Source organism: Cornus florida, unplaced genomic scaffold, assembly GCF_030987335.1.
Source record: "Cornus florida cultivar Cherokee Brave unplaced genomic scaffold, ASM3098733v1 CherokeeBrave_3.0.0_Hap2_Chr05, whole genome shotgun sequence".
NCBI classification, from domain to species: domain Eukaryota; kingdom Viridiplantae; phylum Streptophyta; class Magnoliopsida; order Cornales; family Cornaceae; genus Cornus; species Cornus florida.
The window spans coordinates 82,243,585-82,315,673 of NW_026775575.1; the positions used below are offsets into that span (position 1 = coordinate 82,243,585).

Consider the following 72,089-nt stretch of genomic DNA (forward strand, 5'->3'; position numbering starts at 1 on the left):
CAAAATACTTTAAATCAGTTGGAAATTAATCCTGGACCATATCAAATTGTACACTTCTCACAAGTAAACAACTATAAACTCTGCAAAACTCTATTAAATTTTAAAATTTAATTGTGGATTTGCTACGGAAGTTTGGGTTGGTAGATTTGATTTGCTGAAGACAGAGTGGCCCAGTTGTAAAACTTTGTTGCAGGTGGTGGACGGGTTTCTAAAGCACACTTCTCACAATAAACAACTATAAACTCTGCAAAACTCTATTAAATTTTAAAATTTTTCAAAACAAATAACAATTTTACAATACTGAAGCAGTAAAAAGACACACCCAATTCATACAAATCCGATCACACATATCAGACAAACTTCATCAGTTAAAATACTGAATTATCACAATCACCATATATTATACACACGACAACTCACAATCTAATTATACCAAGACAACCCCAAAACCCAAAACTGGTTCTGAGGCAGAGCCTCAAGCACAGATAGAGTCGCTTTCAGTATCAATCATCAGTTAAACTACTAAATTATCACAATCACCATATATTATACACACAACAACTAATAGCTTTAAAATGACAGAAACAGAGTAAGAAATCAGAGGAAACAATTGAGTTCTATTTCAATGCAGGTATAGATCTGTACTGAAATGGTTATATATATATATATACACACACAGATAACAGAGATAGAAACCTGCATATCGAAGAATCTCCAAGAATGTCATCGCAGAGAGAGAAAAGTTAGTGACAGAAACAATGCCGATATGCATGCCTTGTGTGTGTGGGGGATTATATTTGTATACACTAATCAATAACAAACTTAGTGAAATTTTGATGGAGTTTTCTGATAATGGGTTGTATAGAGAAAATGGGTCACCGACAAGTTTTCTGGTAATCAAAGATGGGTATGTGTAATTTCATGATTTTGTTGCTTATATATATATATATGCCCAATACTATTAAATGGGTCAGTGCCATCTGTGATGTATTAATCCAATGTGTGGTGTTCGGGTGTACAAGCTCTGCATTGCGTAAAAGATTGTCTCGTCTACATGGTCACTTACACATCTTTTTGCATTGCGAGGGAGGTCAGCATGGAGAGAGAGAGAGAGAGAGGGAGGGAGCAGTGATCATGTAGAGAGAGAGACGAATTGGTATGAGGGGCCGGGGGCCTTTTATGCACGTGTGGCTGAGGGTCTTTTCTGCACAAATTGTGAGGGGCAAAATGGGAAATAAAAGGGTAAAATGGGGTTTTAAGTTTTACTTTTTATAAAAGTTGTCAAAGGGACAGGTTAGACACCTTTTTTGAATTTTGTGGACTTGCATGTACTTTTTCCAAAAGTAGGGACTTGTTCTGCACAAAGTCTATATATTAGGGATTTTTTTTGCACTTAACCCTAATAAAAATAATAAGTAAAATATTATTAAGCAACTTTATACTATTGAATCGGCGTAGGTGCTTTCTGGGCTTGAACCTACATTTAGTGTGATAGTCTCCATTTGATGAACCTGAATGAACTAAGTCTTGAATTTGGTTCCTTGAGCCAAACTTCAACATACCACACACATAGTATTAATGATAGACTTGGTTTGGCGGGTTAGTGCGATTAATGGCCATGCGCTGGTAGCTTGATTCTTATGAAAGTTCTAGGGAACAGCCCAACTCCCACAGTCGTGGCCTCAGGACAACTTTCACTTAGGTAAATCCTCCAAGGGTATATGTGACCTATACCCTGCAAGAGTATGCTCGCCTCGAATTCATTCAGGGCAAAGCACTTCCTTGACGTCACATCACAACACGGATGCCATAGGGATGAGTAAGAAAGAATCTCCTCGAGAAACCTCCTAAAAAGAGTATTGTCAATGAGTCACGCAGTGCAGATTGTTTCTACCCATTGAACCTTTCGCCATGTGATTAAATAGCCAAGCAGAAGGTTGGGTTACTTCCGTAGGTTACTCCCTTAGGGCTTAGGCCCATCCCCTCGACGTATGTAGGACTATGTCCTAAGAAGACTCTTGGTCTTTTTATATCTTTTCTTCGTGACTCAATTCTTTTTTTATTTTTATTTTATTATTATTATTTATATATATATATATATATATATATATTTCCTTTTTTCACCTCACCACTTCCTTCTTATCAACCTCTTCTTCTTTCTTTCTTTTTTTTTTTTTTTTTTTTTTCAAAATAATACATCACTAAATAATATCTCGTTTGAGATTGATAGTTAGCTTTGTTTATTCTATCCGGATAGAATGTTAGTATATGCTTTCAAATTGTTGCAATATTGATAGTGGCTTGAGAGAAGTGCAAGGCAGAAAACATCACAAACACGTGTGCACGCGCGCACACACACACATCAAAGAAGAGAACCCGGGCAATCCCGTGCGATATCTTTCCACAAAACAAAAAATGAAATTTTGTTAAGGACTAACCTACCATGCAAGCTCACCTACTATGGTAAGGTCATGGTTACGCATTAACAATATATATATATATATATATATATTTTTTTTCCTTCAAGATTCTCTGGTGTCACCTTCTTCAACCTTGGTCTCCATCAACTAGTTTCCAAACAGAGCAAAGAAATGATCTCTCTGATTTAATTGTATTGCTTCACAAAGGCTTCGCAAAGAGCATCTTACACCTTTACAGCTTCTTCAACTTTGATCTATATGTCATTCCATAACTTTGAGAAGGCAGAGGCTGGATTTATCACTGGCACTTTCTTCCTTTGTTGTTACCCCTTCATGCATATGCTCATGTAACTCTCTTTGCACGAGTCAATGAAATCGACCTCTCTGTTTTCACCAATATTCTCTGCTTAATTCTTTCTAGCTGAATGTGTCATATCTTTTTTGTTTGCAACACATGTTTTACTAATGTGATCTTCATTATAACCCGAACAAAAGGAACATGGCTCTGATCAATAGCTTTTGCTCTCTCTCTCCCTCTCTCTCTCTGGACTTCTGTTCAACCACGGCTAATTGCCTTCACTTTTCCATAATACGCTTGTTTTCCTTCGAAGATTGTCAAAGATGTAAAATGGGTTAGAAAAACCTCACCATTCAAAAGAAGTTGATTGCTCAAAATATTATAAATATTTTCCATAATACTCTTGTTTTTTTCCTCTTAGTTTTGTTTATCACGTAGACAATAATTATATATTTGAAAAGATATAACGGTTGCCTAATAAATTATCAGTTTCTATGATTTAAAAGGCCAATAAAATTACCTTTTAAATACCAAAATATATTCTTACAATAATAATAATATCACTACTGCCCATTAAAAATAAATTTGTTTTAAAAATTTGATTAACAAATTATGACCAGCTAATTGATCATAATGGTAAAAAATATACAGGATGCTCCTTCCAATTATAAACAAAGAATCAATTCCGATTTCCAAACAACATATATTTAAATAAATATGTAGTTTTCAGAAACCGTAACTGTTACGATTTGATCTATGCATATAGATAAAAAATCAAGAGCATTTAATGTATTCACAAAAGAGTAAGGCTCTAAACATATAACATCCAATGTAATCAAGGGTGATTTATACTATCTTGCCACTTGCATGCATAAGTCAAAATATAACAGACCAACATTAAGTAAAAATAAAATTAGTTTCAGAAATTGTAAATAACTCAATTACTATAATTAATGGCCGTTACCAATTTTACTCATAACAGATTAATAAGTAACTCATTATTTACAATGATGAAATAGTAGTAACATATAAATAGAAAACATAATATAATAGCATTCTCGTATTATATTAAAGGAAAGACTAGTGACATATACGACAATAATTCATATATCGTTACATAAAACGAGTGTAATCATTTTAAACAAATTATATATATCAAATATAGTAATATGCAACTTACCTAACCCATATCAACTTTTATTAGAGTAAAGGGATGCAACATAAACCAATTACCATCTAATCATATACCCAATATCATACTACCATAAATAAGATTAATAATACTTTAAAAATAATCTACAGCTTTAGACTGTTGTGGAAATTCCACATATTTATAGATAAAATATACATACAACAATTATTCAAGATAATGAACACCACCACCAATCAGAATAATCTAAGAACGATTCTTTTATTAAATTGAATAATACATCATTTACACAATATAGATATAACAGCGCACATGAAATTAACAAAATAAATAATTCAGCAATATAATATTAATTTTAGCTTAAAAAAATAAATTAAGAAAAAAAATGATAATAATAAAATAGGCAAGAAAATGCTAGCCTGATTGTTGAGGCATGTGTAAACACATTGACATAAAGCTGATAGTCCTCCCCTTCGTGCGGATATTGGTGAAACTAGTTAATTCCAAGATACAACCCAATCAGCTCGTAGTGGTGTCTCCTTTATGTGCACGACCACAGGAAGACTAGGTCCAAGTCTGTATAAGTCTAATTGTTCATAAACTCAATATTCAAATAACTCTCAAAGGAAAAAAATAGAATACGCTCACAACCCTTACAAAAGTGTCACTCTATGATCTTGCCATTTACTCAAAAGTCCTTCTATAGATGTTTTATACATAGAGTATATATAGGGAGTAAATATGTAACCGTTAAGATATAATAATGATAGAAATAATATACACCATAAAGTATAATTTAATTAGTGGAATAAAATTCCATTAAAGCATAATATAATATAATTATATTTTTATTAAAATATTCCCAACAGGATTGTGATGTATTGTCATTGATCAAGATTAGACACACTTTCAACTTTTGATCATGGTCTTATCATTTCTATTTTTTAAATTTATTATTATTATTATTATTATTTTGGTAAGAAAGAAGCCTTGCTATTATAGAGAAGAGATCCATTTGGCTTATTTTAATGTTGTTTTTGTATTCTTTCGTAATTGAAAAGAATTGAAAGAACAATGTAAGAAATGGAATTTTGTCAAACTTCAAGGAACATTTTTAAAATAGTCGATCAAATAAAATTTGCATTAAATTATATTTTGAGTAAGACTTTAGGTAGACCACATAATATTTGCCACGAGCCATTCTTTTAAATTAGTCTACTTTGAGAAAGAAAATACTAGTTCACCTTATTCATATTTAAATGGACTCAACAAAAAAAAAAAAAATAAAAAAAAAATCAAAACACTTTAAAACAAAGTTATATGAGTTCCTCAAAAATGGTAGTTCAATTTTGTTAAATTAAGTAAGAAGAGAGAACTTGTATATATTATATTCATACAAATATTCATCGCAAAAACACAAGAATTTATTGATAAAAAACATATGAGAACCAGCATAAATGTTGATATAAAATTTAATTTTATAATCTTAATACAATTCTAATTTTATAATCTTAATATAATTCTTTTTAAAATAATTAGACGCATTTTTAAATTAGGATTTTTTTTTAATTATAAAAAAGGTGCTTATATTGCAACAAGGTGTACACATCATAAATTATTTTTGATCCTTAACATTAAACTCTCTTTTGATAGAAGAGCTATCCATCAATATATTCTTTTAGTACAAGAATTTCATTATTGTAATTGTAATATTTTATTGCCAAAAAAAGAAAAATTTTATAATATTTTACAAATTTTAATAATATTCAAATATGATAAAATTAAATAGCACCTTGATATTCAAGCCCACCACCAAGTCCCAACGATTTACTTGACCAAAGGCTTTAAATACGTGACGTGGTGACGTGCAACTTTTGGTTTCGTTTATTCGCCACTACAAGGTATATACCACGGGGAAGGGCGCACGGGGTAGGTCTTAACCACCCGTCATCGCATCATCGTATGGTCTAAATTTCATTTCATCACCAAAAATTTGACACGTGTCAAGCTATGAGTGCCTAAACGTATACACAAACAGTCTACTTCACACATATTACTGTACTCCAAAGACTTTTATAACTTTTATTTCTTAGTATTTATTTATTTAGTAGTATATAACTGTCTTATCTTCTACTTCATAAATTCATATCACCAGAAGACAACTATCCTCTTTTTTAGTGTTTTTTTTTTTTTCCCCGATCACCGGTAACTAATCCGGTCGCCGGCGAAATGATTACTCGGCGAGCTCTCTTCACCGTTGTCTTCTTCCTCTACCTCTTGGCCCACTCTCACTCTCTCGACTTCCCCTTTCCCAAACCCAAACACAAAATCAAAGGCCCCATCAAAACCCTAGTCGTCGTGGTCATGGAGAACCGCTCATTCGATCATGTTCTAGGCTGGTTGAAGAGGACTCGCCCAGAAATCGACGGATTGTCCGGCAGAGAATCCAATCGGGTGAACGCCTCCGACCCATCATCCCCCAAAATCTTCGTCTCCGACGATGCGCTTTTCGTCGATTCCGACCCGGGTCATTCAATCCAGGCGATACGGGAACAGATATTCGGGTCGAACGATACCTTGTCCGACCCGGCGCCTATGAACGGGTTTGCCCAGCAGGCGGAGAGCATGGGAGTGGAGGGATTATCGAGGAGCGTGATGAGCGGGTTCAAACCGGAGGTCTTGCCGGTTTACACCGAGTTGGCGAACGAGTTCGCCGTGATGGACCGGTGGTTCGCCTCGGTCCCCGCATCGACTCAGCCGAACCGGTTTTACGTCCACTCGGCGACGTCCCACGGCGCTTCCAGCAACGTTCGAAAAGACCTCATCCACGGGTTCCCTCAAAAGACCATTTTCGACTCCCTTGACGAAAATGGCCTCAGTTTTGGGATTTATTACCAGAACATCCCTGCCACTCTCTTCTTCAAGAGCTTGAGGAAGCTAAAGCATGTATTTAAGTTTCACAATTACAAATTGAAGTTCAAATCGCATGCTAAGAAGGGTAAGCTTCCCAATTATGTGGTGGTGGAGCAGCGTTACTTCGATGTGGAGCTGTTTCCGGCCAATGATGATCACCCGTCGCACGACGTGGCGATCGGACAGAGGTTTGTGAAGGAGGTGTACGAGACTCTGAGGGCTAGCCCGCAGTGGAAAGAAATGGCTTTGCTGATTACTTATGATGAGCATGGTGGGTTCTATGATCATGTGCCCACCCCTGTTTCTGGTGTCCCTAATCCGGATGGTATCATCGGGCCTGACCCGTTTTACTTCCGGTTCGATAGGCTTGGCGTCCGGGTGCCGACCATATTGGTTTCTCCGTGGATTGACAAGGGCACCGGTGAGTCTTTGTTTATGTCCAGGAGATCATTATTACTGGCTTATTATTGTTATTACTATTTATTTCTGCATCTAGTTACTGATTAACTAGTTCCAAAATTTTGTGAATATTACTTATTCAAGTCCTGAATTAATGGTCGTATTGAGTTATTTCTGCTGTTATCTTGTTTGAGTTTTTGGTGGTTAAGGTTCATGTTTTGCTTGCTATGGTAGGAAAATTTGGCAAACTTGTATTGTTCTTCACGCATATATAGTTGATTAGGGGAGAAAAAGAAAACGTTGTTAGGAATTTATTGAAATTTTAGCCTTCTATGAAGGCTCAATGTAACCAAAGTAATTACATTGAGTTGGAGGAGTGACAATGAAAAATAAATGAAGTTAGAAGTGAATGCATTCATGAGAACATTGAGAAGTTAGGTGATGTTCAAATTGAGGACTGGTTCTTAAGCGGCAAATCTTTCGTTGGGATCACATTATTTTTCTATACTCAATTCTTGATACTTTCAATTGCTCAATTTTTTCTTTTGTGTCGAGGAGAAACCTGATTCCTACTCATGCCTTCCTTTTGACATTCGTAGAGACTTGACTTCATTTGGATTTTAAGTTTGCTACTTAGTTGGTGAGACAATTAACTAGTTCAAAGTTGTGATATAGCATTGTTTGAAGTAAAGAGATTTTTCTTATCAATTTATAATTTGGAAATTGTCTGCTGTCAATTGTAAGCTTCCTAAGTTTCATTGTAGTTGGAAAATTTAAATTTTGTTCCAAAATCATGATGGTGATTACTAAGACCTTGAGTCGCCGTCTCTCTGCTTTGGCTGCTACCAGAACTAGAATTTGCTAAGGCCAGAGATCTAATTGTAAATTTTTTATGTAGAATTTTGGTTGGGGAAGCCGATCACCGTCTTGGTCTCTAATACAGTACTTAGCCATAAAACTTATTAATTCTTAAATATGTGAAAGAAGTGAGGGTTAGTTAAGAATGGGACTGGTCTGGTATAATGTAGGTTGATATGTGGTAGCACCCCAAAAACTTGAAGTCGATCTAATTTGATTCTTTATAATTTAAGATTTCAACATGTTACATCCTTGGAATCTAATATTTGTTTCACATGTCAGTTGCATGAAGTTGGAGAATGATGACTTGTGCTTGAACTTAGAATGCGTAGTTTTTAATTGAGACTATGACTTTTTTGTGGGAGCCCAAAGTTATCCTCCTTTCTTTTCCTTTTCTAAATAGGTAGGACCAGGGATGGAGCCACCCTATGCCGAGTGGGGATGTCCGCCCCTGCTGATATATTTATTTACATTTTATACCTATGATTTTGTTAAAACCTTAAAAATGCCCCCACAAAATAATTACTAAAACCCCCCATTTATAACCCTGCCCCCGCCGAAGTCTTACTCTTCACACTCGTGTCCTCTCTCTCATTTTCACTCTCTGCTCCTCTGCTTCCCAGCGATTGTAACCCATTGACTCCTTCTCTCTCTCTCTGTGTTGTGAATATCGTAGTTGTTGGCTAATTGTTCTTCAACTATCATACAATGTTTTCAAAATATGAAAAATCGTTGACAACAATTGTAAGTGTATCCAGTGAAAATGTTAATTAATGTTAAAGTTCTTTGTTTACCATGATAGTTGAAATTTTTTTATCTTATCATTGTTCAAGGCCACCCCCTCTTAAATAATTTTTTGTCTCGGTCATTGAGTAGGAGTTACATATTGACATAGAAAGCACAATTGGTATTTTAGTGAGGAAAGGGGTACTCTTAGTAATTTAGTAATAGATGGCGATATAGTAGAAAAGTTGTTTATTGATAAAATTTGAACTTTTGAACTTATTTTAAAATATATCTCAAAAGTAGGACTGACTTGTCTAATGAAAATCTTTTAGGACTTATTCATCTTGAGTGCAAAAGTAGGACTAGCTGGTAAATTTCAAATTCACTCTTACATTCAATTTGAGTTCTGATTCAAGATCTTGTCCAGACATTGCATCTATGTTGATTGGGATAGTTGCTCGCTTGCTTCTAGGTATGCTTTAAATATTTTTTCCATTTGTGTGTCAATCAAATAGCTGAGAAGAAATTTGGTGAGTTGATGTTAGAAAAAGCTCGTAATTGGAAGAATGATCTTGAAGAATTAACCAATATGTATACTGTGAAAATTGCACAACCACAGAAAGACTGATGGTCAAGCACTAAAACTTAGGGTTGCCACACGAATGCATCTTTATCAGTGATAAAGTGAAGTGACTCAAAGAGGTCTTGACCAGGAAATCACCATATATACTTGCCCCTAATTTCAGAGTTAACTGTACTGTTCTCAAGTCCTGGACACCAAAACAATACTTTCCCTAGACACTAGCCACAGGAGTGTATTGCATTATAGCTCCAGCCACTAGAAGACTCAAAATGAATGTTTGGAGAGTTATTGTTGAAAAATATATTGTTTTAGTTATTGTAGCATGGTGGTAAAAAATGACGACATGTCGTCTAAAAGGAAGGTGTAGGTCAAGGTTTGTCTGTTATTGCTATCAATTGAAGTTGAACTGAAGTTCACATTTCAGCTGGTTGTTAAAGTAGTGAGGACACTCCCTTTCTAGCGACACTGTCAATCACTCATTCATCAGAATCACTTCCTATAATAGAAATACCTCTTTTTTTATTGGTTGGGTACGTCTGTTGGGATGGATAAGTTACAACGTGGGAGACAGATTCAATTTTAGACGGGGCTTTCTAATCTTTTTGACTGACCTTATCAATTGCTCAAAGTTGGTGTTTGGGGTCAACTTTTGACATGATAAACACTAAACAGGCATTGGATACCTAATTATCCTGTTTTTGAATCTGCCTTTACATGATGTCTATCTAAAAATATTCTTTTTTTTTTTTTTTTTTTCCCCGGTAATCTAAAAATATTCTTCTTCTACTATTATTGACAATTTTCAGTGTCTAGACGTTTAAACGAGTATATGGTGAGTTTTCTTAGGTTGAGCAATTGTTTCCAAAAAATTATGGTCTTTAGCCTTTCCGATCTTTTATTTCATTGTTCTAATGTATATATTTTAATATTGTTGAGTTCTTTAGCTTTGTGATTGATTCTCAACTATTCTTATGCAGTGATCCACGAGCCAATTGGGCCAACCCCATATTCCCAATTTGAACATTCTTCTATCCCTGCAACTGTCAAGAAACTTTTTAATCTAAAATCAAACTTCCTGACCAAAAGGGATGCATGGGCTGGAACCTTTGAGAATTACTTTTACCTTCGTGACACACCACGCGATGACTGTCCAGGTTTGCTTCAGTCCCTTGTTGATATTTAAATGAGCTATGCATCATAACAAGTGACATATGACTAGCAAAGGTTTCATAATTATGTGATAAAACATGGTGCACTCTTCTCTTTATGCATGTTTCCTTCAAAATTTTATGGTTGCTTTCCATTTCTCAAACAAACATAGACTATTAGAGGTCAAGCCTTCATGGGCATCTCATTGCTCTAAACATTTTGATTCTAACGTAGAAGTTTGAGACCAGGTTACATCTTTGAGATAAAATATGTGGTCCATCATCACAGTCCTAACTGGATCCCATGATCCATATTAGGATATTGTTGTGGAATGATGTAAATCTGCCATTATTTATGTGACTCATTAAGAACCTAAGATTTGGACATGAGTTTCATGAGAGAATAAATTTCTTATTATGATGATGTTAAATTATATTTCATATATATATATATATATATATCTAATTATTCTTACATACATACATATGATGATGATTGAGGTAATGACTATATAATGCGGAAGGGTGAAACAGTATTCATGTAGCCGATCACAAATTGTTGGGAAAAGACTATTTGAGTCTATACGTGTCATGTATTTTCATTTATGAATCATAGCCAACCATTAAATTTGGATTCTTGTACAGAAACACTCCCAGAAGTTACGACATCGCTAAGGCCATGGGGACCAAAGGAAGATGTGGAACTGTCTGAATTCCAAGTTGAACTGACACAGCTTGCATCGCAACTCAATGGTGATTATGTCCTCAATACTTATCCAGATATTGGCAAAAGCATGAATGTGGGTGAAGCCAACCGTTATTCTGAGAATGCAGTTGAGAGATTTTTGGAAGCTGGTAGAGCGGCTTTGAGAGCTGGAGCAAATGAGTCTGCTATTGTTACAATGAGGCCCTCCCTTACCAGCAGAACTCCAAGGACACGCAGTATATCGGCTACTTGAAAACCTATTGATTCCACAGATTACTGGTTGTATCTATACCTATTTGAATTTTCATACTGCTGTTTGTCTGTATGTATGTATGTATATATTTCTTGTTAAACTGCATGATGAACTCATGATCAGTTGATGTCTTCAATACTAATGGACTTTCTAATATTTGAGCACTGCCCCTTTTCTATCTACTATTAGGGTGCTTTCTGGTTGTGCATAATTGAAATCCAATACGGTTTTTTTTTTTTTTTTTCGTGGATAAATCATTTATTGTGTATTGGAATACACATACATTAATACATGAACACATATATATTGGCGCTGTACTTGTCTTTTTCAAACTACTACCTTCACAGGCTTCACGGTGATCACCGTGAAGAAAAGGAGAGTCCATGTATGGTGATGCCGAAATAACAACCTAAGGCGTAAGCTTGCACACGTATTACAAAGAACTGAAAAAAGCAATCAAAAATAGATCTTTCTCGTGCTTTTTAGGAGTGTTCATTTCAATTAACAAGCAGTGAGCGTGTTCAATAAGGAATGGGTAGGTGTTTGTTGTCCTCCAACTTTTATTTTTGCAGGTGAATTCTAGTGGAGCAGAAACAAGTCCCAAAAAAAACCAAAAACAAAATGTAAGTAGAATAATTTAAAGAAAATATTTTTGCTAAAACTTGTTGGTATATTCACATATTTAAAAAAAAATATATATATATTTATATATAATTCACATGTTTCGATTAAAGATATGCTGTTGGAATATTAAAGATACAAAAAATATTAATAAAGACCATTTAAGTAATTATATTGGTAAAAATAATTTGAATGCTTTTGGAATGACCGCGGGTATTGAAGAGAATTGGGGGTGGTGGGGGGTTACCCTTCCTTGTTGAAATTAGGGGTTCTAAACAATATTGCCTGTTTTTATTTTATTTTATTTAAAAAAAGTTTGACGTTAGCAGTGACATTAGCGACCTCAATTCACAACATCCTTTCAAATCTATCCAACCATGGAATTCAAAATCATTTTATCTTTATAAATCAGGCCTTAAATAAGGAAAAATGATAATTTTTACGACATTTTCATATCACGAATGGCTATTCCAAATCTCTCTCATCACATATTAAATGTACCACATTTTTCGGACAAAAATACCCTTTTAATTTCTCTAGTTTTCTTCACCATATATATATATATATATATATATCATTACCTTTTCCTCTACATATTTGTCATTCCTCCATAATTTTATTTTTATTTTTATTTTTATTTTTTGTCAATAAAAAAGTTTTAGTCAACCATATTTGTTTCTCTCTATTCTCTTCAACTACAATTTTATATGTTTTTCATCTCAAAAAAAAAAATAAAAAAAAATAAAAGAAAAGAGAACATTTTGAAGATGGGTTTTATATATGGTAGTTTTTAACAAAATTTATGGTAGTAGGTTTCAATTGAATTTAAGGGAGGAAATAAGGATGAAAGTACCTATTATAAAAATATGTTTCGGCAACCAATCGTTTCGAGAAAACATTGATGGCATTGGGTTTATACTGGGTTTTTCGGCCACGATTTGAAAATATTATGAAATTTGTTAAAGAAGATGAAGGTTGATTGAGTTGGAGAAGGTGAGGATTGCTCTAAGATGAGTTTGGATAGAAAGAGAAAAGATGGTAATTGATTAGAGAAAGAAAAGGGAGAGACCTGAAATAAGAGGATATTTTAGTCTTAAAAGTTTAATGTATTTAATGTATTCTATAGAAAGAATGACATATCGTTATGAATCGGAGTAAATAAATCGGGTGAAATAGCAATATTCCTTAAATAACACCATTCACATAATAAATTTGGCATTTGGCGGTGTCTCATAGAACTTGAATTCAATTCTAGAATGCCAAGCTGGCTTTACTAGATGCTCTTGGGATGCCTGCGGTATTGAAGAAAATAATAGTGTGGAGTCACCCTTCATTTTCAAATAAGGAAGAAAATTAATGGTTTCTATTTTTTATTTTAAAAAAACGGTGATAAGAAGTTAGACAAATCCAAAAGGAAAGGAAAAAAAAGTGATTTATAGGCAATTTTGTTTCTAAAATTTTATTTTATTTTATTTTTAAATGCTGGTAGAATGTAGAAAAAATTTAGATGTATCATTGTGAGAAAGGACATGAGTCTCATTACTGTTGTTATTGATGAGGACAGTTAACAGAGTTCATGCACCTTGGTTTTTTTTAGAATTTATTTGATATAGAGAATTCTATCTCATTATCCTTTTTAAGATATGCTTTAAATAAGATCATTCATGTAATTAAATTGGTGCAAAGCATTTGCCCATGCTTCATAGATCTGGAATTCAAATTATAGAGCGCCAAGTTGGCTTATTAGACACTTTTGGAATGAGTGTGCGTCATTGAAGAGAATAGGGTGGAGTCGCATTTCGTTGCCAAAAAAAAAAACGAAAAATAGTGGTTTCGTTGCCAAGGTAAAGTTGTTTCTATTACACGTGTCGAAAGAATAGCCAGAGTCAGTTAAGTGACCGTAAGAACAGGGCAAATTACTGCTGTAAAAATTGGTATAAATGGTGCGAATTACTGCTGTAAAAATTGGTATAAATAGTTATAACGAACCTAACGATCACGATCCCCGTTTCAGCAAGGACAGTTCTGTCCTTTTACGTCTTCAAAATTCGCGGGGCCACGTCCATCGTTTCCTTCACATTTCATTTCGTGAGCCAAAAATCGCTGAGGTTCGAAGAGTCCGTTTTGAAGCCATGACTGGCTCCCCCATTCGTCTCTTGAACTCCCTATATATATGCACATAGACATATACTTCTAGAGAGAGAGAATCTAATTCGTTTTAGAGAGAGAGGCATTTTGTTTTAGAGAGAGAGAGTGAAGCGATCACTAGGCTTCCCCAATCGTCTTCAACTCAGAATATGCAGATAGTCATGTGCTTCTAGAGAGAGAGAGTAATTTGTTTCGGAGAGAGAAGCATTTTGTTTTAGAGAGATAGAAAGTGATTTTGATCACGAAATTGTGTGCGTGTGAAAGAGAGAAAGAGAGTATAGATCATGGCGGCTTCGAACGGAAGCGAATACTTCGAGTTTGAGATCGAAACTGGAAGCGAGGGGTTTGCGCGACCGTCGAACGCCGAGTCAGTGGCGGAGGACGAAGATGAGCTGCTTTGGGCCGCGCTCGGGAGGTTACCGTCGCAGAAACGGACGAACTTTGCGTTGTTGAGACGTTCGGCGTCGGAATCCGATAGCGGAGAAGAGAAGACAGAGACGATAGACGTCAGGAAACTAGATCGATTCAATCGTGAACTCGTCGTCAGGAATGCATTGGCAACGTCCGAGCAAGATAACTTCAAGCTCCTCTCCGCCATCAAAGAACGACTCGACAGGTATACGCATTTGTGTATATATGTGTGTGTGAGAGAGACTTTGGGATCTAGTTTTAGTGAATTTCTATTCATAAATCCATTTCTTGATTTTCTTCAATTCCTAAAGTCGCATTAATGAACAGGAGTTCCTTTTCCTATTTTTATGCATTTAATTTTTAGTTCTTCATTTATTTTTCTCGGAAATTTGTTCTTCATTTATTATTAGTAAAAAGAAGTAACGATTGTACTGAAGATCGATGTATAAATTCTTGCTTGTGAAACTGGATTTAGGAAGACCTTTGTGAAGTACTTGATGCATTTAATTCTCTGGCTTTTGAATAATTTAAAGAATTTCTAATCTCGATCCATTGATCATTTGTGGACATTTAGTTTGAATTTAGATTTCTAATTTCATTTATATATGTGCTGATTGATCTTCATCTTATTCATCATAAAAAAGAGTGGGAATAGAGGTCCCGAAAGTTGAAGTGAGGTTCGAGCATCTGACTATCACGGCCAACGTGCAAGTCGGTTCCAGAGCTTTGCCGACTTTGGTTAATTTTACTCGAGACAAGTTCGAGGTAGAGTAATTTTTAAATAATTATTTCTCTCTCTCTTTTTGTAAGTGTTCTAATTGAGGCTGGTTATTACTCAATTTTATTAATTTCTCGTAATTGGATGCAGCGTGTCTTAACTGGACTGAAGATTTTTCGTCCAAGGAGGCATGCCTTAACCATTTTGGACAACCTCAGTGGTTCTGTGAAACCAGGAAGGTAAAACACCTCTTCTCTCTTGTTTCTTATAGATTCAGCATATGCATGGTGCGAAAGAAAGATTATTGGCTTTGAATGGCTGTGTGTCAATCACAACAACCATTTTATTTTTTGTTCTGCAATCACCACTATTTGGCAGTCTTTTATATTATTTTTGGATAAGTATTCTGTTACTCGTTGCTGAAGTTTATAAACATTTTATCTCCTGGTCAGTGAAATATTTTTGGTAAGTTTCATTGGCGAAGGTCATCTACACAAAATACATTCTTCTTGGAAAAGGATAGTGTCCATAATTTTTTTTTTTTTTAAATTTTAAAAATGATATTCACACTTCACAAGAGTGCTCTCATACTCCATTTGCTCTTTTTAGTAAAGAATATGAAAAATATAGCTTCGAGCGAATATGACAAATGTTTTTTTTTTTTTTTTTTTGGGTAATGCAAATATGACAAATGTTCCTCAAAAGCATTCTCACACTTTATATTGTTTAAGAATATTTTTATGTCATTTACACTCCACTTTTGAGGAGTCATTATGTCATTTTTATTGAAATATAAAAATAAAAAATCAAGTGAAGTTTGAGTTTTACCTTTTAATACTACAAATATCACTGCCCAGCCTTTTATATGGATAAATGAATGAAACTGAAATTGGCTGTCCAAATTAGTTCTTTCTTTTTTTAATGTTAAACTTTAATCTTCTTAATATGCATTTTAGCGTACTAGTTTATCTCTCATGGCCTCTTTCCCAAAGTTAGTGTGACCATCAGTTAACTAGTGCTGAGAAGGATAGCTTAAGAGTAATTTTAGAAGTAATCTTCAATTGAGCACAAACTAAAAGTTATAAAATACCAATAAATCAGGAAACAAGAGTTCATTGGCAACTTGACAGATAATTGACAAGGATTGGTTTCTATTTTAAACTGTAATCTTCTTAGCATGCATTCTAGCTTACTAATCTGTCTCTTCTGGGGTCCTTCCCAAAGTTAGAATGACCATCAGGTACCTAGTGCCGAGAAGGATAGCTCAGAGTAGTTTTAAAAGAAATGCACTTCTCTTTAATTGAGCACAAAACTAAAAGTTATAAAATACCAATAAATCAGGAAATGAGAGTTGTTAACTTGACAGATACTCTGATAAGGATTAGTCTAATTTTAAAATTTAATCTTCTAACTAGGCATTCTAGCTGACTATTCTGTCTCTTCTGGACTCCTTCCCAAAGTTAGTATGACCATCAGTTAACTAGTGCAGACGGATAGCGGATAGCCCAGAGTAATTTTAAAAGAAATGCAGTTCTCTTTAATTGAGAACAAAACTAAAAACTATAAAATACCAATAAATCAGGACATGAGAGTGGGCAACTTGACAGATACTCTAATAAGGATTAGCTTATAATTTTAAACTTTAATATTCTTTTTAGGCATTCTAGCTTACTAGTCTGTCTCTTCTGGGCTCCTTCCCAAAGTTAGTATGACCATTAGTTAACTAGTGCTGAGAAGGATAGCTCTGAGTAATTTTAAAAGAAATGCAGTTCTCTTTAATTGAGCACAAAACTAAAAGTTATAAAATACCAATAAATCAGGAAATTAGAGTTAATTGGCAACTTGACATATACTCTGATAAGGATGAAACTTAGATAAGGCTAGTCACATCAGATGCTCTAATTAATAAGCACAAAACTTAGTTAATAATCTCTTACCTAAGTTCCTTTTTCGCCCAAAACACACCAACTAAATGAAACGTAACGGCTTGCAAATATATATCAAAACATGGACATAATTAAATTGGAGGACCCAATTACAGTATACTATATGGTAAAGGGCATTGCCGTTTTCATCCGGTGAACTACCTTGATGTGAACGGAAACTCTTTTTTTGGAAATGAATATAGGGCTGCAATATATAAAACTAGTCTTTACATTCAATTTTACTCATGTTCATGACATCTCACATGTTTATGATTAATTTATTCTTTATTGAGATTATCACTTTCACCATTGCACTTGCACTGTGCACAGTGGTTTTGTCCTTTCATGGTCATATAAAATTAGTTTGGAATGCTAAAATCCTTTTTTACATGCATGTGTTATCTTTGGCTGGTTTATTTTTCATTAAGTGACATTATGTAGTGAATAGCACGTGGAATCTTGAAATCACATTTTTTTTTTTATATATGACAAGTTTCTTTAGAGTTGATGAGTTAATTTATTTATTACCAAATATAATTGATTCAGAGAGATGGAATAAGAAATGGAGAGGTGATCTATCTCATGTTTGGACTATCCAAATTTGGAGAGTACTATATTCATTTGTTCTTTGTTGCGCTTCATTGATGATTTGTTGCATGCACGGCAAATTTCCTTCATGTCCCTTCATGTGTGGTGTTAATGTCGTCTTGCAAACAGCAAAACAGTACAGTTACTTTATGAAGAAAGCAGAACCGTAACAATCCATCACATAATCATGACATTTGGTCTTTAATAGGGATCTTAACTACAGTCTCTGAAAATAAAAGCTAGGGTGTGATAACTGATTTAGAGATGTGATCACGTGACTCATGCTACAGGTGTGAAACTGTAAAAATCTGTAATGTATTGTCAAAGATGAGTTGCCAAAAGAAGCAAGTAAATTTGCAATTAATCTAATAATTATATTTCTATTTTGTCCAATTGTTGGATTAGGAATTGAGATTACACCAACAAAAATAATACCTTTTAGCTTCTATTATTATGTTTAATATGTTATTGGAATGCAAGCAATTTAAAGTTATTATATTTGTGTTGCCAGGATGACACTGCTTTTGGGGCCTCCAGGTTCTGGGAAATCCACATTGCTTCTTGCTCTAGCAGGGAAGCTTGATTCTGGCTTAAAGGTTCGTCCTCCTACTCAGTACAATATGTCCATGAAAACATTATCTTGTTGCCCTTGCTTAATTAATTGATACATCCTTGACCCTGAACTGGTAAGTAAAGCTCTCAATGGAAATAAAGGACTAGGGGAAATCAACACCCTTCCCCAAGTTGTTAGAATATGATGTTTTTGTTGAGTGATTTTTGTGCAGTCATTTGGTCTTTCGATGCATTATTGGACATGTGTTTGAGTAAAATTATGCCACTCAACATTTGAGTTTTAAAGTTGGCAGTAGTCCCAAAATAATTTTCCCAGTTCTTGCACAAACTAATCCTCTCTAAGGAAGTGCCCACATAGTGAATAGGATTCATATAATAGAGCTCTTGTTGTTCTTCAGTGGATTGAAACTAGAATAGAGTTCTCTCTATTTTTTCCCCTTTCTAGTGTATCATATATATATATATAAACTAGAATAGAGTTCTCTCTATTTTTTCCCCTTTCTAGTGTATCATATATATATATAGTTTTCCCCCCTAAAGTTATCTCACACACACAATGACATACATTTATATTGTGTAGTTGAAGAATAGAGGTGACTTATATATTATAGCCAGGCACAAACCCATTAAGGGTTCAGGGCAAGATGTCTCCACTGATTTTTTTTCTTTTTTTCTTTTTTTTTTTTTTTTTCTTTTTTTTTTATTTTATTTTTTAAATCTTAAAAATACTCTCACCCAATTTCTAAAGTTTCTTTGCCGCATTAAAAAGAAAATCAAATAACAAAAGTAAATGATGTTTCTCCTTCATTCAAATTTCCATTCAATGTGAGAAGGTGCTTCTCTTACACAAACGTACTGTTTTGGTTTCAGAAAAGTGGTAGTATTACCTACAATGGCCACAAGCTTGATGATTTTTGCGTTCAAAGGACTTCTGCTTACATAAGTCAAACAGATAATCACATTGCAGAGTTAACTGTACGTGAAACTTTGGATTTTGCTGCCAGATGTCAAGGTGCAAATGAAGGCTATGGTGGTATGTTTTGCTCTAAATCATCAGATTTTTATTTATTTTTTATTTTGTTATTTTTTTTGCAATGTGCTCTGTTTTCATTGTTAAATTTTTGCTCATATCTTATTACTGTTTTAGTTTAAATTTTGTGATTAGGATTCACCAACTCAAAAGAAAAGAAAAATTGGAAGGAGGAAACATTGAGCCCTAGAAAGTGTTGATGCCCTGGTCGTCTAACCCAAACTCAATAGAAGTTAGTGGAGCTGGTACTGATCTTTTATTTGGGTTTAAACTGTGACTGATCGATCTTCTTGAGTTTCGCACTGCATGGAATGGGCTATTGGGCTTGGATTAAATTTGCACCAATGTCACCCAAAGCAGCCCATAATTAGAGCCTCTCATTCAACTATTTAAGTCACGTTTTTAGTTTTCTGAGTTGCTTTAACATGATCTAACCACCCACCAAACGGACACGCAATACAATGCACCCCCTTGGGAAATTTTTCTGACCTAATTCACAAATGACGATCAAGGGTACCTGTTATACGATCAAAGGTCCCTGTTACCAGTACTTCTAGTCTTCCCTGATGTTTTTCTTTGAAAGTGCTGATGGATGACTCTTTGATTTATCATATCAATGAGAAAAGAATGACGCCGCAGACCTTCCAAATCTAGAATTTTTAAATGCTTCTTTGGATTCTGAAAAGGAATAAAATGTTTTTGAAGAATCAACTCAGTGTGCTCGATTCTTTCTAGAAGAAACCAGGAAATACAGAAGGTTAGGCGAGTACCTAGGTTAATAATAAGGTATCCTAAAGGAAATACCTCTTGAGGAAAATCTGAAACTCCCTTAGAAGATGGCAATTTGAAATTCAATGACCCAGAATTCCAGGACTTCTTCACGAGGATCTTGGTACACTGTGCCTGTATGATAATAACACCAGATCATCAAAAAGATCGAAAGTCTCAGGTGCAGGCTGAAGAAGAGCCGTAGGACTGTTCCTTGCATTTGGTGAACAAAAGTATCTATGCATTTTACAATTTAATATGTTGTAGAGCTATCAAGTCCAGTAGCTATTTCATCCATGAAAAACCACCATGAATTTTTGTCTCAAGTGCTTATCACAATGAATTTTTTGTGGGTTACTGAAATTCTATACTCAATCTGCTGATTGTGTTTTGCATTTTTTTTTTTTCGTTGGTAATATTATTATTATTATTATTATTATTATATTTGAATGCATTTCAAAAGGATTTAAGGTTTTGTTGTTTTTCTATTTACTTCCTTCTCCTATATTCCTGGAGTTATCCTTAAATGTTTTTCCCTTTTCTTTTCTTGCATTTATCTAAGGCCAGTAGTTAGTGTTGATCCTGCCAATTGAGATTTTTGTGAAGTCTTGACATTCTAACCTTTATTTGTATTACTACTTGAAGGCCATGATGTTAGTTCAACCCCCTTTTTTTTTTCTTTTTTTTTTTTTTTCAATTCTTTTTCAGTTCTTTGTTATTTGTTTGACTCGGTCAACATGCATTTTATATGACTTATGAAAGATTGTGGATATGCAATTACATTATGTGCCCCATAATTTCATGACTGTGGAACACTTATTTTCCATTTCTCTTTTGTTGCAGGATATATGGAGGATCTTACTCGTTTGGAGAAGGAAAGGAATATACGTCCCAGTCCTGAAATAGATGCTTTTATGAAGGTTTTCATTACAAAGTTTTTGTAGCTTGTCAATCTTTTATGGCTATATATTTTGCTATACTTGTCGTCAACTTTTTACTACGTAATATTTGATGGCTTTTATCTAAAGAGTTTTCGAAATCTAATTGCTTAGGCATCATCTGTTGGCAGCAGAAAGCACAGTGTCTCAACAGATTATATATTGAAATTGCTTGGTCTTGATATATGTTCAGAGACACTAGTTGGTAATGATATGCTCAGGGGTGTTTCAGGTGGTCAGAGAAAGAGAGTTACTACAGGTTTCTCTCTCTCTCTCTCTCTCTGGTATGACATTATGATGTTATAATTGTTTGTGTTAATGAAAATGCTGAAATGTGGAGAAATGGGAGTGCCAGATGATTTACATCTCAAGACTTGCTGACACGGCATGATCCTTTGAGATAACTGTCATGCAAATATAATGTTTATGTCGCAAGTCTACACTGAAAGAGCATAAATATATATATTTATATATTTGATACATAGACATATGGTGAATATTTTTTGAAATATCCAAACACTGTTCAGAAGAGCACGAAGTTTGTTTGAAATAGCCTAACCTACCAATAAAGAAAATGTTTGATATAGCCAAAATCAAGTTGTGTTTGGTTTTCTCACTATGTCATCTTTATTGTATTTGTATTTCAATTTTGTTTGGTTTTCTCACTTTCAATTTTGTGGGGTGTGGAAGATTTCTACTCAAACACACACACAAACATACACACTTAATAAAATTTGGACCCTTTCGAGTTGTGATCCCGAACTTTGAAAGGTTCCCTATGTGAAATACATGTTCTCTAAGCAAGATGTTGTGCTAATCGTTTATATGGTTTTTACTTCTGCATATGTTTCTTTTAAATGTGTCCAAATATACCTTTCTAGTAAGTTTGTTGAATAGTATTCACTCATGCTGATTTATAGATGCTATAATCTTTGTGTGGCCCATTTCCTACTTCCTAGTACTTCTAACAGTTTGTACCTTTTCTTTCGTTTATCTTGTTATTATACATATGTATTTGGTGTGTGAGACTTTCTAGGTTACTATTTGGCATTTGCGTGCTTGTTTGACCAATGAGATCATCAGTTTGTGTGGTGGTGTTCTCCATTATGATGTTGTGAGGTTAAACTCGCAATGTGGAAAACTCACCTGGTGAAGGTGAAATTTCTCATGCATTTGGAATAACTGTCAATGAGTAATCTATCGTGGGCTTACGCTGACAGTGGGAACACCCAAAAGATAGCTATTTGCAATGTGAATTGTGAAATACTGAAAAAGTTTGCTTTCTATGAAAATGAAAAAATGGAAATGAAAAGCAACAAAAAACTATGCTTTTGATTAGACTCGGAAGAAATTCTCAATGAATTTGGTTTTATGACATTCTTCAATCAAATAATCATGGTGTCATAAGTCTATCGTGGGTGCATGCTCATGATTTGAACACCCACAAGATAGCTATTTGCAATTTGAAATACTGAAATAGTTTGCTTTCTCTGAAATGAAAAAAATATGCCTTTATTAGACTGAGAAGAAAGTTCTCAACGAGTTTGGTTTAATGACATTCTTCGATCAAATAATCATGGTATCATTCTGATGTAGGTGAAATGGTGGTTGGGCCAAGAAAAACCCTTTTCATGGATGAAATATCTACCGGACTTGATAGCTCAACAACATATCAAATTGTAAAATGCATCGGAAATATTGTTCACCAGATGCAAGGAACAGTTCTAATGGCTCTTCTTCAACCTGCACCAGAGACGTTTGATCTGTTTGATGACCTGGTGTTATTATCAGAAGGGCACATAGTGTACCAAGGTCCTCGTGAAGAAGTCTTGGAATTCTTTGAGTCATTGGGTTTCAGATTGCCGCCTCGTAAGGGAGTTGCAGATTTTCTTCAAGAGGTATTTTCCTTTATGATACCTTATTATTAACCAGGGAACTTTTCTAACTTACTGCATTTACAGGTAACTTCTAGAAAGGATCAAGAACAATACTGGGCCGATTCTTCAAAACCATATGTTTTCCTTTCTGTTCCACAAATTTCAGAAGCATTTAGAAATTCCAGATTTGGAAGGTCCGTGGAGTCCTCTCTTTCTCTTCCATATGATAAATCCAAGAATCATCCTTCAGCTCTTTCCAAGGCAAAGTTTGCTGTATCAAAATCGGAGCTTTTCTGGACATGCTTTGCACGAGAATTGCTTCTCATTAGCAGGCATCGTTTTCTTTATATTTTTAGAACATGTCAGGTATAGTTTACCTTACTGCTTCTATATTCTCATGCCTATCTTTTACATCTTCTCGATTAAAAACTGTTTATGATTATGTCACTAAGGAAATAAGTAACATGTTCTAGTTTCTGTTCACTACTGTGACGTGTTTGAATTTTGAAAACTAACAATAAATGGGTGGATTACCTTGCAATTTGTGAAACTGATCTACTTTTTCTTGTTTAAATCATAGAGTGCCTGGGATAAATTTAGGGATAGGGCATAATTTGGCTTTATTTTGGAAACAAGGTCCAAATCAGTATGTTGGTCCAGTCATCTCAAGGTTTCTGGGTGCAAACACGTATTTGTGTTCTTCTGTGCTCAAGTATTGCATCTTAGATCAAAGCATTCCTTATATGCAGATTCATTTCAATTTTGGCCACAGTAGTTCATGATTAGTTTATTTATTCCTTGTTATCTGGATCTTTCCAAAGCTGTGGAATCCTGTGCTTGACAAGACATAGGTGCTAGCAGGGGATCCATACTATATTGTTCAACAATTCTGTTTTTGTTATGCATTCTAGATTTTTTTACTATCAAAAGTAGTTTTTTTTTTTTAATTTTAATTTTAATTTTTTATGTTGCAATTATTTTTTTCTTTTCCTTGAAAACAAATATAATTAAAGGAAATGTAGGACAATACACTTACACAGAACATATATTGGTTAATAAGAATCTAGACAAACAACATCTAATGAGTTTGCTTAATATGGTCCCCCACTAATGTTGATATATTTAAGAAAATATTTAATTGAAAAAACACACAAACCTCTTCCTTGTAGATACTTTTATTCCATTCTTCCAATACATGTACACAGAACATTAGAGAGATAGAGAGTCCTATATCTAGATGACTTTTTTACATCTATAACTATAATTGATTTAGCATCCTCTAGAAAGGTAAAAAATATTTCTTGGAGAAAACCAAACAGATACTAGATTGGGCATAAAACAAACATCCTCATCCTTTTTAAAAAATAAACAATGGAGGACAATACGATCCATGATCTCAATATTTATTCACATGAAACATCTATTTGGAATAACCCAATTCAGCTTATTATCCTGCAAACTTTGGTTCAAGTAAAGGAAGGAAACCTTGGACCAAGTAGTATGATGCAAAATATTAACCTGCCTGACCATGTAATCCACCAAATTTGTTTGTTTATAAGTATGTAAGCTCTTCTTGAACAGCTTTGTGAAACATTGGAATTGATGGGATCAGTTCCATTCGAATACGTTGTAGCTAGTATCAATGCTATTTTTGACTGCCCACAAATGATAGTCATTTAATCCAAGGAGATTTTTTTTTTCTTTCATTTTTTTTTTTTCCAAAAAAAAAAAAAAACCTATATAATCCGGGTGATTTGCGAGATTCCTTCTTTAAGAATAGTATAACTGTACCACAAATTCTTATGAAATCTCGTTTAATGCCGAAACGGGTCGAAACTTTGTTTGTGTCAGACTTGTGTCCGACACATCCATGAATTATCCGAGAAGTGTTTTTGTAAGTTATAGTATGATGTGAAATATTAACCTGCCCGACCATGTAATCCACTGATTGAAACCTCCTCATCGACTGCCTTCTAACAAATCAGGAGATTCCTCTTTAAGAGTAGTATAACTGTACCACAGATTCTTATGAAATCTCATTTAATGCCGAAACGGGTCCAAACTTAGTTTGCATCAGACTTGTGTCTGACACATCCATGATTTATCTGAGCAAGTGTTGTGTAACTTAACTAGTGCCAATGCCCAGTTTATGGCTTAGGATCCAATGTTGAGAATCATTTTGGTGTTAACTAGTGCCAATGCCCTGTTTATGGCTCAGGATCCAATGTTGAGAATCATTTTGGTGTCTGTAACAGCTTGGATCACATTGGATTTGTTTCTTGGCAGTGGCATTTCCCTTATTAAGTTTCTGAACCTCAGTTTTCTCCATCATGTAAACTAATGCACACATGAAGTCCTAAGTAAACATCTTGAAGTAGAACTTTGATTTCTTGAAGAAAAAGTTTATACAATTTTCACATTACAAATTGCTCTCCTACTGGAAGTTATTTGCTGATATTTGTTAGAAGCCTTGTGAAAGGTTGTGTTTCCTGTTAGGATGTGTCTCAAATTCTTGAAGACTGATGTTGTTCGAAGAAGTCTGAATGGTCGCACTGATGCGGACCAGTCGCACTTTCTCGGTTGGGAGTTCTGAAAAGTGCAATGGGTCACACTAGCCTGACATGTGCGATAATTGTTTCTTTTTCTGAGAAATTGGTTTTCTAAGGGCTGCAGACTTGTAGGAGAAGTTGTTTCTTTGTAATTAAGGAATTGGATTGTAAGGCAAGTCTTGGCCACAAGGAATTGTAATCCTTGTCCGACAAGGAATGGGTTGAAGACTTTATAAATAGAAGTGGAGTTGAGTGGATTAAATAGAGAAGAAACAAGGGTTGAAAGGGGGAGTGATGTGAGGAGAGGAGAGAATGTGCATAATTCCAAGTTGAGATATGTAGCCCCAAAAGTGATGAGTGAGAGTAGGGGGCGGGCATTCTCTATGGCTGTGCGTTCTCTTCTAATTCATGATAGTAAAGTTTCTCTCCGTGGATGTAGCCCTAGAGTTGGGGTCAACCACATAAAATATTGTGTTGTGCTTGATTGGTGTATGATTGTATCTCCATAAATGCAAGTTTGATGGTTGTGTGATGATATGCTTCCACTGTGCTTGAATGAAGAGGGAATTATTCCCAACAAATGGGATCCAAACTAGTTGGAAGGAATTGACATTCCCAACATTTTCTAGTACACCATTCAGCTAGTATTCTTATAGTGTAAGATACTAGCTGCATAGATGGTCTCTAGTTGGTATAGCTAGTTCAAAATTGCTGTGAACAAAAACAAAAATCAGATGAAAATGGAACTTTAGTGAAGTTAATTGTGAGAAGGGATGCCAAAAAAATTATGTCCTGCACAAAGGTGGGAAAAGGAATAAAACACAGAATAGCAGAACTGGAGAAGATATTTGAACTATGATTCCTAATTCTTAATAGAGTTTTTCCTTTATATGTGATACAAGTTATCAATTAATGTAAAATCCAAGGGTATAAAGTTTTTTTTTTTTTTTTTTACTTTTTTTGCCCCAGTAAATATGTTTTTTTTTGACCATTTATTATCCAACAAATCATCTGATCATCGGCTCATTTCTACTCCTCTGTAAATAAATCAGAATCAATTATTTATTGAAAATTTATCTGCAGGTATCACTTCTTGTAGTTGGATGCACATGCATTTATATTTTTATTTTTTGTATATAAAATTTTTGGAATTTATATACTGTTATATCATATTTCTTTCTGTTAATTTGTTATACAGGTGGCATTTGTAGGATTTGTCACATGCACAATGTTTTTACGAACAAGAATACATCCTACAGATGAGATAAATGGAAACCTGTATCTGTCTTGTCTGTTCTTTGGGCTGGTGCATATGATGTTCAATGGGTTTTCAGAGCTACCTCTTATGATATTTCGACTTCCAGTTTTTTATAAGCAACGAGATAATTACTTTTATCCTGCATGGGCATGGTCTTTTTGTAGTTGGATTTTGCGTGTACCTTACTCGGTCATTGAAGCTGTTGTATGGTCTGTTGTTGTGTACTACACTGTTGGTTTTGCCCCTGCTGCTGGGAGGTATCTCCTGCTTACTCAGTAAATCTCGTTGATGTTTATTAATATATTCTCCATCCTTATCATCTCCTTTTATATGTTTAAGATTTTTTGGCTATATGTTTTTACTCTTTGCCGTACACCAAATGGCTTTGGGTCTCTTCCGGATGATGGCGTCTCTTACTCGAGATATGATCATTGCCAATACATTTGGATCGGCTGGACTGCTAGTTATATTTTTGTTGGGTGGATTTATTATTCCAAAAGGTAGGCTTTGGTAGTTTTCAGTCGATGTAAAGTACAAGTAGGTGCTCTTTGGTGATCAAGTTACTCTTCTTTCAGAAATGATCAAACCATGGTGGGTTTGGGCATTTTGGATGTCACCATTATCCTATGGGCAACGTGCAATTTCCGTCAATGAATTTACTGCCACAAGATGGATGAAGGTCTGTCTCGTAACTAGTGAACAGCTGGATGTACTTTCAGTAGAACTATGTTGTTCATCTTGGACAAAATTAGTGACACATAACTCAATTAGCTTTTTTTTTTTTTTTCTGTGAATCATTACTGAATCAAACTTACTGGTTTGGAAAACTGTCACTTTACAGAGATCTGCCATTGGAAACACTACGATTGGACACAATGTTCTTCAGTCACATAGTCTACCTAGTGGAAATTATTGGTATTGGCTCGGAGTTGGTGTTCTATTACTTTATGCTGTGCTTTTCAATATGATAGTGACATTGGCATTGGCTTACCTTAATCGTAAGTCTTCAGATTTATCATGTTTGCATCTCTCTTATAGTGCTTTTGAGACTATTAGTTTAATGTCATGTGCTTATATTCTGAATTGCATATGTACGTCACAATGAATTACGTACCTCGGTTGTTTGCTTACAGCTATCACAAAAGCCCAGGCCGTGATTCCACTTAATGTCACAGAAGATAATTCATCTGGGGACAGTGGTCAGTTATCCTTTTTCCTTTGTGCTTTACAATTTAGTTATTTCTTATTAAAAGCTATATTGGACAAATCCCATCCCTCCCCCGCCCCCCCCTCCCTCCAACCGGATTGTAGACTTCTTAACATTCAGAATATGTGTTTTAAAATTTCTTTCTTAAATGTATCATACTCGTTTGGGCAGGAAAAGATCCTGCTGAGCACAGAGTTAAAAGGAGGGGAATGATTCTTCCATTTCAACCATTAACAATGACTTTCCATAATGTCAACTACTTTGTTGACATGCCAAAGGTGTGGGAATCATGCAGTTTTGGTTTCCTTTAGATTTCCTCATTTCACCTAATGTGAAATATTTGTTATTTTGAGTGTCTCAGGAAATGAGTTCGAAAGGTATAAAGGGAAAGAGGTTGCAACTCTTGTCGAATGTGAGTGGAGTTTTCTCACCAGGTGTGCTCACTGCATTAGTGGGATCAAGTGGAGCAGGGAAGACTACTTTGATGGATGTTCTTGCTGGTAGAAAGACTGGGGGATACATAGAAGGGGACATCAGGATCTCGGGTTACCCAAAAGTACATCGCACTTTTGCAAGAATCTCAGGATATGTTGAACAAAATGATATACATTCTCCTCAAGTGACAGTCTGGGAATCCCTTTGGTTCTCTTCATGTCTTCGCCTTCCCAAGGAAGTGAACAAAGAAAAAAGAAATGTTAGTTGCTACCATCAACTACAGAGAATTTATTTCTTTCTCAGAGTTGTTCTATTGTATTCCATAAAACAGTTCACTCCTATGTTCTGCAGGAGTTTGTTGAAGAGGTGATGAAATTAGTGGAGCTTGACAATTTAAGGCATGCCTTGGTAGGTTTGCCAGGCAGTACGGGATTATCTACAGAACAAAGAAAACGTTTAACGATTGCAGTGGAGCTTGTTGCAAATCCTTCAATAATCTTTATGGATGAGCCTACATCTGGACTTGATGCACGAGCTGCAGCCATTGTTATGAGAACTGTTCGTAATACTGTTGATACTGGAAGAACGGTGGTTTGCACCATACATCAACCAAGTATTGACATATTTGAATCATTTGATGAGGTTGGTTAGATTTATGGTTTGTGAAAAACTGTGATGTAGAATACCTTGGGTTATACAGAACATATTTGTTCTTTAAAATTACACACATTGTTTTCAATGCACAGCTACTTCTTATGAAGAGAGGGGGCCGAGTAATATATGGAGGGAAACTTGGTGAGAAGTCGCAGATTTTGATAAACTATTTTCAGGTAAGGCTGCATGCTTTTGTCTTTATTATTTTCAGCTCTTATATTTCTGGTTCATTCTCCTGTTCAAAGGAAAAAATTATAAATAGAAACTAAAATTAAACTGTTCATCCCTGATAGCTCATAGAAAGATTACCGCCATATGATGGACCTTTTTATTTTTTACCATCTGGTACTGCCACAAATGTTTGCTTGTCATAGTTTATATAGCAGGAAAAAGGACATGGCCACAGGAGACATGACAGGGCATGACACTAAGCGAATGCACTTCCACAACAAATTCTAAGAAGTAGGATACAGAGTAACATCATATCTACTATATATATTGGAGCTATTCCCTAAAAAAATATTAACTCTAGGATACTTTGTGAAACTTGAAATCATGCTGCATGCTGCATACGGTTCATAATGTGGTGGGTAAAGGTCACACAAACTTGTAATTTTAGGATTGTAAAAGATGCAAGGAAGATTGAAGGTTTTTCAGGTGAAGAAGTATTGGGATTGGCTTGATTTTAGAAGTGACATTTTTTTTTTTCCTTTAAATACAATTGCTGAAATTTATTATCAACAACTACTTTAGATTTTGGATCTTAATTTAAAATGACAAAAGGTAGGAAAAATGAATTAGGGCTTATTAGAAGCTTTGTGATTTTGGAAATAAAATAAAGCTCTTCTCAGGCTATAAATAGTAACCCATGATTTGTTTGTGCGGTCCTTTGGGCTGTTGGTATAATTTTTTATGAAAGGAAGAGTTGCACTTGTGAATATTAGATATTTAAGGGAATGTAGTGTTTCAGATTTTGAAGTGCGGAAAACTGCAAAGACTAAGATGTAAAAGAAGAATTTTTTTTTAAGGATTTTCACCTCGAATTCCTTAAACTATGCCCTCAAGTTTGCATTACACAAACTTCAATTCTCTGTAGCTCAACGATATCACGTTGAAAAAATGTATAGATACTTATAAGCTGCTGTTATCTGTTAGTTTTGTCACAACTAAGACTCCAAGTTAGGACATTATAAAACTTTGACTTCTAAGTCTATCCTAGGCCTATTAAATACTACCATTAGAACATCAAAAATTAACCTACGAAATTTTATTACATGAATGTCCAGAATTTCTTGAAAGTCTGAAGATATTTAAAATGTAAGAAAATATATAAGTACTATTGAAATAAAATAATAGTTTATTATACTCAAAACTTAATTGCACGGTATCCCAAGCTTCCCCCATATAATGTTTCAAGTTTTAAATTTTCTTTTTTGCATGCGTTATATTTAACTTTTATCTTGTTTTCTAGTACCTGCCAAAAATAATATTCCAGTCTGGAACTAGAGCAAATGGGAGCACAAAAGCAAAAAGGTCATTATCCATTGTGTCCCTGTTGGGTGCTGGGAGAAGTAGATTGGATAAATTTCTTACCTTTGCCCTTTTTTGCACCAGTTGCTGCTCCAAAAAATTCAAACCCACGTTCTTATGCTTAATAGCCCGAGCTGTAAAATATCTTGTTTCTTGGGAGAACAAAAGCTTCGGTAATATAACACCTTATATCTATAGTGGAGTGCTTACAAAGTATTAAATTTTTACTACTATATTTATGAATTAATTTATTAGTTATAAAAAAAGGGAGGCGATATTTGCACTCCACTTTTCTCAATTGCACTACACTCTTAGCAGAAAGGACACTTATATCCCTAATCTTATAAATAAATAATTATTTTTCTTAAATACCACAATTACTCTTCCCGTTATAGAAAGATATTTTTGTCTCACTCTCTTCCCAATTTAACGATTTGGGTCACTTACAGCCTCTCTCAATTCTTTCTCTACTTTGTATTAATTATCTTCTCTCTCTTTAGAGTTTGATATTGATCTTTTGTATGTAACAATGGAAGATTAGCACAGAAAGCATGTAAGAACTATCAAAACTTCATGAGTTATTCAACACCATCCATGCTAACAGTGATAGTAATTTTTTCTTTTATTTTTCTTTTCGTATTATGTGTTTTGAGTTTAATTCAATTTTCTTTTCCCTTCATTTGATGTTTAAGAATTAATTTGGAACGTATTTAAATCTTGAAGTTTTTCTTGTTGATGAGAAAAGCCCAAATTATTTTGACAATACAATTTCAAGAACAAAGATTTTATGGGAAAGAGAGAGAGAGAGATATTATATGCAACTATGTTTGCTTTTTGACTTGATAAATAAGCTTTTGTAGCTCTAATCAAGTCTTTGTATCCTTATTTCTTTCTCTACTTCTCTTAAATTCAGTTGAAACATAATTCTTAATTTAATTCTGTCAAAACTTAAATCCATATAACTCACCTTTCAAATATTTTCTCCTTTTTTTTTTTTCCCTTCCTCGTATATATATATATATATATATATATATTTTAAAGATTAATATATATAATATTAATTGAAGACAATAGAAAAAAGACAAACATTCACTGCAACGGAGTTCTTTAAGAAAAAAGTATTTTATAGAAAGAAGAATGTTATGCAAAAACAATTATGTATAAATGGTGAACAAAATGACGATGAAAGGGTAACTTTATCTAAAATTAGTTAGTGCAATTTAATATGCCAAGTAAAATCTAGGAGGACAATTGGTTTATTGCTACATTTTAGGAGTAAGTAAAGAAGATAAAAAAAAAGAAAGTTTATACTGCAAATGGTAGTTATGGTATAATAAAATAAGGGATGATGCATTAATTAGCCTAGGGATTTTTTTGTCATTTGCATTAAAGAAAAAAGAAAAGTGGAGTGCAAACGTAGAAAAGTGGAGTGCGAATATCGCCTCCCTAAAAAAGTGCACCTTAAAATTTTAAATGAAGGAAACTGCTGACTTCAAATGTGATCTTGGCTTGGCGGTAGGTTAATCAGCCCCTCCCTCCATGTGAAGTGTCAACTAATTGACACTGAACTGCAGACAAATGCTCGACAGAGGTGTGATAAGATGTGTGTTTTATCATTTAGAAACGAGTATATCTGTAGAAATGAAAGTATGTTCCTTCTCTTTATTATACAGAAAAGTAGGAGAGATCTATGCTCTCAAAATATCAGAACTAGTCCACCGACCGATACGGGGCGGATAAACTTAAAATACCAAACAGCACCTGAATCACTTGATACACGTAATAATAATCTCTAGCTCTCTGTCATTTGAGTAAAGCCAAATTTAAAGTTGTACATTTCTAATTGATTGAGAAAAAATTTATACTGCTGCAGCAACATATGATTCTTAAGTTCATTCAGATGTATGATTTACTATATTTTATTTTGTTTTGTTTTTCTATTTCTTGAGTCAATCCTATGGTTATGTGTTAAGACTGTCTTGTAAGTTCTTCACACTAATTTGTGTTGGATGGTCAGTCAATAACTTCTTTTCATGTTTTTAACTGGCACAAGAAGATTGTTGAAAAAATAAAAATAAAAAATGACAGAAAGAAAAAATGAGGTCTTGCTGGATATTATTACCTCAGACACCATATTCCTTGAAGCTCATGGATTTGCCAAGTATGGCCAGTTTCATTATGACTGGTTGCTTGTTACAAGAGAAGATGGGGGTTGGAGAAGACTTTGTTGTTGGTTGTGACTCGTATATCTCAGTTGTCAATCTACATTACAATATGATGCTCAAATGTTGGGAGGTTTTCCTTGTCTGTTGGGGCATGGGGGGCTATTGCTAGGTTGGGAAAATCATTTTTGAGAGATATAAATGGCTGAATTTGAATTTGATGAGAGACTTAGGAGAGCTGGTTTATAATTCCACCTCCTTTCCATATCTTTTCAGGACTTGGTAAACAAGTTTTCCAGAAAGTGGACTTGGTAAATATCATGAGAAGAGAAAGTGGACGGGGGATGTAGAGAGATTTTATAGTGTTTTTTTATGTTCTTCAGTCCCAAGGTGACAAAACATACCATTCACAGTAGGAGACTTTAGGAATTATATGCAAGAATAACAAAGATGATTATGCTCTTCTTCTTTTTTCCGCACTGTAAAGTATCATTTTTTTCATCACTAGATGTCACTCTAATATCAAGAACTTCATGTTGATTTAACTACATTTGTGACTTGTGAGTGCAAATTTTGGTCCTCTTAAATTGTTCTTTTAGGATTTGCTATAGTAATTTATTCAAAATCTCAGAATTTTACTCTAAAATATATAAATTCTTCAATGTTATTTGATTGTACCATCGATTTTTTGAAAACATTCATATTGTCTTCTTTTTTGTTGTTCAGGCAGTTAATGGAATCCCTCCCATTCCCACTGGTTACAATCCTGCAACTTGGATGCTTGAGATCAGTACACCTGCAGCTGAAGAGAGAATTGGTAAAGACTTTGCGGAGATATACAAGAATTCGGAGCAGTATAGGTGATCATTATTGACATTGTGTTACTATCAGAAGCAAGATCTTGCTGATTTTCCATTACTTGTTATTAAATTATATTATCTCTTATTTGTTCATTTAATCTTATTTTTCTCTTTATATTCTGTTCTAGGGAAGTTGAAGCTTCCATTAAGTGTATGAGTATTCCAGCTGATGACTCCGAGCCATTAAAATTTGCCTCTACGTATTCTCAGAATCTGATGTCCCAATTGAGAATATGCCTCTGGAAGCAGAATCTTGTATATTGGAGAAGTCCACAGTACAATGCTGTGAGGATATTTTTTACTGCAATGAGTGCATTGATAATTGGTGCAGTGTTTTGGGATGTTGGATCGAAAAGGTAATTTTTCATTTTTGCCAATCCCCAAAAGGAAGATTCATTAAATTGCACTTGGATATTGCTTTGTTATTCTTGTGATTGTTCACAATTTCTTGCTCTCTTGGATCCTAATTGTTAATGATGATGATGATGATGTTACACTTGTTTTTGTAAGAGCTATGTTAAATTTTCGAACTTAACAGGAATTACTTTGAGTATTATTACCTATTATTACTCAAAGATTGCCAGAATTGGGTCCGTGATATTAAAAGACCTGCGCAGCTAACTTCAAGTAGTTTGGGTTGGAGGCTCTATTGACGTAATTGAATATTTAGGGACCAGCTGGGTAAATGTGGATTTGGTCGTGTTTCTAGCTCAAATGTTGTAGAGTGGTCTTTGTTGCAAGTGTGGATAGTTTAGCCATGGCTTTTTACCGAGTCATGTATTTTTTTTATTAATTAAATATACAGGAATGCCTCCAAATATCATCAACAAACATGATTTTCTTCTATTACTGTCACACTGCAACTTGGTTTGGGGAACGGTATTTGACCAGAAATTTGGTATATGATTGCATGTTCTGCAGGGACTCAACTCAAAACTTGCTTGTTGTCATGGGCGCTATGTATAGCGCTTGCTTGTTTCTTGGGGTTAATAACTCTTCATCGGTACAACCAATTGTTTCAATTGAGAGGACAGTTTTCTACAGAGAAAAAGCAGCTGGAATGTATTCTCCATTTCCTTATGCGGCAGCCCAGGTAAGCATCTTGCTTATGAGACGGTTTATTTAATGGGAAATGAGACCCTAAAAAGAAATGTGTTCAATCTATTGGATAGGATGCATATCATTGTGATTGTAATATTGGAAAGCGTTGATGTAATAGGAATTTCATACTAAGAGATACACTAAGCTATTATGTCCAGCCAATTTCTTGGAAATTGGTATTTCAGAAACAAAGAATAAGCCAAACCTTCAGCAGGAAGTAGGGATTATGTTGGCAAAGACTTGGATGTCATACCATGTCTGCGTCAAGACTTTCTAGAAGTTTGAACACCTTCCTTGCCGGCTAACACTTTACCATTTCCAAGTGAAATTGAGTAGAAAAATATGTTCTATATAATATATATATATATATATATATATATATATATATATTTTTGGGTAGGTTGTAAGTATGTTCTATAATTTTTTTTAAGAATGATAAAATTTATAAGGGTTTCCTAATGTTCCAGTATCAACTTTTACCAAACATGAAAAGGAGCCTGAACAGAATTTGAAATTTGTGGTTCTTGTTGACTTCTGAATAATAGACCATAATATTTTGGTTTTCTTACTGACAGGGCCTTGTGGAGTTACCATACATTACAGTGCAGACAGTATTATATGGTGTAATTACGTACTTCATGATTAACTTTGAGAGGACAGTTGGTAAGAATCTAATTTTTCCTTTAGTGATGCTTCCTGGTGTATTATATTGCTTTTTTATTGTTAGATTAGAAAATGAAGTGCATTTCCTTTAATACAATGGGGGATTGTAGGGGAAGTTTTACTGGGAATTTATATTCTCATATTCATGATACCTCAAATAGTCATAAATTTATTTCATGATACCCACAAAAAATAAAAATAAAAATAAATGTGTAGAATATATGTTGACATCCCTAAAGAAAATTTAGCACGAGTCATTTTCGGGAAATCATAGCTTGTCCGGGTGTGTAACCTGGTCAGGACTATAACTTGCAAGCTGACCGACACTGCTGCAATAAACTTATAGTAGTATCTTTGGATATTACCTTGATTAAGACAACGTAGCTCCCTGCATCTAACTCCAAAAGACATAAAATTCAATTGGTTTTTGAGATTTTAAATTTTTTAGAAAAAATGGTTTTTGAATGGAACAAATAGAATTGTCTTATGTTTGCATTAGGAGAGATGATGATCATTTGAGATAGTTATTATGTAAAACTTATGGTTGGCATCCTTGAAACTTATTGTGGTTGTGAGGTAATATTAAGTGTATATCTTCCTGAATGCATCCAGCTCACCTTTTATACAATATCTTATGTTTGGAAGCATATAATTTTGTGATTTAATCAAATTGACAGGATCACTACAAATTTTTATGACTCAATAACGGAAGTAATTATAATGAATGTTTCTCCTGTGTTGCAGGTAAATTTTTTCTCTACATTATGTTCATGTTTCTCACCTTCACCTACTTTACCTTTTATGGCATGATGGCTGTTGGTCTCACACCTTCTCAACATCTGGCTTCTGTCGTTTCTTCCGCATTTTATTCACTGTGGAATCTCCTCTCGGGTTTTCTTGTCCCAAAACCTGTAAGTAGTGTATCATTTTTTGTTTAACAAGGCATTGCTTTGAGATCCGGTTTGGAACGATTAAATGTTCTGTTCACACAGGATTCCTGGTTTTTTGTAACTTCAACTAAATAACCAGACAAAGCCAGGAAAAAGAAGGGAAAAATAATGAATTAGATTTGCTTGGGCTGAGTGGTCAATGACCATCTTTCAGTCCAACCTGTTCAATGGTTCATCACATGCACCATTGTTTTACCTGGTCTCAGCTTGCAAAAAAGACCATCTCTCATTGTTTTATGCCTAGGACTTGGCTTTATATCCACAGTAGAGTTAATAAGATGCTTCATATTGCCCTTGCATCATTAACTCCTCTCACATCACTTGATTATGGATTGAAAATATTTTTAAAAGAACAAATAAATAAATAAATAAAAATTCTGTTATAAACTTTGAATTTTTTTAATGTACTTATGGTATTTCTTTGTTTCTATTACAATATATATAGAGCATCCCAGGATGGTGGATCTGGTTCTACTACATTTGCCCAGTTGCGTGGACTTTGCGAGGCATAATTACCTCTCAGCTGGGTGACGTGGAAACGAAGGTTGTAGGGCCTGGATTTGAGGGCACTGTTAAAGAGTATTTGGAGGTGAGTCTTGGCTTTGGCCCTGGGATGATTGGCGTTTCAGCGGCAGTGCTTGTTGGCTTCAACATCTTATTCTTTGGCATCTTTGCCATCTCTGTCAAAACCCTCAACTTCCAGAGAAGATGAATGGAGGATTAGAATATTATATCTTATGAGGTTAGGATCAACACTGCATTAGTTTGGACTTACGCTGTTGAGTAACATCATTGCAAGATTAAATCTTTTAGGAGGAGTGAAGAAAGGTTCCAGTTGTACACATCTCCCTTTGCATGTATGGCCTACTTAAAAAAAGTACTGATGCAATGTAAACAAGTATTGAGAAAATGAAATGAAATATACAAATTAGCATTCATAGAGCAACTTTCAGAAATTGAAGTGTTCATACAATTTTATCTATTTGGAAGCAGGTAGATTTGATTATATATATATTTATGGGTACTTCTATTTGGAAGTAGGTAGTTTCTACATGCATCTATTTTTGGGTAATTCTTTCCACAACAAGGGTACAGCTGGAGCCAATGTAGAAACTGCATGTGGCATGTGGAAATGGTATACATGTTGGGAGCACAATTCATGTATACCCAAAATTCTTAACCAAAGTGCAAATTAAAGAAAAATAATGGACCGCTAATGTGGCCCAATAAAATTGCGACAAATGTTAAAATTAAATATAAAACTAACTTCTGCTTTTGGACATGTGTTATAAATCATAACTTTTACTTTTGGACACTTGTTTTAGATCTATTGGGACACATCAGCAGGTTGGACCCAAGTATTGTTTCGAATTAAATTTTAAAAAATGCAACAAATAATAGAGAATCAAGTCAAAGTAGCTCCCATTAACCTTTACCACAAAAACTTAGGGCTTGAGAAAGGAGGAACAAGAACTAACTTCTACTTCTAGTTTACTACAACTTCCGAGACAAGATGAGTAAAATGAGGGGACAATAATGTAGAGAACAAGGCATCTAATACAATATTCAATGAACCAACAACTCATTCTTTTTATGTTCATTTTTAAAACAAACACCAATAAAGAGCAGTCAAACAACTTCCTCACTAGTTTATTCTTGCAAGAAAGCCACTTTGTGGAGCTCCACATCCTCCTCCACATGAAAGTCAAATCTCCTTCCAAGGAATTATTTTCTCCTCTCTCATCTCATCAATCCAATACAGAATTGAATCCAGTGTGCTAAACCTTGCCGTGAAACCGAGCCGGTCAGCTTTATCTCGAGTCCCCAACATTTTCACAGGGCATCTGAACAGAACATCCAGAAATCCCCAGTTAGCCAAGTCCTCCATCTCTGTTTGAAAAAGTCCCTCCTCCTCTACAATCTCTTTCCATATCCCTCCCTTATCACTCATTGCCGTCGAAAACATAAAGTCCGGTGAGAACATGTTGTCAGGCACTTCCAATCCAAACTTCAATCCAATCTGTGGCCAGATTTGCTTCCAAGTGAAGCGCGGTCCATTGATGGCATTGAATGCTTGGCCATCAGTGGAATGTACTTGATCATTGGTAGCTGCCCAAATGTGCTGTTCAGCGACTAACCGAGCATCTGAGCCATCAATGCACAACTCTTCCCAACACTCCCTCGTCCCTCCAAACACAAAAGGGAGATTCAGATGCTTACAAATTGTCCCATAAACACATAAACTGCCCATGAAGTTGTACAAAGTCCTCTGAGAACTACCCATGATCAAACCAGGCCGGTGAACCGACCACGCCACGTTGCCAGCCACCGCCACTGCCAGTCTCTCCCTGAGCAAGTCCTCTAGGACATAGTAAAAATTGCAGCCTGAAGTACTCACCCTTGGACAATCTTCATCATGGTAACAAACTTGTTTTTGATTGAAAGGGGGTTGGAGAGACACATAATGCTTAGTCCCTGTTTGGAGAGAGACATGCCTTAATGAATTTGCTATTGGGAGAATAGCATTCAAGGCATTGGACATCATGGCCTTGTTCTGCTCACAGCACTCTCGGGTATCCAAAGGGAATTGGGTAGCCCATGTAACCCAAAAAATATGGGTCACGTCTTGTAACAAAGAGAGGTTCTTTAGGGTTTCTAAATGGTTCAAAAGGTCACATGAGATGAAATGGTAATTGGGATTTTGAATTGGGTTGATCTGATCAGGGTTTCGAGCTATACCATAAACCTTCCACTTGGATTTTGAGAGGAGCTTTCTGAGAAGCTCTTTCCCAACAAGCCCAGTGACTCCAAAGATGACTGCCACATTAGATTTTTCAACTGCCATTGGGACAGAACAGACTTGGATTCTTTGGCTCAGTTCTGATCACAATCCATTTCTGGTGACAGGATCTGTGTATATATATATATACACACATACACACACACGTCTTGTCTGTTAATGTGAACTTATAATAATAGCCTTTTTAATAAAAGGGATTCAATTCAACACCTAATCCTACTCAGCCATTAGAAGGCTGCTTGTTACCTAAAATTGCAATTCTCGTTTTCTCATTCTTTGAATGAGATGGATGGACCCTATTATGGGTCTACATTCACAATTGTCACTAACATTTCTGCAACTTCTAATCTTCTCGTTTTTAAGGGAGGTTTCAGAGTCAACCTTCGTGTTAATAATTCATCCACTGGCATATTATAATTTTTATTTTCATTTCTTACGTTGTGTATGTAGTGTATGATTGAATTTAGTTAGACCAACTTGGTGATTGCGGCGTCAAAGCTTAATGAATCTATTAAAGGCCGGCAGATTGTGACACCAGCCGTTACATTGTTGGCATCTGAGCTAAAAAAATAATAAATAAAAGATTGTTTTGCTTTAATAATTTCTAATTTTGTTCATATTTTATACCCAAACACACACACACACACACATATTATATATATATATATATATATATATATATATATATATTTGGCTACATATATGGAGCGCACCCTAATAAAGACAGCCTAACACCTAGATTAATGAACTATTTTTCTTGATGAAGTTGCAATACTAAAACACCCCCAAAGAATGGGAAATTAAATGGTTTCTTGGCTATTAATGTTGAATTAAGGTATTACATTGCTATTGTGCGGGAATTGTTAGTATGGGCACGGTGTTAGCTCATATGACATGATCTCTTCTTTCAAAAATAAGGTAAATTGAGTGTCGTTTTTACAATTTTCAAGCTTACGCATGGCCTCTTCTTAGGTTATATTTATGTAAATGCCAGATTAGATACCACCTATCCTATCCTTTAAGGAGAGCTAGCCTTTATTCATAAATCCCTCTTGTGATTGCTTGAAACTTGAAAGTTTCCTAGTTTTGAAGAACAAATGGTCATTAAGTTGTTTAATGCTGGTTTAAACCTCAATAAGTACTTGATCAACTTTGTCAAATGAAGCTAGCAACAAGCTTAAAAATTATGGTCTAACAGAAGATCGAACAGAAAAATTGAAAATAGTTTGAAATTTTAATTAATTGGCACTTATCACAAGACATTTTTTCTTTTCTTTTCTTTTCCTTTGATGTGAGCTCCTCCTAATGAGAACTTAATGTGCAATTCTAGAAGAAAAACATCTGGCAAACAATTAAAATTAAATAGATTTCGTATGAGTAATGTAAAGGATGCATGATTCAAGTGTCATATATATTATATTATATTCAACAACAACTTGGGACTTGATGCTAAGAGTTCCATGTGCAACGAGGAATTAATATAAAATTATTAGTTAATGAAGGTGGTCAACGGATAGACGTGGAACGTCAAAATGTCAACTTATGTCCATGAATGATATACACACACACACACACACACACGACGTGGAACGTCAAAATGTCAACTTATGTCCATGAATCACACACACACACACACACACACACACACGAAGTTATGAGTTAATTTAAAATGTAAAATATGATGACCCTATGAGGGTATAAAAAATGACCTGGGCCGGGCACAACCCAGATCACTGAAAACAAGTCTGAAAAGAACATTTTGTTCAATCGAACAATCACTTATTGGGCTTAAGACCGAAAGATCAGTCTAGAAGCCCGATCTCAAAGCAAAAGAAATGGGCCCATATTCATAATGAGCCCAAAGGATCAGCCCAGTGTGAAGAGTTAGTTAGGAAGCTTTTAGAATATTTGTAGAAGTTTGTAAATAGACTGAAAAGAGAGAAAAAAGGGGTTGAGATATTTTTGAAGTGTAAAACTATTCTTTCCAAATCGAGAGAGTAAATTTCTTGCATTTTCAATGACGCCGTCTGTGGGAAGCGATCGAGATTCATTTATGAAGAAGAAGCTTGATCTCTGGAAGTTGGATTCAGATCGGCGAGCTCATGGTCTGTCTTGCAGAGGCTTGTTTCTAATTGATTTTTGGAAATTGGAGTCGTATTTGCACAATCGCGATCTATTTTACGGAGCCAAATCTGATGAGCTCACGGTAGGAAAGATTCAGATTCAACCGAAGTAGATCGAAATTCAGCCAGACTGAGTCCAGATCTAGTGCATTTGCATTAGCAGAGTTCAGATCCGATTAAGAATTCACGGTTGATGACTCTACTCCGATCAGGAACGATGATAGCAGGTAAGAGTTCTAATCCACAAGAGAATGACCAGCAAACAAAGCTCGACGAATTGATAAGCATGATTGAAGCTCTCAGAAGAGAGAATACAGAATTGAGAGCTGGAATGGAGCATCTGATGAGCGCTGAAAAGTGCGCATTTAAACCTCTTAAGCTTAGGTATTCTAGGACATTTTTCTATCTTATTTTTCCGCCTTAGACTAATTTCATGTTATTTCCATTTTCAGGCACTTATCCCCAAAATAAGTGAATTCAGCCCAATTAGACTATAAAAGAAGCAATCTTGAGCTGAATGGAAGAAAGGAGCATAATGGAAGCAAAATGGTAGAAAAATAGTATCTTTGATCGATCTCAACAATTCTTCGATCGATCTGGAGGTGATCGATCTAGCCATTTCAAGATGGATCCAAGCTTTTGTCCTTATCCAAAAGATTCTACCATCTTCGATCGATCCAACTTTCTTTAGATCGATCAAAATCATTTGATCTTATCCCCACCTACCACTTTTGTCTTTTTCCCAAAATATCCCAAAAATATCTCAAATTTGTCTTATTCCAAAAAACCGCCGCCGAGGATTGATCGATCTAGCCTAACTTCGATGGATCTGGCCACAGTTCGATCGATCTCATCTAAACTCGATCGATCGAACCTCCTCAAGTCCAAATTAAAACAAAGTCCAGCTCATTAAAAGATGGCTCATGGTGTAATCATTGAAGGGACCTTAGTGCACGAGTCCAGACCATTGGGTGTGACACTTGAACTACCTATAAAAGATTTTGAGCCATTTTTACATCGTATCTTTATATCATCAAAAGATTCATTCATATACATACTTAGAGACTAAGAAAAAAGAGGAGGAGAGGCTAGAGACTAGAGACACACTATTTTGGAAGTTCTTCCATTCATCTAGAGTTTTCATCAAGAAGAAGATCATTCCTACCATGGAGATTGCCCTTGAGGGTTGGATGACTAAATCAATGAGTGGCTAAACATCTTCTTGGGGCTAGAGTAGCCTTAAACATGCCTTCTAGACCTTGATGTTTTGTATTTTGAGGGGATTTGTGTTGTAATGTTGTCTTGAGACTTGATTTATATATAAATCTTGTTTGTACAATGATTTGTGTTGTTTAATACTTCCTATTGATCATTTTATTCTATCCATATGTCTATGTATGCTAGAATAGATGTTCATGTGTTTATCTCTTGGTTTTTGTGATATTGATGCATGTCTATGTGTATTGATGTTATGAATCTAAAAATTGTTAAGGCATAATGCTTAAATAGAATACTTTTGTGGTTTGTTTGATGGTTTATACTCATTTCTTGATGGATTGTGCCTCTCCCTTAGTTTAATTAGTTTAATTTCCATGTTACTAGCTTAGTTGTAGTGTAGTTGCCTTAGTTTCTTAGATGGGAGGACAATCTATGCTTGTTGTTTAATATTCCTTACTTATGAATACAAGTAGTATATTTTTCTAACCATTTGATGCGTTTAGATTGTGAGCTTAAAGGAAGAAATAATGGCTTAGTTTGATATGTTGTGCTATTCACTAGGTTGCTTAGACAATATACACTTAATTGGTCATCCATGCTTGTTGAAACAATCAATTACACACACTATTTTTGCAACACATGTTTCCCCTCATTAATTATACATTAAGTGTCTAGAAATGTGATGTTTAGTGGTGACCTCTAAGTTCCAAGACCTCTCTCTCTTGTTCCCTATATCATTTATTTGTTATTATTTGTTTTACATTGAACTTGCTTAGTTTTAGCTAGTAGTTTAATTAACCAAACAATCTTTTGAACACTCGACCTACTAACCCTATTTATTGTTTCCATTGCAAATATACCCAAAATCCCTTAGGACGAACCCTACTCACCCTAGCTATATTTAGTAGTTAGAGTTAGTAGTGGTTTTTTACAAATTTAAAACTTGGCTACACTATTTTGCATAAATTTGGAGTGTTGCGACGACGCGCACCAGCGTCGAAAAGTTCCGATTATTCCACGACCGCCTCCTGTAGGAGAAAGAGTTGTGCAAATGAATGTTGCTAACTAGGTTGAACAGGAAGGGAACGTTCACCTGGATCTTCGTCGCGAAAAGATCAGGCTCGACGATATTCTACTAAATGTTCATCATGTAGAAGATTGGAAAAGATCTGTCCAATTGGATCCATATTGCGAACGGATTTGAAGAGAAAGGTTCATGGAGATCTATCCACTCCGTGAGAGGCTTAGACGAGAAAAAGCCGTGGAGTTTGGTCACAGTAAGGCCATACCGTCATGGCAGAGGGAGTTAACGGAAGAAAGGTAGCTCGATCCTCCTTACCGACCGTCAATGGCCACGCATGACTATAGAAGTTCGGACAGGAGGTCTATTGATCAAAAGATACTCCAAAGGTTTCTGAAGGAGAATGAAGCCCTCTGTTCGGCAGCATGAACAGTTGATTCACCATTTATAGACGAGATCCTGAATGCTCAGAATCCAAGGAAGTTTTTCATGCCAGTTTTCATCCTGTTCGATGGAACGAGCGATCCGATCGATCACATTTACCATATTTAATTGAAAATGACTCTTAACACAGAGAATGATCCTTTAATGTGCAAGTGCTTTCCTACAAGCCTGATCGGACCAGCGCTCAATTGGTTCAAGAATTTGGCAAGAAGCTCAGTGGATAACTTTTAAGACCTGTGTGACCGATTCAAAGCTAGTACTACGGGAACAAGCGTCCGACCAAAGATATTTCAAGTTTGTTTACAATGAAACAGCACGAAGATACACGTCTCCAAGCTTTCCTCACCATGTTCAACCTCGTAAAGAGTATGATAATAGAATGTCATCCATCCACGGCGGTTCAAGCATTCAACTAGCAATGAACCGAGGGACGCCGTTCCATACAAGTTTAGTGGTAAATACGCCGAGAACCATGGACGAGCTTAACGAAAAAGGTTGCCAACACAAAGAAGACGTCTATGGTCGCGACAGAGGAGAAAACCAAAACAAAAAATAGACAAAAACAAGCTCCACCACATTATCAGACCTCCTGGAAAGCAGAAAAGATACCTAAAGAGGAGGAATCAGTCACTTCACTCAAAATCACCCTGGCGAGGTTGTATCAAGAAACAAAGATAAGTTTCACTCTCCCCTACTAATCAGACAACCACTCGAACAGAAAGATCAATCTAAACATTGTGTTTTCCATAGTGATTTTGGTCACCAGACTAATAAATGCAGGAACTTAAGGAGGCAAGTGGAGATGCTAATAGCAAATGGAGAGTTCGCATGATACATTCAAGGGCCGGCAGTAGAGCAGAACTGACTGGCTGAACAAGTGAAAAGAAATCAGAAGCCGAACTACCATAACTCTCAGCCTGTTCGGATTTTAAATGTAAATCATGGCCCACCTGAGCCGACCGAAAAGTCAGAAGAATTGCTCTGAATGCACCTCCGTCAAGCATAAATGAAGAGAATGATAGGCAATGTAAATGTTCTGCACCAGCAGAGCATATCAGTTCAGATAAAGTTTGACAAAACGGATCTGTAGCTAGTTCAGATCCCTCATGAAGATCCTCTGGTCGTTTGCTTGATAGTGGCAGAATGTTTGGTGCGAAGAGTCTTAATTGATCTGGGGAGCAGCGCGAATGTCATACCAAGAATAACGTTTGACTGGCTTGAGATCAAGCCAGAAAAGCTCAAACCCACTGGAAATCCCTTGTTGGGATTCAATGGGGAGCAAGTGGAACCTATTAGTATGGTAAAATTGCCAGTACGAGCTGCTGAAAGAGATCTGATTGAAAGTTTTGTAGTCGTCGAGATCCATCCGTTTTACAATCTCTTGATAGGAAGAGGGTGGATTCACAGGGTCCAGGGTGTCTCGTCAATTCTGCACCAAGTGATGAGATGCTTGAGCCCGGATTGGAGCAAGGTGACTGATATTCATGGGGACCAGGTCGCTACCAAAGTGTTACTTTATGACGCTGAAAGCAGCTGGGAAGAAAAAAGCTCCCGCCCGATCTGATAGCCCAAGATAGCAATTACAGGGGCATCCTCCTAAACAGACTGGAGAGGAGGAAGAGCCTTTGGTTCTTACTGAATAGCCCCTCGTTGATGTGTAGATAGATCCTCATAGACCAAATAGAACCACAAGGGTAGGGTCAGGGCTTGCAAAGAAAGAGAAACAGCAGTTAGTTGATTTCCTGTCTCAGAACGCAGATGTGTTTGCCTGGAGCCATTCAGATATGCCAGGAATCAATCCCTCTATATTTTGTCATTCCCTCAATGTAGATCCGAGCGCCAAGCCTGTAAGACAGAAGCAGAGGAGGTTTACCCCAGAGCGCAATCAAATCATAGCTGATGAAATTAACAGATTGCTGGAGGCAGGATTCATCAGAGAAGTTCAGTAACCGGTTTGGCTCTCAAATGTGGTTGTAGTGTAGAAGAAGAATGGGAAATGGAGAGTCTTTATTGACTTCACTAATCTAAACAAAGCTTGTCTGTGATATGACGACGGCCGTTCCAATACGCCAAACTGAATGTAGTGAACGTGTGGTTCAAAAAAAGCCTTTTATGTCAAATTTAAATTTATAAAAACCACTACCAACACTACTACTAACGTAGCAAGAGTGAGTAGGGATCGTCCCAAGGGATTATACGTGTTGGAATTTCAACTTCGACTCTAGCGTACCAAATGATTGCAAAAGAGAATTGGGTTGGTTGATTACTTCTAGAAAAGAATTAATTAAAATGCATTAAGATAAAGAGTAAGTAAGAAGGAAAGGTCTTGGGGTGTAGAGATCACCACCAAACAATACTATTCCAAACCATAATCAAGTGACTAATGAGGGAAATGAATGTGTTGCGACAATGTTGTGTGTGTAAAAGACATTCAATTGGTAAGGGTGACTCAACAAGTGCAAATTGTCTCAATCAATATGTGTGAGGCCACAATACATCTATTGGTAGAGGAATATATTGTCTAGACATCATGTGAAGAGAACAAAATATCAAATTAAGTCATTGAACCTTTCATTAAGCTCATAGTCCAAGCAATCCATAAGGATGACTTAGTCAAACATGCATTATCTAAACATCATGTGAGAGGCCACAATTTATCTATTGGGAGAGGAATAAATTGTCTAAACACATGTGAAAGATACAACATATCATAACTAGTCATTAATCCTTCATTAAGCTCATAATCCACATACAACACAATATTAGAGGAATATGCCATTTGGACTCACAAGCATGGAACATCAAACATCAAGAGTAGATTGTTCTCCCATCTAATATTACACTACTACTACACTAAATCTACACTACTAGCATGAAAATAAAGCTATCTAGACTAGGGGAGAGGCACAAACCATCAAGAATAGGCATAAACCATCAAATGAACCAAAATAGCATTCATTAAGCATATCATCTTGATAATCTCTAGATCTATAGCATCAATACACATAGACATGCATCAAAAACACTAAATCTAGAGATAAGCACATGAATATCCTACTCTAGCATACATAGACATATGGGTAGAATAGAATAGTCAATTGGAAGCATTAAACCATACAAACCATGAAATAATCAAGATTTATATATACATGAATATCAAGATGTATCATACAACACTAATCCTTCAATAATACACAAGATTAGAGTATAGAAAGCATGCTTGGGGCTAACTCTAGCCCCAAGAGGATGTCTAGACACTCATGGTAGTGATGATCCAACCCTCAAGGGCTAACTCCATGGCTGCTCCTTGTTGGTGAAGATCTCCTCCAATGGTGCTCTAGCTTCCCTCCTTCCTCCTCTCCAAGGAGAGCCTCCAAGATGATTTTTAATGTGTGTCAAGAGACTCTAGGCTCTTCTAGGCTCCCCTCCAAAAAGTGTATCATATTCCTTATATAGGTAGGTCAAATACACCCTATGATGAGCTGTGGTCGTGCAAGGCATATTCTCCAATGATTGGGTGAAGGACGGAATAAATGAGCTGGACTTTAACTTTTTCTCGCTGGAGGAAGTTCGATCGATCGAACCTTAACTTGGATCGATCGAAGATGGGTTCGATCGATCGAACTGCATCTTGGATCGATCAAAGTGGTCTGACTCCTCCGGATAAGGATACGGCTGAGATATTTCGAAGATATTTATGGGGAAAAGGACAAAAGTGGTTGGTAGGCGTACAGCTGTGGATAAGATCAATCATTTGAATAGGACAAAATTGGGTTCGATCGATCGAAGGTGATGTTGGATCAATCGAACTTGGAATTTCAGCAAAGGCCAAGGTTGGATCTATCGAGAAGTACTGTGATCGATCATAGATGTTCGATCGATCGAACTCTAAGTTGGATCGATCGAACTTTTCAGCTGCACAACTTTGATTCCTTTTTGCTCCTTACTTTCTCCATTTTGCTCCCTCCTTTGGTTTATTTCAGGATTGCTTCAATTAAGCTCTTATTTGGCTGAGTTAGCTCAATTTTGGGATTAGTGCCTGAAAATATAAATAACACGTAATAAGTCTAAAAAGGCAAAGTAAGATAGATAAAGGTACTAGAATGCTTAAGCTTAACGAGTTTAAATGCGCACTTTTCAGTGCTCATCATGATACTCCTCGGATCCGAGACACGGGTTGATCAGGCCTAGGCCCAAACCCGAGGGATATCAAACAATTAATATTTTAAATCAAACACGGAATACAAAATTGATCTAAGAAATAAAAATAATAGAAACTGAAAGGAACTAAAATAATATCCTTAAAATAAATATCCAAAACTGATAATCCAAATCTCCATAAGTTTACAACTTGGGAATCCATCAATTGGACCCCTTATTAAACTTCTCAATCCGAAATTGAAATAACAGAAATAAAACTAAAGCTAACATAAAGTAGATCCCTACGTAGTGGGAGGAATGAGTAGCTGTATAGGCTCTGCACGTCCAAGCTCTAACCCTGGAACTGACGAACACCTGAAAAATAAAGGAGTGGGTCAGGCCCACATGCAAGTCCTGATCTACTACAATCCAAACAGTAATCCGATACGTAGATACATCCTAGGAAGACTCAACAATATCTAGAGTAGTCCATATCTATATAGTACACACTAATAGGACGCTCACTAGTCCAATAGGTTTGTCTCAGCTTGAATAGAAGGCAACATGCGAATACGCACCATAAGGTGGGCATGAGTACCTAGACCTACCAAGGAACAACACATATGTCCAATTATCCATCATAGGCAATATACGCGCCCTAACTATGGTCCTGAGACTCAAACTCATACCATAGTACCATAAAATACATATATAAAATCCATACTCCTAATACAAAATACCATCCAACTTTGTAACAGTTTGATATATTGTACAACAAATCCAACCTGAACCCATAGTAGTTCATTCAATTCTCAATTGATATGACCCATGTAGGTGATGGAGTTAACCCATATGGTTAATCCATACCTTAATCCAAATTAGGTAGGACTTAGTGTTTGTACTAATCCATACCTAGTATGCCATCGTCCCATACCGGTGCATACAATCCTCCAGTTCCATAGTTAATAACACAGCATAAACATGTATCAACTAATTTCCAAAAGAAACATAAATATAGTTTAATATATTTACAACCAATTTATGCATCCAATATACCATTTAAATATCACATTACAGTGCTTTATATATATATGAAAAGACTGTACATGTCGTTCCTCCAGTTAATATAGTTGACGGAACAGTAATAAATACCAATCCACCATATTTCAAGATTTGCATATAAATAGTTTAACATGTGTACAACACATTAATCATCCTACATAAGGTTTGGAAATCCCTTTCCAGTCCCATTTTATTAAGTAAGACTGAAACCTACCACTCCTCCTGCACAACCATATCTGATGCAATAGTTGATAAATTTAAAACATCCATTAATTCCATTTAAGCATACTTAATCTTCTAGATAGATAAACATATGCTTATAACATAGTTGAACATGCTTGATAAATTTAAACATGCAAAAGAACCCAAAACTTTGCTCAAAGCAGTAAACAGTTTACAAAGATTTCAAAGACAACTTCACATATGCAGTTTCTTGGTTTAACCTTAGGTTGCTTCAAGGTTCAACACAATACCATTAACAATACTTCCAACCATTTTTACATCTCTGGAACTATTATACAACCCAATTTTACCCACTGAAACAACCCAGTCATCTTCCCATAGGTCCAGAAACAACCCAAAATCACGTAGAAGCAAGAAAAGAAGCTAGAGCCGCCTCCAGAATATTGGAGCCGCCTCCCTTCTTGGTGGAGCAGGCTCCTCCCTTATTGGAGCCGGCTCTACCCTTGTGGAGCCGGCTCTCACACCCCCTAGAGCCGGCTCTCCTCCTTTGAGAACCGTAATTCCTTCTCTGGTTGTCTTCCTCGCCTCCGGCTAAGTTCAAAACCTATTTAGTATTTTAAAACCTTATTCCAGTGTTTATACACTATCCTAGATTATATGAGAAACCCCCCAACATGCATCAATAATCCCAATTAACCAAGCTTGAACCCAAGACACAGCATGCATCAGTTCACAGTTCTTTAAAAATTTGCACAGTTTGATTCACGAGATTTATTTCCGTTTGAACATGCATACAAGATAAATTTAATCATTAATCTGTTTTTAATCTTGGTTTAATCCTTAGAGTCTTTCTAAGCCTGTACAGAACACAGATTAAAGAGATAGAGTGGAAACAGAACTTGCCTTCAGTTTCAGACTGTGGAACTGCAGACCTCTGTCAACTCCGGCAACGATGGTTGTCTTAACTCCCTCTGCTGCTCCTAATTCAATCCCCAACCTTCTCCTTGAATTCTTCCTTCAATCCCCAAAGGTTCTCTCTGAAACTCTCTACAACTCTCTGTTTTTCCCTCTCTGAAAACCTGATACGTGAATGCAGGTTGTGTGATGTTTGTTTGCTAAACCCTAAACCCACATGAAGAAATATATTTATAGGCTTAATTCTCCAACCCTAATGCAATTGTCCAAGTTACAATACACGGCGACTTAATACAACCTAGGTCGGCTACAGTAACTCCAACCCTAACTGACATATACGTAAATCAACTTAATTATATAATTTAACGTTTAAATAACTTCCACAGAAATATAATCCTAATCTAAAATAAATTAACATTTAACTTAACCCAATACAAAATAATCCAATAACAAAAACAATAATATTAATAAAAGAAAACAATTAATTCAAATAAAAGGACAAACAAACAGATAATCAACTATCAAGCAAATAATCCAATAAAATGACACATAATAAAATAAAATGCAATTAAATACAATAATTAAATTCCAGAACTGTCCTTTTAAAATTAGGGGTATTACATTATCCGAAGGATAGTTTTTCGTTAGCAAAGATTGATCAAATGGTGGATGCCACTACTTGATATGAACGGCTAACCTTTCTGGATGCTTACTCAAGTTACAATTAAATTCCTATAGATCCGGACGATGAGGAGAAAACTTTTTTTGTCACCGAACGAGGGATCTACTGCTACAAAGTCATGCCGTTTAGACTAAAAAATACTAGAGCTACTTACTAAAGGTTTGTCAGCAGGATTTTCAAAAGTCAAATGGGAAAGATTGTAGAGGCCTATATTGATGACATGGTGGTAAAGAGTAAGAAGAAGGACCATCATCTGAAACACTTGCAAGATGTGTTCGGGGTATTGAGGAAATACGGTATGAAGCTTAATCCAACCAAGTGCTCATTCGGTGTGGGTTCTAGACAGTTCTTGGGATATGTGGTCAATAACAGAGGAATTGAAGTGATCCCAACCCAAGCAGAAGCTCTGATAAAAAATAAGAACAGTTAAGGAGGTGCAAGCACTCATCGGACGAATAGCTGTATTGAGTCGATTCATTTCTAAGTTATCAAATCGCTGCAAACCGTTCTTCAATACAATAAGGGGCCACGGAAAGTGTAATACCCCTAGTTTTCAAAAGGATAAAATGGGAATATTTTGGTTTGTTTTTCATTTTTATTTAAATTATTGGACTTATTTGTTATTTGGTTAAATTAGTTGATTTATTATTATTTGTGTGTATTTAATTTAATTGTTGTATTATAATTGTTTATGTATGTTAAATTAATTATTTATCTGTTTTATGTTAATTGGCTGTGTTGCTTTAACTATTTAATTTTGCTTTACTTTAATTGTGTTTTTTTTTACTTAAACGTAAGATTAAATGACGTATGTTTTAATAGGACTTATTTGGTATATATTTTTTGTATGGTTATATAGGATTAGGGTTTTCTTTTATAAGAGATAAATAAGCCGACTTATAGTTAGCTAGGAATTGGAATTAGGTCTTAGTAAGTGCCTATATATATAATCTTATATGTCTGTTAGGGTTAGGAAAACAAAACCCTTTTCACGTATTGTAAGATAGAGAAATACAGAGACATGTAATGGGTGTTTGAGGGAAAAACAGTAGGGCGCTTGAAACTGATAGAACCACCAGATGGGATTTCAGCCATGGACTGTGGGTTGAACCAAGGAAGGATAGGAGTGTTGTTCGTATGAGGAACCAAGGAGGAAGCAAATAAGTTAGAACAGTGCGGGATCGCCGAAAAATCTAGGAAGACAGCGTAGGGATTTTAATTCAAAAATCTCAAAGGGAAGTTTCATTCTGTCTCCTTCCTATAAACTTGTGTTCTGTGCATTCTATATAGTCTCCAGGGATTAATTCAACCTTTAAAACTAATAGTTGATGCATGTTATATTAGATTGTAACCTGTTTTACGTTTAAATAACTAAAATTGGGTTTTTCTCAAATTATGTTGTTTTTTATTTAAACTTCTGTCAATCAAGTTCATAATAGAATTTAAGAAGTTTCTATGATTTTTGGGACTTGTATTGAACCTTAAGAACTTTAAGGAAACTTGGAGCAGAGGAGTGGTCTTCGCCGGAAACGAAGAAGATAAACAAAGGAAAAAAAAATTGTTTCGGTTGAAGCTTTGTTAATACATTCATATTGGAATATGTAGGGTTTCTAGGACTTTAGGAACTTGAATAGAACCCTAGGAATGTTAAAAAGATTTAGGATAGGACATTGGGCTTCGCCGGAAGAGCAGACGACAACCGGACGAAGCAGAAACGAAGCAGTGAAGCAGAGAGGGGCTCTCAGGGGTGAGAGCCGGCTCCTAAATGGTGGGAGCCGGCTCCCATGAAGAGGGAGCCGGCTTTCCATGAGGGAGAGCCGGCTCCAATAAAGGGGAGCCGGCTCCAATGGAAAAAAAAACCCCTACGGGTGTTTTCTGCAATTTTTCTGAAGTTCAGGGGCTTAAAGGTAATTACTGGAAAGTGATGGGGGTTTTAAATGATTAAAATTAACTTGTTAAAGCCTTCAAATAGTTGGTTTATGCTAAGGTGCTAAACCTAAATGCATGTCATAAAACATAAGCTTATAATAGGCCTACTGTCAAGGAAGGAGGAATGCTTGTTTTGCTAAGTTGTTTTGACAACTTAATTTGGACTGACATTGTAATTATTGTTAGAATTTATATCAATGATATATTTAGCATAGTTCAATTCCAGGAATGTTGGTTATGACCGTCATATACTTGTATCTAATAAGTTGTATATTGTCGGGAGTAGTGGAAGGTTAGTTGCTAGTTTCGTGTTAGCCAATTAAATGAAACTGGTATAAAATACTTTTAAAGTTTTATATGATGTACTTAAACTTTGGAGTGTCATTATATCCGACACAGAATTTATAATGGGGAATTACATAGATGCCATGAGATTTAATTATAGATTTGCATGTCGTAAAGGATTTGGGAGGATGTAAATGTTAGTCATCATTTTAACATTTAAAACGAACTAGTATGGATGTGTTGATTTGGAATTCTAGTATAATGTGCAGTTTAAAATTCTGATATTCATTATATTATGTTATGGATGATAATTGCTGAACTGTCTTAATTTTGGTTCTGTCAATTACATGAAAATGGATGGTTTAAATTGTTTATTCTTATTTTAACAATTTAAAAGGAGGATCTATGATTATAAACATATACTGGATGCATGATAGGATCTTATCAATATCTGATTTCTGTTATGTTGGTTTCCGGATTGATTTGATGTTCAAACATGTGTGCATCATTGATGGATCATTTGCATTATATGTACCGGTATGGGACAGTGACATATTAGGGATGGATTAGATCAAAAAAAAGCTAAGTCCTACCCCTTTCATACATATGGAATGGATTAACTCAAACAGTTAACTCCTACATGGATGCATGTCCTGTCAACTAAAACAGTTGAACGACATAATGGATGGTTGCTTTACTTTTCTGTAGTAGGAAGAGATTTAAATATATACTTAAGTGTCGTGATACGAGCTTGAGTCTCCTGATCATGGTTAGGGTGCGTATATCGTCTAGGATTGATAACCAGGCCTGATGATGTTTCCTTGGTTGTTCTACTCGGGTTGAGACTGATTATGTGGGCTGGTGAATGTCCTATAGTGTGTACTTATATCTATATGGACTATCTTAGCTATTGTTGAGCTATCTAGGATGTATCTGCGTATCGGGTTTATGTATGGATTGTAGTGGCATGGAACTTGCATGTGGGCCTGACCCACCCTTATTTTTCAGGTGATCATCTATAACAGGTTTAGAGCTTGTTCGTGGTGATGCAGATACAGTCATTCACTCTTCCGACTAAATAGGATTTTTCTTTCTGGTTTGAGTTTTGGTTTTTATTCTGTAAAGTTTTATCAGTTGAGATTATTAGGGGTCCACTAGTTGGATTCCCAAGTTGTACGGATTGGAAAGTTAATTTATATTAAAACTTTTATTTTTGGAGGTTTTACAATTAGAATTCTTTTCAGCATATCATTATTTTATTCTTAATTCAGTTTTATTCCTGCTTGTTTATATATTGATTGTCTGGTATCCTTCGGATCTGTGCCTGGACTTGATCACCCGTGGTTCTAGAATCGAGGGGTATCACAGAAAGCAAATCTGGGGGGATGAGTAACGACAGGCACTGAACAGTTTGAAAGAGTATATGCGGAACCCTCTAGTTCTATCTGCCCCAGAACCGGATGAAAAGCTTTTCATGTACCTTGGCGTGTCCAGCATTGCAATAAGTGTCGTTCTAGTGTGGTGTGAAGAGGGTAAGCAGTTCCCAGTGTTCTATGTTAGCAAAACAATGGCCGAGCCAAAAAAAAAAGTATTCAAAGGCCAAATGAGTGATCCTATCATTGGTGAATGTGAAAAAAAACTCAGGCACTATTTTAAATCCCATCATATTGTCGTTCTGACCACTTTTCATATAAGGGTGATTCTGTATAAGCCAGATTTATCAAGAAGAATGACAAAATGGGCTATAGAGTTAAGTTCATTCGATATAACATACGAACCCAGAACGGCAATAAAAGGACAAGCAGTAGCTGATTTCCTTTTGGAATGTGATGTAAAAGACATATTGGAAGACCTTGGAAGCTCTTCATGGAAGCTTTTCGTCGATGGTTCTTCAAATCAAATGGGGGCAGGAATTGGGATCAAACTACAGACACCAGAAGGCACCACGTTGAGTCAAACGATTAAACTCGAGTATCAAGCAACCAATAATGAAGCAGAGTATGAAGCATTGTTGGCAGGATTGAAGCTAGCCAAAGAACTGAAAGTCAAAATTCTAATTGCTTTCAGTGATTCATAACTGATCATTCAGCAGGTGACGAGGGAATATAGTACCAAAGATGTGATAATAGAAGCATACCGTTCTACCGTTATGCGTGAAACAAAAGACTTTGATCAAATCAAGTTCATCCTACAATGATGATGCCGATCAATTAGCTTGTAGTGCGTCAAGTTCTGGAAAAACGCTAGTAAGGGTGATACCAGTTGATATGTTATGTCAACCATCTATCTTTGAGGAACCATCCGGCTCAGATCCTCGACAAGTGAATGTCATATTATATGAGCCGAGCTGGATTGATCCAATCATGACTTTTATACAAGATGGTGTGTTGCCCGAAAGAAAAGATGAGGTAAGGAAAATCAGATCAAATGCTGCGAAATATGCCATTGTACATAACCAATTGTACAGAAGGTCTTTCTCGGGTCCGTACTTGAAATGCGTTACTCCCTCAGAGGCTGGGCATATCCTGCGAACTATCCATGAGAGTGTGTGTGGCAATCATTTTGGAAGGAGATCTTTGGCGCATAAAGCGATGATGCAAGGGTAATTTTGGCCGAACATGTCTCATGATGCAACGAAATTTTATAGGAGATTCGATAAGTGCCAAAGATTCGGACCACTGATCCACCAACTACCTAAAAACTCGCACGTAATGGTCAAACTGTAGCCTTTTGCATAATGGGGGATGGATGTGGTTGGCCCTCTACCGACCGCAAGATCACAAAACAAATACGTTCTGCTTGCAACAGATTATTTTACCAAATGGGTAGAAGTAGAACTATATCCCAGTGTAACCCAGACTCAAGTAAAGCGCTTTATTTGGAATAATATCATTTATCGCTTTAGCGTGCTGAGATCGATCGTTATGGACAATGGGACAAATCTTAACACTAAACAAGTGAGGGAGTTGTTAGAGGAGTATGGAATCAACCAAAAGTTGGCAACGGTTAGCCATCCACAGGCGAACGGTCAAGTCGAAATTACTAACAAAATAATCTTCGCTTGCATTAAGAAGAAGCTTGAGGATGAAAAGGGTAAATGGTTGGATGAACTTTCGAACGTTTTGTAAACTTACAAAACGATCCCTAGACGGCCAACTAGAGAAAGCCCATTTGCTATGGCGTACGGCACCGAGGCAGTAATACCGGTTGAACACTTAGTTCCAACTGTTCAAAGTTTAGCATAGAATCAAGAGCAGAACGATAGTATGTTGAAACATTAGTTCGGACAAGAGAAGATCCCTTAGCGTTCTGAGCAGCAGGTGGAGAAGTTTTGTCGTTCGGCAAGGTGGGTTGAATGTGACACCCCTCGGATCAGAGACACGGGTTGATCAGGCCCAGGCCCAAACCCGAGGGAATATCAAACAATTAATATTTTATTAAGAAATGAAAGTTTAAAGCTGAAAAGAAACTAAAACATAGTCCTTAAATAATTAAATACTTAAATTTGATAAACCAAATATCCATAATTTGAACAACTCGGGAATCCATCTCTAGTGGACCCCTAATAAAAATCTCACACTAAATGAAAGTAAAATGAAAGATAAAATCCAAATCCAAGATCTGGAAAGAAATCCTACATCGTCGGTAGAATGGAAGATCGTCTCTGCTCTGAACAAGCTTAAGCCTGGAACTGACGTACACCTGAAAAATAGGAGTGGGTCAGGCCCACGAACAAGTTCTAACCTACTACAATCTAAGCAGAGACTCGATACGCATGTACATACTAAATAATTCAACAATAACTAATAATCCGTACATAAATATATCCACACTACTGGACTCTCGCTAGGCCATGAAGGGGGTCTCAACCTGGATAGAAGGCATCACACAATACGCACCTGAGTGGGTATGAGTACCTAAACCTAAACAGGGTATACCTCAACCTTCACAGTCAGCTACACATCCAACTGCATATACGCACCCTAACCGTCGACACTGAGACTCAAGCTCATGACACGGTAACATAAAAATATATCTAAACTCCGTTTCTATCCATCCACAAGAAATCCAGTAAGTCACTCGGCGTATTCAACCGTACCGACTTATATATATAAGGAGGATTGTATTTTATAACCCGTGCCCTTACTCCAAAATAGGTAGGACTTAGCAATTTGAGCTAATCCAAACCTAGTATGTCACCGTCCCATACCGGTATATACAATCCAATCCGTCCAATAGTTGATAAAGCATCGATAATTATAACAACAATATCAACAATTCCATACTAAACATAATAAAATGCATTAGCAACCATTATTAAAAATACCAATAATCGATTCACATTGAAAATATAAATATCAATGTCAACTACTCCTTACTATGCATATTGAAATAGATAATCAACATGCTTATTTACATTCACAGTTGACAAAATAATGACCATATAAATGTCAATACCAACAGTTCCAAACTAAACATGTTAGAACAGATTAACAAACATGCTTAAGTAAGCCAATTCAGAATCCATAATTTGATCATACAGGGCTTTATTTATAATTATGACCTATTCCCAGTTTCTATAGAATTAACAGAGCCTAAATAGATATTTCCCCACTCAAATCTATAGCATGCAAAATAAATATAAGTAATCTATTATACTTATAGTTTCCTGTCCAACAACTTGACGCACTAACCGTTAAATTTAATCATCAACTAATTTTTAGTGAAATATAAATTTTTAGCATAATTTCTATTTCCATGAACATATAATTCGAGTGGACAAGCTCTCACAGAAAATTTCTAATATAATTAAGAAATTAGACACTCCAAATCCACACAGTCTACAAGACATTCGTAATTAACTCCATGTAATCCTAATGATTAATGCTTTGTGTCCAATTCTATGTTAATCTGGTCTTTGCATATCTACGTTTACCCTAGACCACTCCTAAACCATCCATTACAGTATTCATTCTCCACTAAAACATATTAAAACAATCACTAGGAAGCCTAATCACTGAAAAATTGGAAAAACAACCAACAGAACCAAAAACCCACGAATAAACAACCTGGAGCCGGCTCCAGAATATTGGAGCCGCCTCCAATGGCCCTGGATCCAGCTCCTAGACCATTGGAGCCGCCTCCAGTCCAAGGAGAGCCGGCTCCAATCCAATAGGAGCCGGCTCTCTCCCTCCTCTTCTTCGTGTTCTCCTCTCCGGTCGCCGTTTACGCCTCCGATACTTCACAGTATAGGTTTTCAGAGAGTTTAACTTAATCCCAGAAGATTCCAACCCTTAATTCAGTCCTTATTATGCTACTAATATGGATTAAACCAAGAATTAAACAAGAAAGTTCAAAGTTTAAACAGTTTACAATTTTAAAACAATTTCAGTTTCAGTTACACTCTAAACATGAAACAGATAGCGTTTTTATTTTTAAACATGTAATTCATCCTGGAACCATTGAGTATGCAAAGAACACGAGTATAAGGGAGAGAGTAAGGTTAGAACTTGCCTTTGAGATCTTTGTCCAAAAATCTCTACGCCGTCTCTAAAGTTCCGATGAAAACCAACGTGAACCCTCTCTGTTCTTCCTTTATCTCCACAGTCGTATAGGTTTTGTTATGTTTCTCAAACCCTAACCAAACATCTAACATATATTTATAGGATTTTACTAAACCCTAAGCCCCAACTGAAAACCTAACCGGCCCATCCAACATACTGGGAAACCTACGAGGGCTTACAAACTGATTGTAAAACCCTACTTATTAAATCAAGACACTTACCAAATTAAATTTACAATAAAGAATTAAATATAACACCATTTCAATTAAACACATAATTAATGTAAATAAATCAAATAAATTAATTAAACCCAAAGAAAACAAATAAACCAACCAATTACTTCAAAGAACACAAATAAGGCAAGGAAACCAAATAAATAAAAACCAATTAAAACATATGAAAACATAATTCAAAACAATTAATGAATAAAAACCAATTAATGAACAGAAAACAATTAAACAAAATACCGAGACTATCCTTTTGAAAATTAGGGGTATTACATTTTCCCCCCCTAACAAAAGGAATTCCGTCCTCGGAATTCGCTCTTACCTTCTTCCAAAATTCCCGAAAACTGCGAGCGAATGACATCTTCCCGTTCCCAAGTAGACTCAGCCTCATTGTGATGACTCCACTGAACACGAACCAAATGAATAACCTTATTACGAAGAATCTGATCTCGGCGGTCGACAATACGACACGGTGGCTCTAAATAAGTTGCATCCGGTTGCAACTCAATCTCCCCAACATCGATATGCTGATATCGATCCTCATCTCGCAGAAATTTCCGCAACATGGAAACATGAAACACGTTGTGAACGCGATCCAAAGTATCCGGAAGTGCCAACCGATAAGCAACAGCTCCAACTCGATCCGTAATCATGAATGGACCGACAAACCGCGGAGACAACTTCCCTTTCTTCCCAAAACGCATAACACCCTTCATAGGAGATACTTTAAGAAGAACCTGATCCCCAACCTGAAACTCCAAAGCACGAGTGCGACGATCAGCATAGCTCTTCTGCCTACTTTGGGCAGTACGCATGCGATCTCGAATAAGAGCAATCTTTTCAGAGGTATCCTTGATGAACTCAGGACCTAAGAATCGATTCTCTCCAACCTCCATCCAACAAACAGGTGATCGACACGGTCAACCGTATAACGCCTCAAAAGGTGCCATCCCAATAGTCTTCTGGAAACTATTGTTATAAGCAAACTCCACAAGTGGCAAATATTCCTCCCAGTGGCCCTTGAAATCCAGAACACACGACCGAAGCATATCTTCCATAATCTGATTCACCCTCTCAGTCTGTCCGTCAGTCTGAGGATGATAAGCAGTACTAAGGTGTAACTCCGTACCTAAAGCCTGCTGAAAACTCTTCCAAAATCCAGATACAAAGCTCGAATCCCTGTCCGATATAATAGACAATGGAATGCCATGTAGCTTCACAATCTCTGAAATGTAAAGCCTCGCCAACTGCTCTGAAGTGTAGTCTGTGCAAATAGGCAAGAAATGAGCTGACTTGGTCAACCTATCCACAATGACCCATATGGAATTATGCCCATTGAAAGAATTTGGCAACCCTTCCACAAAATCCATAGATATGCTCTCCCATTTCCACTCTGGAATTGGTAGTGACTGTAGAGCTCCTGGCGGCCTCTGATGATCAATCTTAACCATCTGACAAGTACTACACTGAGAAACAAAAAGAGCAATGTCCCTCTTCATACCTGCCCACCAAAACTGCCGCTTCATATCTTGATACATCTTATCGCCTCCTGGATGAACAGAGAACTCAGAGTGATGAGTCTCAGTCATCACATCCTTCCTCAAATTATCAGCAGAAGGTACCACTAGCCGTCCCTTGTACCTTAAACCTCCATTAGCCCCAACATAGTAGAATAGAACCTCTCCGGAAGCTATCTCTGTGACCTTGTCGACACATTGCTGATCAGTGAGTTGTGCTTGTAAAACCTTGCGAATGATGGAAGGTGTAACCACCATACAAGCCATAAAAGCATCTGACAACTCATCTACATTCTTCAAAGCATTCCACTCAGTAGTGAATAGAGCAGAAAGACTACCAACAGGTCGGCGACTGAATGCATCCGCCACCACATTCGCTTTCCCTGGATGGTACTGTATAGAAAAATGATAGTCTTTTACAAACTCCAACCATCTGCGCTGTCTCATATTCAGCTCTCGCTGAGTGAACAAGTACTGCAGACTCTTGTGATCACTGAATAATCTGAAAGACTCACCCAACAGATAATGCCTCCAAATACGCAAGGCAAAGACCACTGCTGCCAATTCCAAATCATGTGTCGGATAATTAAGCTCATGAGGCTTAAGTTTCCGAGATCCATAAGAAATCGGTCGCTCCTCCTGCATCAATACACATCCAAGACCCTGCAACGATGCATCTGTGTAAACAAGATACTCTATCCCGCTCAGCGGAGTAGCCAGAACCGGTGCAGAAGTCAGCTTCCTTTTCAGCTCATCAAAAGCTCGCTGACAGTGTTCATCCCACACGAACTGTACACCCTTCTTGGTCAGATGAGTGAGTGGTCGTGCTATCTTGGAGAACCCCTGGATGAATCTCCTGTAATATCCTGCCAGACCGAGAAAACTCCGAATCTCTGTAGGTGATGTAGGCTGTCCCCACTCAACCACCGCCGAAACCTTGGCCGGATCCACTGCTATCCCCTTTTCTGACACCACGTGACCCAGAAATTTCACCTCCCGCTGCCAAAATTCACACTTCTCGAACTTGGCATATAACTGGTGTTCACGAAGCGTCTGCAAGACTATGCGAAGATGTCTAGCATGATCGTCCTCCGACCGAGAATAGATCAAGATGTCATCAATAAAGACAATAACAAATTGATCCAAATAAGCCCGGAAGACTCTATTCATTAAGTCCATGAACACTGCAGGTGCATTAGTCGTCCCAAACGGCATAACACGAAACTCATAAGAACCATATCTCGTGAGAAACGCTGTCTTAGGAACATCCTGCTCCCTAACCCTCAGCTGATGATACCCAGAACGCAGATCAATCTTGGAGAAGTATGTGGCTCCCCTTAACTGATCAAACAAGTCATCAATCCTGGGCAAAGGATACTTGTTACGAATCGTAACCTTGTTCAACTCCCTGTAATCTATACACAAACGAAGCGAACCATCCTTCTTCTTCACAAACAGAACCGGTGCTCCCCAAGGTGATGTACTCCTACGAATAAAACCCTGGCTGAGTAACTGCTGAATCTGATCCCTCAGCTCTCTCATCTCCACCGGTGCCATCCTATAGGGTGCCCTAGCAATAGGCGCAATGCCTGGAGCTAAGTCTATCACAAAATCGATCTCGCGACTAGGTGGCAACCCTGAAATCTCCTGAAATACATCCGGGAAATTCTGTACAATTGGTATGTTAACCAATGACACAGTAATCCCCTCCTTATTTTCCTCTTCCACATGGAACAAATAGGTGCTACCGCCCCCTTTAGAACGTGGCATAGCTACTACATACATATCTTGACTAGGTATGGTAAAAATAATAGATCTATCAAAATAATCAACTTGGGCATGGTAGTGAGACAACCAATCCATTCCAAGTATCACATCATAAGTGTGCATGTCCAGGACCAGTAAATTGGCTAGAAATCTGAGTCTGCTAATATCTAGTGTCACAGGCCCATCGCTCTCATGTATAATAGCTGTATCACCCAATGGTGTAGAAATACCCTGAGGTCTAGTGCATACCCTCGTCCTCATCCCAGACAAAGCAACAAAAGTCCTAGCTACAAATGAGTGTGTAGCACCCGTATCAAATAAAACACGTCCATATAAACCATGAATAGGAAACTTACCCTCAATAGTCTGAGGTGCCTGAACATCCTGTGGCTTGGGGTTATACACCCTGCCATAATGCAACTGCTGTGGTGCCTGTCCCTGAGTCTGCGGCAGTGCCGGTAAAGCCAGATGTGTCTGTCCCTGAATCCGTGGAACCTGTGGAGCTGGTAGAGGCACTGGCGCCCTCTGTCCCTGCTGCACATACTGTCCCTGTCCCTGTCCCTGTCCTGCTTTAGGACACTGCCTGGTGGTATGACCATACTCTCCACAAGTGTAACAACTACCCTGGAAAGTACCAAATGGCCTCCTCTGTCGGTTAGCCTGTGGCTGACCCTGTCCTGCCTGTGGTCCCCTATTCTGTTGCCTCTGAATAGGTGCCCCATTCCGATGAGCATCTGAACCGCCCTTGTGCTTCTTCCAAGGCTGTTGCCCTTGGAACTTGCCTTTGTCATTCTGTCGGTGACCATTGCCATTCCCCTTTTCAGCTGACTGATTAGTAGAGTCTTTATCTCCCCGCTTCTCACCACGAGCCTGTCTGATGTCCACAGTCAACTGATACTGTTGTAGAGCGGCGTCTACCACCTGAGTATTGGTAGTATAGGCTGGACTACCTGTAATAGCTCTCTTGATAGACCACATCAGTCCCTTGACAAAACTGTTGCGCTTCTTCTCCTCTGTATCCACCTCCTCCAGTGCAAAGAGAGACAAGCGTGTGAACTGCTGCTCATACTCCGCCACTGTCATGTTTCCCTGCTGCAGACTTAGAAACTCGGTCTTCATAGCTGCCCTGACTGCATAGGGAAAATATTTCTCATCAAAGCGAGCACTGAACTCAGCATAAGACAATGTCATCCTCTCCTCTGAGGTGGTAATTGACTCCCACCACTGTAGTGCATCCCCAACTAACTTGAAAGTAGTAAGCATCTGCTTCTGAACCTCCGTGCACTGAACTAAACGAAGATGACGCTCAATGTCCTGTTTCCACTGGTGAGCTGCTCTCGCATCGGTTGAGCCTGAGAACACAGGTGGACTCCCCTTTGTGAAAGCGCTCCTAGCCTTTCCCCAAGAATCCGTCTGAACCACTGGTGCTGGTACAGGTGCCTGCTGAACCTGTGGTTGGTTCCGGAGTGCAGCTGTTACCCCAGCCTCTATAGCTCGAGCAACGAGGTCATTGAGGTGAGGAGGAATCTCTGGATCTCTGACCTGGTCCAGAGTCTGTTGGACATTCTCCTGTTCCTCCCGAAACTGATCCATGTCATCTCGAAACCCAAGCTTTTGTTGCTCTTCCTCCATTTGCTGACGCTGTAGGAAATATTGTTGCCTACGTGCCGCTCTCCTTTCCTTCCTAGTTCCTTGCATGTTCTGTCCATTTCTAGCGTTAACCATCTGTTAACACGAAAAGACAGACATCAGTACCATTTCTATACGAACCATAAGGAATACAATGAATCCTAACTTAAGCTCTATTCAAGAGAACGCTACGCGGAAGACTTAATATGAAAATATCCTAGAGACAGTTGAACCTGGAGTGCTCTGATACCAACTGTGATACCCCTCGGATCCGAGACACGGGTTGATCAGGCACAGGCTCAAACCCGAGGGAATATCAAACAATTAATATTTTATAACGAACACGGAATACAAAATGAATTAAGAAATGAAAGTTTAAAGCTGAAAAGAAACTAAAAGATAATCCTTAAATAATTAAATACTTAAATTTGATAAACCAAATATCCATAATTTGAACAACTCGGGAATCCATCTCTAGTGGACCCCTAATAAAAATCTCACACTAAATGAAAGTAAAATGAAAGATAAAACCCAAATCCAAGATCTGGAAAGAAACCCTACATCGTCGGTAGAATGGAAGATCGTCTCTGCTCAGCACGAACAAGCTCAAGCCTGGAACTGACGTACACCTGAAATATAGGAATGGGTCAGGCCCAAGAACAAGTTCTAACCTACTACAATCCAAGCAGAGACTCGATACGCATGTACATACTAAATAATTCAACAATAACTAATAATCCGTACATAAATATATCCACACTACTGGACTCTCGCTAGGCCATGAAGGGGGTCTCAACCTGGATAGAAGGCATCACACAATACGCACCTGAGTGGGTATGAGTACCTAAACCTAAACAGGGTATACCTCAACCTTCACAGTCAGCTACACATCCAACTGCATATACGCACCCTAACCGTCGACACTGAGACTCAAGCTCATGACACGGTAACATAAAAATATATCTAAACTCCGTTTCTATCCATCCACAAGAAATCCAGTAAGTCACTCGGCGTATTCAACCGTACCGACTTATATATATAAGGAGGATTGTATTTTATAACCCGTGCCCTTACTCCAAAATAGGTAGGACTTAGCAATTTGAGCTAATCCAAACCTAGTATGTCACCGTCCCATACCGGTACATACAATCCAATCCGTCCAATAGTTGCATTAGCAACCATTCTTAAAAATACCAATAATTGATTCACATTGAAAATATAAATATCAATGTCAACTACTCCTTACTATGCATATTGAAATAGATAATCAACATGCTTATTTACATTCACAGTTGACAAAATAATGACCATATAAATGTCAATACCAACAGTTCCAAACTAAACATGTTAGAACAGATTAACAAACATGCTTAAGTAAGCCAATTCAGAATCCATAATTTGATCATACAGGGCTTTATTTATAATTATGACCTATTCCCAGTTTCCATAGAATTAACAGAGCCTAAATAGATATTTCTCCACTTAAATCTATAGCATGCAAAATAAATATAAGTAATCTATTATACTTATAGTTTCCTGTCCAACAACTTGACGCACTAACCGTTAAATTTAATCATCAACTAATTTTCAGTGAAATATAAATTTTTAGCATAATTTCTATTTCCATGAACATATAATTCGAGTGGACAAGCTCTCACAGAAAATTTCTAATATAATTAAGAAATTAGAAACTCCAAATCCACACAGTCTACAAGACATTCGTAATTAACTCCATGTAATCCTAATGATTAATGCTTTGTGTCCAATTCTATGTTAATCTGGTCTTTGCATATTTACGTTTACCCTAGACCACTCCTAAACCATCCATTACAGTATTCATTCTCCACTAAAACATATTAAAACAATCACTAGGAAGCCTAATCACTGAAAAATTGGAAAAACAACCAACAGAACCAAAAACCCACGAATAAACAACCTGGAGCCGGCTCCAGAATATTGGAGCCACCTCCAATGGCCCTGGAGCCGGCTCCTAGACCATTGGAGCCGCCTCCAGTCCAAGGAGAGCCGGCTCCAATCCAATAGGAGCCGGCTCTCTCCCTCCTCTTCTTCGTGTTCTCCTCTCCGGTCGCCGTTTACGCCTCCGATACTTCACAGTATAGGTTTTCAGAGAGTTTAACTTAATCGCAGAAGATTCCAACCCTTAATTCAGTCCTTATTATGCTACTAATATGGATTAAACCAAGAATTAAACAAGAAAGTTCAAAGTTTAAACAATTTACAATTTTAAAACAATTTCAGTTTCAGTTACACTCTAAACATGAAACAGATAGCGTTTTTATTTTCAAACATGTAATTCATCCTGGAACCATTGAGTATGCAAAGAACACGAGTATAAGGGAGAGAGTAAGGTTAGAACTTGCCTTTGAGATCTTTGTCCAAAAATCTCTACGCCGTCTCTAAAGTTCCGATGAAAACCAACGTGAACCCTCTCTGTTCTTCCTTTGTCTCCACAGTCGTATAGGTTTTGTTATGTTTCTCAAACCCTAACCAAACATCTAACATATATTTATAGGATTTTACTAAACCCTAAGCCCCAACTGAAAACCTAACCGGCCCATCCAACATACTGAGAAACCTACGAGGGCTTACAAACTGATTGTAAAACCCTACTTATTAAATCAAGACACTTACCAAATTAAATTTACAATAAAGAATTAAATATAACACCATTTCAATTAAACACATAATTAATGTAAATAAATCAAATAAATTAATTAAACCCAAAAAAAACAAATAAACCAACCAATTACTTCAAAGAACACAAATAAGGCAAGGAAACCAAATAAATAAAAACCAATTAAAACATATGAAAACATAATTCAAAACAATTAATGAATAAAAACCAATTAATGAACAGAAAACAATTAAACAAAATACCGAGACTATCCTTTTGAAAATTAGGGGTATTACATTGAACTTCAACCAAAGTAAATACAGAGGGTTCAATGGTAGGTTGCCTAGCATTTTGAGTCGTAGCTGGGACGGTTGGAATGGCCACAGAAGTGGCCGGGGTAACCGCAGGCGCAGCTACAGAGGATGGTCTTCTTTTTCTGCTGAATGAAGGAATCTGGATGTGTTCCATGGTGGCACCAAGAATGGATATGTCAGAAAGGTTGTCCGATATGAGCAGATCTGTGGCCGAGGGGATGTCGTTCAGAAATCTCTCCTCCAGAAGATCGATTGTAGCCTTACAAATACTGTAAACCAATTCGTCATGAGGAATGTGAAGGCAATCAGAAAGAAAAGTGCAAAAATGGGGAAGGCAAATTTCATAGGGGCAGTCGGTAGGATGTTTCTTATATTTCTTATATAGAGGGACAGAGCACTCTCCGAAAATGGTCTAGATAGGGAAAGTTTGAGCGAATAGAGTTTGCCAATTTGCACTAACCCCAATTAAAATTTTCCTCTAACCCATCTCAGATAAAAGTTTGTCTGTACAAATAGATCGTTTCTCAATGGGAAAGAAGTGAAAGTACATGTTATTGGTTCTGATTTTGGTAACTCGGTAGCAGAGAAGAAGATCTATGATATCTAAATCGAAATTCCTATCACGATTCAAAATCAAGTAAACTAATATTACCCTAAGGAAGTTGGGGTTAACCTGAAGAGGGGAAAGACCTAATTTGCTGAAAACATAACAGAAGAACGGGTGTAAAGGAAATCTAATTATGTTTAAATGAAAAACAAAGAAGATGACCTCCCCTGGAAGAAGACCCTCACCAGATCTCTCATCCAAGTCTTTAGGATAAACCCTAATGGAGACGTTGTTAGGGATTTTGTTCCTTAAACGAAGAGCCTCTAAGTCAGGAGCCATAATAATGGCGAAGGAGATTCTCAATTTTAGATCTTCTTTCTTTTAGGAAAAATAGTAAAGAATAAAGTTTTCGAAAAAACAATAAGAAAGTGAAACTAACCTTAGAAAAAGGATTTATAGAATACACCGCAGCGAAATGAGAGACGAAGAATTGCAAAGGAAGAACTCTCCAAAGAGGTTAAGGAGAACTCACTAGCGAAGACTGGTTATTGGCAGAGACGATTAGGAAAGACAATGCTTAAAGGCAAAGATGACAAAGGCAGAGTAAGGACACGAGCTTGAGGTTTGGGGTTTCAAAGAGAAAATGGCTCGATACCCAAAGAACTATGGCAATAATGGTGCTTCAAATCTCAAAACGTGGGTCTCTAAACCAACCGTTCACTTCCCCACATCATTACCTCGAGCAGTCTCATCATGATTAAGTCCCTTCGATAATCTCACCCTAATTAATTAGGGAGAGATTATGGGGGCAGATGAGGATACCAAAAACGACCTGGGCCGAGCACGACCTACTGGAAACGAGTCTGGAAAGAACACTTTGTTCAATCGAACCATCACTTAAATTGGAAAAAAAAAAAAAAAAAAAAAGGAAAAGGGGGTTGAGATATTTTTGAAGTGTAAAACTATTCTTTCCAAATCGGGAGAGTAAATTTCTTGCATCTTCACCCTAAAAGGGGTTTTCCAATATAATTGTGTAATCCATGTGTTTATATTGTTGCACTCACACATTATCTGACCTCTTTTTCAAGAATTTATTATATTATCATTTTTCTATTGTTGAATTTATATACTTTGGAAGTGAATAAGGCCTAGAAAAAAATAACAAGACTGAGTTGGCATAAGGCTTCTAGGCATAACTGAGGTTTTGTGTTGTACTCTTGAGTTTACTCTATACCTTTAATAAATAAATACTAATTTTTCGATGAGAAATCTATCAAAGTATTTCGGTGGGTTTTAGAGTGTGAAATTTCGACTCTCTTCATCTACTAATCTAACTTCTAACCAAAACAAAAACAAAAAATGGATGCAACAAAAATTTTCTCATTCGTGACCCTTTTGCCAATTGCCTTTTTTAATTTGCTTCCAAGTCAATTATTAGTTGTTATTTTAGGCCTATGGTTTATTGGGGCCCGTGGATCATGACCATGTCTTGTCTCATTTTTATTGTTTTGGATCTTTTTTTGGGCTACTTGTATTTTGCTGGGGTTTAGTCCATCTAATATAAAAAAAAAATAAAAAGTCATAATAATAAAAAGAGTCCTCCTATTTAGCCTGACAAATAAAAACTTACTATTTCACCAAGTCTATATAACTATTTATGTGTCAAATATAATGGGACCCATATTAAAATATAAGGTAATCAATTATTTAGAAAGTTGTAGACTTTTTTTTTAGGTTTCATCTTAATCTAGTATTTTTGTTGACAATTAAAGGTTCAATTACTATGTAAATTGTGTATCTATTATATATATATACTATTATTGCATTTCTAAGAACTCTTGAAATACTTCAGACATCTCTAGTATATAATTAGATTGTGTATCCCTCATTATATATAAAATATTATGTCTTTGATTATTAATATACATCAATTACTTTGATAGGTATTTGTTAATAGCTATAATGATCAAAGATGGTGATCTATTGACTCCCAGAAACAAAAATAACGAGAGGAATTTTAAAGTAAATATGAAATTGAAAGGTTTTATTTATATGAAGTTGAAAGGTTTTATTTATGGATTATTACAAAAGATGAAGCAATTAATCGCACTTCTGCCACATCACATTAAGAAATCAAAAACAAAGAGTTGACTAAAAGATACAAGAATATTTATATATTTATATACACACACACGCACACAACACATCTCCAATGGGAAGTTCTGTTCTCTTCTTTGTTTATTGTTTTTTATTATTAAAAAAAAAAAAAAAAAAAAAAAAAAAAAAGATGATTCCGAATTTCATCAAAGTACAATTATTTAAACTGTCTTGCCCTCAAGTGAGAACTTTTAATAATTAATCCGCCACATGAACTGTATCCAATGCTGTTTATCATTCTTGATCGATGAACAAATGACAAGCCAAGCTAAGTATCCCAAATCACTCCAGATGATGATGAATTCACTGATCCCATGTCAACAACAGTTGTTTGATCTATCAACAAGACAAAATTATTAGCAAAATCAGTTATTTTAAAATTATATATATATGCAGGTTTTGGAAGTTTGGGCAGGCATATATATATATATATATATATGCAGGTTTTGGAAGTTTGGGCAGGCATGCACTTACTTTGTGTAAAGTTATGAACAAAAAAACATGCTGAAATAACAGTGTAGCACAGACAAAGAATCACTCCTTTCATGTAATGTGAAGTTCCATCCTGCAGAAATCAGAAAATGCAAACTCTGGTGAATGTGAAGTGGTGGCAATATATACATTATATATGTATATATATGTATTGTTGCATTCAAAACGTTATCGGTCTCTCTTTTTCAAGAATAATTGTACTATTGTGTGTCCATCTTGTATTATTTCATATAGCTGAGTTGGCATAAAGCCCCTCTAACATGACTTGGTCTTGTGCTGTACTCCGAGTTTGGTCGATACCTAGACTTTGAAAGTGATTTTACTTTATGCGTATAATTTAAAGGTGATTGTACACGTACGTTGGAAGTGACTAGCCATCCAATCATTATAACATCTATCAACTCTGCCCCTACTTTAAAATGAATTTGTAATTATTATACCATTTTCGTTCTTATTCTGGTAGACAAAATATCGACTCCACTATATATACTCCATTAATTGTAAGGCACAGTTGGGACGGAGCGGGTTATGCTACTTCAAATTAGGCTAATAAATAAATTGGTACAACTTTTAAATTACTAAGTAATAAATATTAATATATTAAACGATATTTCCAACAAAGTAACAAGAGTCTGGAAAATATAAAATATATATTTTATATATTAAAAAAAAATTAAAAAGTACATATATAATCGGGGGGAGGGACGGGTTCATCACTACATCCGCCCTCACCCCAAACCCGTTTCGGATTTTCAATTATTTTACCATTTCGATTCCAAATTTATTTAGGGGCCACTAAATCCACCCCATTAAGGACAGGGGCGGGGCAGAAACCCGTTGGATCGGAATAAATTGCCATCCCTGACTAGCTAGCTCTGGTTCCAGAGATAACTTGGTTTTGTGGTTTTGTGGTTTTGTATAGGCTATAGATAGCCTTCAAAATAGAATATGTCTAGGTGTTTTAAGAGTTGTGATATAAAATTCAAGAGAATAAATATAGTCTGATTTTCGGACTACTTATCATTTTTCTGGTTTTAATTTGTGACATTGAAGCAACCATTAGCGCATATATATATACAACAATAAGAGATATAATTGCAGAGACAAATATACGCAGAACCTGCAAAGTGAAGGCTGTGACAATAATTGAGAAAGCAAGAGAACCAGTTTCTAGGAGATTGAAATCAAGATCCATATGGACACCCATTATCCATGCAACGATCACACATAAAGGAACCTGAAATCAATTAACAAAATGGTTAGTATTCCTTATTTTGGAATTTTTATAATCATGCATATATATATATATAGTTTCTTCTCTTTCTTTTTTTTTTCCTCTTGGCCTTTTAAATAATTAGTTAGAGTCTCACCACAAACATAAATATTTGAGAAGCAGATCCCAAAGCGACACCCAAAGATATATCCTGCATGATACCCAAAAATTAGTGTTCAATATATCCAGAGTGTGACAAGATTGTGTAAAATTAAGTATCATATTTCATATATATATATATATACATAGTTATTTATCATACCAACTTGTTCTTGAAAGCAAATATGATTGAACCAGCATGTTCTGCAGCATTCCCCACAATTGGTAACAATATTATGCTGATAAAGCTAACAGAAATGCCCCAAGAATCTGAAGCAGCCTAATTGAAACAAATATTATAATTCCATTAATTAACAAATTAAAGGCTATGCTTTTGCTTAATTATATGTTTATAATATATATATAGGTTTCTAAGGAATTAATTAAGATTTGGTCATAAACTTATATATATATATAGAGAGAGAGAGAGAGAGAGAGAGAGAGATACCTCTATTGTGCCCACAACATATTCAGATAACAAAGCTATGATAACTGTCATGCCAAGCAACCAGATAAATGAACTCCAAAACCCTATCACAGCCTTCTCTTCAGAAACCAAATCATCATTTTCACCTTCCTGTCAATATTAATAAAGCATATAGGTTTTAAATTCCATAATTTGATTTTTATTATTATTATTATTATT

General features: G+C 36.2%; 5 protein-coding genes across 5 annotated transcripts in view; 3 read left to right on the top strand and 2 right to left on the bottom strand.

The window, feature by feature from the left end:
• The first annotated feature begins 5,992 nt into the window (after nt 1-5,992).
• LOC132307187 (non-specific phospholipase C1) lies at nt 5,993-11,618 on the top strand. The gene is made up of 3 exons (XM_059804877.1): nt 5,993-7,202; nt 10,325-10,501; nt 11,141-11,618. Exons 1-3 carry the CDS (start codon nt 6,098-6,100, stop codon nt 11,452-11,454), a joined length of 1,596 nt encoding a protein of 531 aa, XP_059660860.1. The 5' UTR covers nt 5,993-6,097; the 3' UTR covers nt 11,455-11,618.
• A 2,653-nt stretch (nt 11,619-14,271) lies between these two features.
• LOC132307188 (ABC transporter G family member 31) lies at nt 14,272-37,410 on the top strand. Its single transcript, XM_059804878.1, has 24 exons — nt 14,272-14,839; nt 15,279-15,399; nt 15,503-15,591; nt 18,377-18,461; nt 19,309-19,471; nt 21,080-21,156; nt 21,289-21,433; nt 22,771-23,072; nt 23,136-23,417; nt 26,799-27,115; nt 27,198-27,358; nt 27,434-27,537; nt 27,700-27,856; nt 27,992-28,057; nt 28,237-28,343; nt 28,427-28,759; nt 28,852-29,142; nt 29,247-29,330; nt 33,573-33,706; nt 33,835-34,062; nt 34,628-34,799; nt 35,383-35,470; nt 36,215-36,381; nt 36,866-37,410. The coding sequence occupies exons 1-24, from the start codon at nt 14,508-14,510 to the stop codon at nt 37,130-37,132; spliced, it is 4,272 nt and encodes a 1,423-aa protein (XP_059660861.1). The 5' UTR covers nt 14,272-14,507; the 3' UTR covers nt 37,133-37,410.
• Nucleotides 37,411-38,052: 642 nt separating this feature from the next.
• Nucleotides 38,053-39,265, bottom strand: LOC132310265 ((S)-8-oxocitronellyl enol synthase CYC2). The gene has a single exon (XM_059808457.1). The coding sequence runs from the start codon at nt 39,263-39,265 to the stop codon at nt 38,126-38,128; it is 1,140 nt and encodes a 379-aa protein (XP_059664440.1). The 3' UTR covers nt 38,053-38,125.
• A 1,972-nt stretch (nt 39,266-41,237) lies between these two features.
• Nucleotides 41,238-45,975, top strand: LOC132309568 (uncharacterized). The gene is made up of 3 exons (XM_059807862.1): nt 41,238-41,426; nt 45,117-45,521; nt 45,688-45,975. The coding sequence occupies exons 1-3, from the start codon at nt 41,238-41,240 to the stop codon at nt 45,973-45,975; spliced, it is 882 nt and encodes a 293-aa protein (XP_059663845.1).
• Nucleotides 45,976-69,690: 23,715 nt separating this feature from the next.
• LOC132307189 (vacuolar cation/proton exchanger 3-like) overlaps nt 69,691-72,089 on the bottom strand; it is a 4,051-nt gene continuing 1,652 nt past the window's right edge. The window contains exons 6-11 of the mRNA XM_059804879.1: nt 71,892-72,020; nt 71,607-71,723; nt 71,442-71,495; nt 71,192-71,308; nt 70,054-70,144; nt 69,691-69,915 (exon numbers count right to left, since the gene is read on the bottom strand). Of these exons, the coding sequence (XP_059660862.1) occupies nt 69,848-69,915; nt 70,054-70,144; nt 71,192-71,308; nt 71,442-71,495; nt 71,607-71,723; nt 71,892-72,020 (576 nt within the window). The 3' untranslated portion in view covers nt 69,691-69,847. The remainder of the gene's footprint in view (nt 69,916-70,053; nt 70,145-71,191; nt 71,309-71,441; nt 71,496-71,606; nt 71,724-71,891; nt 72,021-72,089) is intronic.

Excerpts from the sequence above, each read along its gene's own strand:
- LOC132307187 (XM_059804877.1), top strand. The coding sequence starts at position 6,098 with ATGATTACTCGGCGAGCTCTCTTCACCGTTGTCTTCTTCCTCTACCTC. Across the intron at positions 7,203-10,324 it reads GTGGATTGACAAGGGCACCG|TGATCCACGAGCCAATTGGG; the intron begins GTGAGTCTTTGT and ends ATTCTTATGCAG. Across the intron at positions 10,502-11,140 it reads ACCACGCGATGACTGTCCAG|AAACACTCCCAGAAGTTACG; the intron begins GTTTGCTTCAGT and ends ATTCTTGTACAG.
- LOC132307188 (XM_059804878.1), top strand. The coding sequence starts at position 14,508 with ATGGCGGCTTCGAACGGAAGCGAATACTTCGAGTTTGAGATCGAAACT. Across the intron at positions 14,840-15,278 it reads ATCAAAGAACGACTCGACAG|AGTGGGAATAGAGGTCCCGA; the intron begins GTATACGCATTT and ends ATCATAAAAAAG. Across the intron at positions 28,344-28,426 it reads ACTTTGTTGACATGCCAAAG|GAAATGAGTTCGAAAGGTAT; the intron begins GTGTGGGAATCA and ends TGAGTGTCTCAG.
- LOC132309568 (XM_059807862.1), top strand. The coding sequence starts at position 41,238 with ATGACGCCGTCTGTGGGAAGCGATCGAGATTCATTTATGAAGAAGAAG. Across the intron at positions 41,427-45,116 it reads CCAAATCTGATGAGCTCACG|CTAGTTCAGATCCCTCATGA; the intron begins GTAGGAAAGATT and ends ACGGATCTGTAG. Across the intron at positions 45,522-45,687 it reads CTGATATTCATGGGGACCAG|ATAGATCCTCATAGACCAAA; the intron begins GTCGCTACCAAA and ends GTTGATGTGTAG.
- LOC132310265 (XM_059808457.1), bottom strand. The coding sequence starts at position 39,265 with ATGGCAGTTGAAAAATCTAATGTGGCAGTCATCTTTGGAGTCACTGGG.